We start from the raw sequence: 59196 nt of genomic DNA, 5'->3' as shown, positions 1-59196 counted from the left end.
TGGGTAGGGTCCCTAGCAGCTGCCGGCTTCTGGTGGGGCCTCCCTTCCCTAGGTTGCCTGCCACCACTGCCCCCTGGTGGTTAGCACACGTCTAACTCCTGGTCCGTGGAACTCCCGCCCATGGGGACAATTTGCATATTAACCTTTTATTATATAGGAGATTGCCAGTGTGTGTCATATGTACCGGCTAGTTGGACAGGTGGACGGACAGACAGTCGGTAACTTAGCCTTTTATATATATAGGTATGGTATAAGAAAGTAGTCCAGTTTCATTTTTTTTGCATGTATCTGTACAGTTTTCTCAACACTTCTTGTTGAAGAGACTGTCTTTACTCCATTGAATATCCTTGCTTTCTTTGTCGTAGATTAATTGACTATATAAGAGAAGATTTATTTTGGGAATCTCTATTCCATTGATCTGTATATTTGTTTTCATGCTAGTATCACACTGTTTTCATTATTGTAACTTTGTAGTATAGTTTGAAATCAGGGAGTGTGATCACTTCCACTTTGTTTTTCCCCAAGATTTCTTTGCCTATTCTGGGCCTTTTGTGGTTCCATGTAACTTTTAGAATGAGTTGTTCTAATTCTGAGAAAAATGCCAATGGTATTATAATAGGGATTGCATTGAATCTGTATCATCTGTATATTGCTTTAGGTAGTGAGGTCATTTTAACAATCCTTTCAGTTCATGAGCAAGGTAAAGCTTTCCTTTTATTTGTATCTTCTTCAATGCCTTTCTTCAATGTCATAATAGTTTTCGGAGTACAGGTCTTTCACCTCCTGGCTTAAATTTATTCCTAGGTATTTTATACTTTTTGATGCAGTTGTAAATGGAATTGTTTTCTTTTTCTGAACACTCATTATTGGTGTATAGAAAGAAATGCAGCAGATTTCTACATATTGATTATCCTATAACTTTACTGAATTTATTTATTAGTCCTAATAGTTTTTTGGGGGAGTATTTAGTATTTTCTATATGTCACATCATGTTATCTACAAATAATGAGTTTTACTTCTTCCTTTCCATTTTGAATGCCTTTTATTTCTTTTTTTTTTTTTCCTATCTCTTATTGCTGTGGCTATGACTCTAATACTGTGTTGAATAGAAGTGGTAATAATGGACATCTTTGCCCTGTTTCTGATCTTACAGGAAAAGCTTTCAGTTTTTCACCAGTAAGTATGATATTAGCTGTGGGTTTATCATACATAGCTTTTATTATGTTGAGATATGTTTCTTCTATAACCACTCTGTTGACTTTTTCTCATGAAGGGATGTTTAATTGTGTCAAATGCTTTTTCTGAATCTATTGAGATTATATACGATTTTTATCCTTAATTTTGTTAATGTGATGTATCACACTGATTGATTTACAGATGTTGAACCATCCTTGCATCCTTGGAATGAATTCCACTATGTCATGGTGTGTAATCCCTTTAATGTATTGTTGAATCCAGTTTGCTAGTATTTTGTTGAAAAATTTTGCATCTGTGTTCATCAATAATATTCGCTTGTATGGGTATTTCATATAAATGGAATTATACAATATATAGCTTTTTGTGTCTGGCTTCTTTCATGTTCTAAAGTTTCATCCAGTTATAACAAGTATTAGTACTTCTTTCCTTTTTTAAAAAAAAAAACCCACAAAACTCTTTTGTATTGATTTTAGAGAGGAAGGGAGAGGGAGAGAGAGATAGAAACACCATGATGAGAGAGAATCATTGATTGGTTGCCTTCTGCACACCCCACACTGGGGATTGAGCCTGCAACCCAGGCATGTGCCCTGACCAGGAATTGAACCATGACCTCCTGGTTCATAGGATGATGCTCAACCACTGAGCCACGCTGGCTGGGCAGTACTTGTTTCCTTTTTATGGCCAAATAATTTTCCATTGTGTAGCTAGACCACACATTTTATTTATTCATTCAACTTAATTTGTTTCTACTTTTTGGTTATTTTGAATGATGCTGCTATGAAAATTCCTGTACAAGTATCTTTTCTTTAAAAAATGTATTTTTATTGATTTCAGAGAAGAAGGGAGAGGGAGAGAGAGATAGAAACATCAGTGATGAGAGAGGATCATTGATCGGCTGCCTCCTGCACGACCCACACTGGGGATCGAGCCTGCAATCCGGGCATGTGCACTGACCGGGAATCGAACCATGACCTTCATAGGTTGACGCTCAACTACTGAGCCACGCCAGCCAGGTTATACAAGTATCTTTTTGAGTTCCTGTTTTCATTTCTCATATACCTAGGAGTAGAATTGTTGGGTCACTTGGTGACTCTGTTTAATTTTTGAAGAACCACCAAACCGTGCTGAGCATTAACTACATTATGCATCAGGTTTTCACAATGGCTCTGCCAAGGAGAAACCACCCCATCTTGGAAACAAGAATACTGAGGCTCAGAGATGTAGAGTCATGTGTCTAAGGGCACACAGCTAGGACACGATAGAACACATCCTGCTGGGCTCAGCTCTCCCCTGGTCTCCCTGCTTCTGGCTATGGTGACTACTCTCTGGGCAGCCCCCTGCATTTCGTATGTCCTCCCCATATTCCTCTATAAGTACAGGAGTATCCTCCTCCTCCAGGGCAGCTCCACCAGGCTCAGAGGCTGCTCTGGGAGTGGCAGATGGATATGCAGGCCCCAGAGGCTGAAAAAGGAAGAGTGCTATGAACCCCAACATTTGAAGGATATCCAGAGCAAAGCGGCAAAGGAACCTGAAAGCAGGACAGAGGGAAGGGGCTGAGGGAAGGTTGGAAGCCTTGGCCAGGTGTCTATGGCGTCATTCCACTTTGGGCTCAGGAGACAGGCTCTGAGCTATTAGCTTTTGTGTGGGGGCTCTGGATGGAGTGTGGCAGCTGCCCATGCTCCATGCCTAGGGGTAACTGGCAGACCAGGCCATTCTCCCTGCCCAGCCTAAGCAGCTCCAGCATCTCTGCTGGACGGGAAGGGGGGCAGGATGCATGGATGTGAATCCCCTCTCATGTATCAAGTATCTAGGAGAATGATAGACACCATGGCAGCTAACATATACTGCATGCATGCTCCCAAGCAGCCCATGGGGAGAGTACATTCATCATGTCATCCCCATTTTATATATCCGGAGCAGGGTACTAGGGCTCTGAGGGGTGGAGAAGGGCCCTAGGGAGTGCCTGAGCAGGCGTATAGCTGGTGGGCAGAAGCAAGGGCTGGGCCTGCCGGTGCAGGCGGTTGTGCAGTGGGAAGGGGGCCAGCCCAGGCTGCAGTGAAGTGGCCGCCAGCTCTGCTCCAGGCTGAGCCTCAGCAATTCTGCTGGCTCAGCAGCCCCTCCTCCCAGGGATGAGATTGGAGGCCTGGCTTCCTGGAGGGCTGCCCAAGTCCCACACTTCTGCATCCTAATCCCTCCGCTGGATCAGCTGGTCTGCTCTGTGGCCCCCATCCCCAGGGTTGGGGGATTCCCAAAAATACACATTCCTGTTTTCATATGGATCCTCCCATCAGCCCTGGGCTACAGGCAGAGCTACTGGCCCATTTTACAGATGAGGCAGCTGAGCGTCAGGAGGTTGCACAAGGAGCTAGCCAGCCATAGATCCAGGACTTCCTGGCCCTTCCTAGGGCATTAGCCTCACTGAGCAGGTTGAATCTAGGAGAATCTATACAGCCCTCTTCCCAGGTCTGTCCTCCTGAAGGTGGACTACACAGCAAGGTGCCCACCCCTAGGTGTGAGGTGTGACTAAGGGGTATAGATGGAGCTGGGCAAAGAACAGAAGTGCAGCAGCTGCAGGCAGGGGCCAGTTCATTACCCAGAGGAATCAGAATTCTAAATTGGAATTTGGCCTTTCAGGTCATGATGAAGGTATATTTGTCAAAGTAGGATGATAGAACATATTTTATTTAACAGGTTATTAGCACGATTTATAACATTTAAATATTTAGACATTCACTGTGTGGGCGTCTGTTTGTACTCTGGCCCCAGGGCCTGCAAATGTTAGGCTCAGGCCAGAGTGTTTTACCTTAGCCAGCCAAAAAATAGAAATAATAGTAAGGATGATTGCTATCTTTGTACTTTTTTGTAGTGTTTCCTGTGTGCTACACTGATTGGGTCTGCAATGACAAAGATGAATAAAATACAGTTGCTTCTCAGATAGCCCAGGTAGGGAGACACAAGAATATCACAATATTCACAGCAGCTATTTGTTGAGCACTTAATAAGTTCTACTGCAAAGTGCTTTATTGATTGCATCATAATGTCTCCTCAAATAACCTAAAGGGGATCATTCCTTTTTTTAAAAAATTGATTTTTAGAGAGAGAGGAAGGGAGAGGGAGAAAGAAACATGGATGTGAGAGCGAAACATCAATTGGTTGTCTCCTGCAAGTCCCCTACTGGGAATTGAACCCACAACTCAGGCATGTGTCCTGACTGGGAATCAAACCGGAGACCCTTCAGTGCACGGAACGATGCCCAACCAACTAAGCCACACCAGCCAGGGTGGGAATATCATTCTTGCCCCATTTTATGGAGGGGACGCTACGACTTGGAAAGACAGAGTGACAAAAAAACAAACAAACCCAAAAAACCCAAAACAATGAGAGGCAGAACTGGGACAAGTGCAGCTGAGACTAATGTGGGTTCTAAGCAAAAACTCATGACCTCGAGACTCTGGGACCGTAGGTGAGTCGCTTGGCTTCTCTGAGCGTCAGTTTCTTCATCTGTAAAATGGACACAAGCTCATCTATGAAGTGACTAGCACAGTTCCTGACTCAGCAGGTGCCTAGGAATTGGTCACCATAAAGGATGGGAGAAAGGGCCCTTGCATTTAGCGGCCCCTCTGACAGACCAGATCCAGACTTGCTCCCTAAACTTCATGGGAGACCCCACTGGAGAGGGGAGATGACCAGCTGCTGGTCACCTTCCTTCTGGAGGTGCTTGATGGGCTGGGCTATAGGAAGAGGGGCATCAGGCCATTGTATGTGCAAACTCACCCAACAGCCTTGCCCCCTGGGGTAATAATCTTCCCCTCCCTGCCAATGAGCAAACAGCCTGAGCCAGAGACAGACTTCAAGACTGTTATCTCCGGAGTGCTGCAGCCAGTGCAAGGTGAGGGACTGAGGCTCAGGAAGTCAGAAGGGTGAGACCTGTGTGAGTGCGTGTGTGTGCCATGTGGGGGTGTCAGCATCTGTCAAGCAGCCCCTGTCTAGGGCTGCCAGAGTCTGAAGCTGGAGGCTGGAGGGTGCACAGGCTTTGTGGGGGCTCAGATTGGTGTGGAGCAGGCCTGTGACCCTGTTGGTGCTGGAGATGGGGGACTGAGGACCCCTTGGCAATAGGTGGGGGCCGCACCCCAGTTTGGGGAGCTTCACTGGGGTTGGGGTTCAGATTGAGGCTTGGGAGGGAGGAGCTATTGCCCAGTGTTGTTTGTGGAGAGAAACAGAGAATTCAAGGGAAGAAGGTGTAGGGTGCAGGGCGGAGCGGGGGTGGGGTGGTGCAGGTTCCCTGACACTGAATTCATTATTGGGAGATTCCTCTTCACAATCCCTCGACACCTCCCACGGGAACCACAGGCCAGAAATGTTTGACAGCCTCTGGCGCGCCGACTCCCAAGGCACAGCTGGTGCTCTGGTCTCTCCGTGCCTGGGTCTGTGCCCGGGTACCCGCCCGCCCACTGCCACCGAGTTACTCCCCCGCTTGGGTCCCGCAGCCTCTGGAAGCCTCTCTCGGGCTCAGCCCAGCAGCGCCGCCGCCGTATCAGGGCTTAGGGTCCATCTCCCGCTACGTCCCCAGTCCCCGGCGCTCCGGGGCAGCGGGGTGCTCGCGTAGGCCCGGCCTGACCCCCGCGGCCCGCACGTGGGGAGGGGGCGCCTAGGGAGGACGCGGCCTGATGTAGGGGCGGAGCCAAGGAGCCGGGCGCGCGGCCGGTGCGGCGGGCGGACGGAGGTCAGCAGCCACCGGAGAGGGACCCAGGCGTCCCGGAGGCGGTGCCAGGTGCCGCGCCCCCGCCTCGCGCCCGCCGCCGGCCCCCGCCTCCGGGCCGCCCCCCGCCCGTGACGCGCTCCCCGCCCCATCCTCGCCTGGAGCCCGAGCCGGAGCCGGAGGACGGCAAGGGGCGCGGGCGGTGGAAAAGGCGGTGGAGGAGGGAGGAGGATGCGGCCGGCGCCGCGGGGCTGCCGCCGTTGCTTCTGAGCCGCGCAGAGCGCACGGAGCGCAGCCGCGTCGCTGCGGCCCCGGCCGCGCCATGGGGAAGGAGCAGGAGCTGGTGCAGGCTGTGAAGGCGGAGGACGTGGGGACCGCGCAGCGGCTGCTGCAGAGGCCGCGGCCGGGGAAAGCCAGTGAGTGTAGGGGGCGCGGGGTTGGGGGGGCGGGGCGGAGGGAGCCGCGGCGCGCTCGGGGGCCACCTCCGGCGCGGAGCCCCTCACCCCTCCTGGCGCAGGAGGGGGATGCTGTCGGTCCCCGGGGGCGGGGCGGGGCCGGGCCAGCAGCGCCCAGAACCTCGGTCCACACCCGCACCCCCAGCACTGACGGAGGGGCGGCACCGAGCGCCCGGCCGTCATCCCGAGCCCCCCAGCGGGCACCTGGCGATACCCACCTGCCCGGTCTTGGCATTCGCATCCCTCCCTCCCTGCCTCGGTCCTTTTCTTTCCCCGGGCTGTGGGGCTGACAGCTGGAGGTCTCTGCTGGGCCTTTAAAGGGCAAGGCGGATGCCCTCCCCTTGGAGAGAGGGAGGGGCCCCTTGCGGTGAGGGGCATCAAGGCGCCTGATAGTCCCTGTCAGACCCCCCCCTTCCCTCCCCATGTTTAATAACACGCTTTTCAGGGAAGGGGGGGAGGACCATGCTGGGGGTGTGGCTGCCCAGGCATGGCTGGGTGGGGGCCATTTACTGATAGGGGAGCAGAGGCCCAAGGTCGCCCAGCCCAGGCCAGGCTGAGCTCCAAGCAGGTGCAGACCCTGCAACAGATCCCAGTTCACTCTGGCTTCCCTGCTGGGAAAGAGGGCTGTGGGAGAGGGCGAGGTCTCCCACTGGCCATCCTGAGCTTGTGCTGGGGGTACCCCAGGGAAGGGTTGGGAGCTTGAAGCCCTGATCCCAGCACTCATCCCAGCTCAACCAGGAGCCTCCCTGGGGGCTGCTGGAGATGGATGGATGGGCGTGTGGACCACATGTGCGGCTGCGCACGTATGGCTGTGTCAGTGTATCAGGGCACCTGTAGGGGCGCGGGCAGGGCTCTGCAGGATGGCACGTGCAGTCTGGGGACCCCACTCCCTACACCACCCCCAGGAACTGTATGGAAGGCAGGGGGGCCCCCTTCCCCTCTCTCCAGGAAGGATGCTGAAAACTGAGACTGCCTCGGAAGGTGGGAGGAATGTCCTTGAGCCCCAGAGGGACCCTCCTGCGGCGGAGCCTGCTCGCCAGCTCCTGTCTGCTCTGTGCAATTAGAGCTGCACATCTGTGTCTTGCAGGCACACAGACACAGGCTGGCCTGGCCTTCCACGCCTAGTCGGGGCTGGCTTCAGGGTCTCAGGATTTCGAGGAGACTGAGCCTCGAAAGCAGGTGGAGGGATTGAGACGTGGAAGGCAAGGTCAAGACTTCCACCTAGTGGTCGTGCCACCTCGTACATAAACAACTCCAGCTCCCCAGGCCGCGTCTGCAGGACGAGGATATCCGTGGTGCCTGTCTCCTAGCATTGTTGTAAGAATAGTGAGAGAGCAAACAGGAAGCTCAGGCTCTTACTAACTGCTCCGTAAGCACTAACTGGGACCATTTCCTCAGCCCAGAGTGGGCAGGCCAGGAAAGTGGGAGCATCAGATTTGGAGGTTCCTCCTCCCATCTACTCTGGCCCCTTGGGGGAAGGTGTGGGGACTTTTACTTTTACCTGGGTCTCACCTGGATCTCACCATACACCGCTGCCTGGACTGATCTCTGGGCTCTGACTCACAGGAGCGGGCTTAATAAGTCAGACGGAGAAATCCCTCCATGAATTAGCTCAGTCGTCATGACAACGCTGGCCTGCTTTGGAGTAAGATGTATTTTGATTCAGCAAAGTACAGCTGGAGTTTGGGCCATGGGGTGGGGGGCACCCAGCAGTGCTCCGGGGGGCCCACTGGACTCCAGAGGCATTTTCATAACCCTTGTTCCCATGACCTCCTTCCTGTGCTGGCTCCTTCCCTTGGCCCCAGCCCCCCAGTGTGGCCCCAGGCTCTGTCAGCCCCCCATCCCACCTTGAAGGGCACCTCCCTTTCCACACACAGGAACTAGCACCCTTAGGGGTTGTCTTTGAGGGGAAGAAGGGAAAAGACTGATGGGGGCTGGCCTTATGCTGGGCGGGGGATACCCTGCCCTTCCTTCTGGCCCACTTGCCCTTTCTGAGTTTCCTGAAAATGACAGGCCAGTGCTCCTGGGTTCTCTCACCTTGGCCCACTAAGAGTTCCCCTCCAGCGTCTGACCTAGAGCCCCCTGCCTGGGGGCGGTTGGGAAGAGGCAGCACTGGCCCTGCTTCCCTGGAGAAGCCGGGTGGGTACCTTGCCCCGTGGAGGCCATGGGGCTCAGCTACTCTGAGATGAGACCGGAGGAGACCAGGACCACATCCCTGTAGGGGAAGAAGTAGCTCTGTGAGGCGGCCTAGAAGAGGCTTCTGTAGTTGGAGGAGCATCTGGGCAGAGGGGTACAGGGAGGCCATGGGGGTAGGGTGGGAGAGGGGCCGGGGCCTCTGCAGCTTCGAGTTTGGAGCTGACCTCAAAGGTAGAGATGGTTCCAGGAGAGCAGTTAGAGGTGAGGATTGATCAGAGACTGAAGAGCGCAAGTCATGTGGGGTGGGGTGGGGGTGGGGGTGGGGGTGGCGAAGTTTATGCGCTGTTACTGATGCGGAATCCACAGGCTTAGTGCCCTTGTGGAAAGGGGAAGGGGGCTCCTAAGACTTTCAACTTGGTCCCCACTTGCCCCCTTATCCCACCCTTACCCAGTCCCCCACACCCCCATGCTCTGCTCCAGCTTCATTCAGAGCACCTGTCTCTACCTGGTTCAGCCTCCCCAGTCCTATGCAGGGTTCAGTTCTGGGACCTTCCTCAGTGCTCAGTGTCTCCCATAGGAATCAGGTGACTATTCCAAAACCCCGAGCTCCCCTCCATCCAATTCCAGCTATTTCCTCTTTGAGGAGACCAGTGGCAGGGAGAAGGGTGAGATGACCTTACCATGATGCCCCTCCTCATGGGAGGAGTGATCCCCTTTGGGATGGGACTCCTCCACTGGAGACTGTGTCACTTCCTGGGCCTTGACCTCCAGCCCCTCTGAAATTTCAACAAGTACGGGCCAGGTGAGCAGTTGGGCCTGGCTGTGGGTTCCACTTGGAGCACCTGGCTCAGCGGGTGCTTGAAGGCATCTGCTGTGGGAGGGAGGAAAGGGGGCTGGACTGGGAAGTCTTGCTGGAGAAGCTGAGAAATGGGTACTAAGAACTGAAACTAAGAAAAGTGGTAGGTGGCAAACATTAGAATTGTGCAAGGTGTGTGTGTGTGTGTGTGTGTGTGTGTGTGTGGGGCGGTTTGAGAATGTCCTGAGTGTGATCCTGGACAGGGTGGGAGCTGCTACAGGACAGCCATGTCTCACTCTCTCTCGCTTTTTAAATTCTCACCTGAGGATATTTTTTCCATTGATTTAAAAAAAGAGCAGAAGAGAGGGAGGGAGAGAGAGAGAGAGGGAGGGAGAGAAAGAAAGAGAAACATCGATGTGAGACACATTAATTGGTTGCCTTTGGCACGCACCTGGCCCACTCTAGCCACTGAGCACACTGGCCAGGGCACCACTGTCGTCAATGTAATAAGGAACTGCAGCATAGGGCCCAGTGCAACATGGGTGCCTTGTCCAAAATTAAGAATTTAAAATAGCAGTTTGAATGAACAGATGTAGATATCCATACTAATAAAAGGAATATATGCTAATTAGACCTTCTGGACAAAGCCATGGTGGCGGGGCCAAGGCAGAGGCGGTTAGGGGCGATCAGGCCAGGAGGGGAGGGCAGTTGGGGTGATCAGGCTGGTGGGGGGGGCAGTTGGGGGCAAGCAGGCTGGCAGGAGGGGAAGTTTGGGGGCGAGAAGGCCGGTGGGGGGGCATTTGGGGGCAAGCAGGCTGGCATGCAGAGTGGTTAGGGGCGATCAAGCAGGCAGGCAGGTGAGCGATTAGGAGCCAGTGTCCCGGATTACGAGAAGGATGTCCGACTGCCGGTTTAAGTCCGATCCCACAGGATTGGGCCTAAACCAGCAGTCGGACATCCCCTGAGGGATCCCAGATTGAAGAGGGTGCAGGCCGGGCTGAGGGACACCCCCCTCCTGTGCACGAATTTCATGCACCGGGCCACTAGTGTGTTCTATAATAGGCCAGAAATAAGGGAGGTTTCAAAGTTAAGGAATAAAACATCTCATCATTTGAATTGTATCTCTTTAGTCAAAGTTATCCTAATATATTTGCACATTGTGGCTTCTAAAAAATGGCTCAAAGGATTAAAGAAAGCACTCTGTAAACAGATAAAAGCATTGAACATAATGTAGGCTTAGAAATCCCATAATATTTATTAGGAAAAGATTAGTACATTTTTCAGAGATTTCCCTTAAGTCAATAAAATTTTTCTATTGGAACTGCAACAACAACAAAAAAGAATTTAAGATGACGACAAGCAGAGCATCCAACCAGATTGGGGCTGGGGGGGGGGGGGGCTTCTGCGTGACTATGCAGGTCACACGCCTGAAACTGGCCCTGGCAGGTGGACAGAGTGTGTGGGACTAGGATATGACTTCAGCCTCTAATTTGCTGAGCACCTTGTATGTAGCCGGCACTGTTTCAGCCGCTCAGGGTACGGCAGCGAGCAGATCAAAGCCCTGGTCCTCTTGGAGATAGCAGTGCAGTGACGGAGATGGACAACAAACAAGGCCAATGGTGGTGGTGGAGGCCGAAGAGAAACACACAACAGACCGGGGGTGGGTGGGGGGTTACTATTTTAGATGGGGAGACCACGCAGGTGACGTTTGGATAAAGACCTCAAGGACATGAGGTAAGGAATCGTAGGAATAACTGGCGGAAGAAAAGCCTCGCACGTGTATGTAACATGTGCAGTGTCCGTGGCAGGGTGGCCAGTGTGTTGGAGCGCCTGACGTGGCTGGGACGGGTGCTGAGGAAGTCCGAGGGCGGCGTCATGCAGAGCCATTGTCCAGTGAGACAGGTGCTGTTGGGGGGCCTTCCGGAGAGGAGCAAAGGCATAGGACCGTGTTCGAACAGGGTCCCCGCGGGCGTGGCGGGTAGACCGAGGGGGCACGGGACGTGAGGGCACCGGTGGCGAGGTGATGGCCGTGATTCCTCTAGAGATGCTGGCCCGGCCCAGGGCGGTAACGATGGCGGCGGTGAGCAGTGGTAAGATCCTGAGTGTACTTGGAGCGTGCCTTAAAGATAGAGCCAGCAGGATTTACCAATGGAGAAGGTAGTCAAGAAGGGACGCAGGGCTGACTTCCAGGTTTTGGCCTGGACCACTGAGGGAAGCTGGCATTGCTGCTCAGATAGGTGGGTTTCAGCACCAGCAGTGTCTGAGCAGAGGGCAGGGCAGGGCGGGGTGATGCCTCTCTTCCTGGAGCCTCTGCTCTGAGCAGGAGAAGCCCCCCATCACTGGAGGGTGTGGGTGGGGTTCCCATAGAGCTAATATTAGTCATCGCTACTCACTGAGCCGACTCCTTGCCAAACCCTCCCTGCTTTATGTCTGGAAACGTCCTTCGGTCTCCGAGGCCCGCCTTGTTAGCCCCCTTCGAGCTCATTGCCGAAGCCCTTGGGGTGGTGTGAGGGGCCGAGTAACAATTCGCATTTGGGCCTGTCTGACTTGGTGCGCTTTGTGGGCCATTGGGGGACCTACACCCTGCACTGAGCTGCCCTGCAGCAGCCCCTCTGTGACTCGACTCCCTTGGTTCCCTGTCCTTGGGCCCCCCGCCCCCATCCCTGTCTTGGGCCTGGACAAAGGGGCTTCTGTCCTGCCAGCCCCTCCCTCCCTCCCAGAGCAACTGACCCACAAATAGGTTATGTAACCATGGCCTAGACAGGCAGGGGCTTGGCCTGAGTCTGGCTGGACCGGAGCCCACGGGGAGGGTGTCAGAGGGCCCCCCTCCTTTTGGCAGGCAGCTTCTGGGGGCCCCAGGAGGAGACTGCAGCCCTGAAGGGAGGCCGTGGGCCCCTTGGGCTGCAGGTGGTTAATCCTAGGACCTGCGTGTGCCCCTGAGCATGTGTATGAGGTGGCCATCCTCATGTGGTCACTCAGAGGCACTGGCCCAATCGCCTTCGTTCCCTTCCTGCCCTGCTCTGCTGAGTAGGGCTCATCTATGCTGGCCAGCCCCAAGGCTGGGAGTCGGGGAGGCTGCATCGTGGAAATGCAGATCTTCCCTCAGAGATACCCTCATTTCTGGGTGTCCCAGCCTTCCCGGGCCACCCCCGGCCCATCTGGGTCCTTCTGAAAGACAGATTGGGCCGGCTCTCTCCCTCCCACTATTGGCCGGGGATATGTTTGCACATGTGTGTGCCTGTGTGGGTGCACATCCCTGGCTTCTGTCTGCAGGCAGGGACAGGCCTGGAGACCTTGGACCTGTGACCCTCCCAACATCTTAGTTTAGTGGGAAACCAAGGTCTAAAAAGCTGGAGCTGAGTGCAGGGAACAGAGTTGAATGAATGAGTGAACGAGTGAATGAATGTTTCTAGACTAAACACTTAGATAGCGTTGGCTGTGAGCCTGCCAGGGAGCCAGCTAGCACCCTCTGCCTGCTTTTAAGCTGCTGGAGTGGGCCAGGACCCAGGCAGACTGCAGGAGGGGCCGGGCAGAGCCTCCCTCACTTGTGTCTCCTTCCCACTCCCAGAGCTCCTGGGCTCCACCAAGAAGATCAATGTCAACTTTCAGGACCCGGATGGGTGAGTTCTCAGCCAGGGCAATACCAGTCTGGGATGGGAGCAAAGGGGCTTCTGGGGGGGGCTGGGTGCCTGAGTCCTTGCCCATACGTGTTTGTCACCTGTCCCAGCTTCTCTGCCCTGCACCACGCGGCCCTGAATGGCAACACGGAGTTGATCACCCTGCTGCTGGAGGCCCAAGCTGCCGTAGACATCAAGGACAACAAAGGCAAGGCCTGGCAGGGACCTTAGAGCAAGGGGATGGGTTGAGGTCAGGGGTCCCTTGAGGACTGGATGGTTCTTCAATTGAGGTCTCCACCCAGGGTCTCAGGCTGGGTCTAGGCAGGTCCTCATGGGATCTGCATCCTAGAGGTCAGGGGTGGGCTCAGGGTGAGAGACCAGCTCCCAGTGGCTCCTGCCTGCCCCCAGGCATGCGGCCACTGCACTATGCGGCCTGGCAGGGCCGGAAGGAGCCCATGAAGCTGGTGCTAAAGGCAGGCTCAGCGGTGAACATCCCATCAGATGAGGGCCACATCCCCCTCCACCTAGCGGCCCAGCACGGTCACTATGATGTGGTGAGGACCACCTCGGGGGTTGCGAGTGTGGGAGGCGTGAGCCTGGCAGCACTGGGCTGACTGCACTCTGCACCCGCAGTCCGAGATGCTGCTGCAGCACCAATCGAACCCGTGCATGGTGGACAGCGCCGGGAAGACGCCTCTGGACCTGGCCTGCGAGTTCGGCCGTGTTGGGGTAAGTCTCCCAGGAGCTGAGAGCCGCTTCATCTGCTCTGCTGCCTCTTCTGGGGTTGGAGTCGGGGACAGACCTGCAACCCCATGGCCTATTTCTGGGTGCCCCCTACTCTGACCCCTCCTCCAAGGTGGTCCAGCTGCTCCTGAGCAGCAACATGTGCACAGCCTTGCTGGAGCCCCGGCCGGGGGACACCACTGACCCCAATGGAACCAGCCCCTTGCACCTGGCAGCCAAGAACGGCCACATTGACATCATCAGGTATGGTTCTGTGGGGGTGGGGTCCCCAGCTCAGGGGCTCTGCTCCTGGCTTGGTGACAGGATGGGAGCAGTCTTGGAGCTGTGGCCTCTGGATGCCACGGGCACCTCCAGCTGCCCCACATGAGGGATGTGCTAGAAGGGGATGGGGAGTGGGCATCCATAGCCACATAGCCTGGGCTCTGTGGCAGTCCTGTCACTTGCTGGGTGACTTCGTGGATTCACTTAACCTCTCTGAGCCTCAGCTCTTCCATGGGCATCACAGCAGCACCAGTGGGAAAAGACGAGATAGCTGCTGGGAAGGGTTAGCACAGGGCGGGCACTTCCACAAGTGCTTCGTCACTGTCAGGTATGTTGTCAGGGAGACGGGTAGGGCTGGTTCATCCTTAGGCACTTGGAAATCGGGGCTCAGCTTCGGGGTGCTGGGGCAGAGGGCTCCTGCTGTAGGCCCTGCCTGCTCCCCCTGCCTTCCTGCCAGACTCCTGCTCCAAGCTGGTATTGACATTAACCGCCAGACCAAGTCTGGCACGGCACTGCACGAGGCTGCACTCTGTGGGAAGACAGAAGTGGTTCGGCTGCTGCTGGACGTGAGTCGGAGGCCCAGGGGACGCTGGAGCCAAGGCAGGGTTGGGGGAATGGGGTGCTCTTGACAGACCTCACCTTCTGGCACATGCAGAACGGGATCAACGCCCATGTGAGGAACACATACAGCCAGACGGCCCTGGACATCGTGCACCAGTTCACCACGTCGCAGGCCAGCAAGGAGATCAAGCAGCTGCTGCGAGGTGGGCCCAGGTGGGGCAGGGGATCTGGAGCAGGGCCTGCGCCAGGCTGGTTCGAAGGACTGGGGAGTCTACCTCCTGTGTCCCCAGAGGCCTCGGCGGCTCTGCAGGTCCGGGCGACCCAAGATTATTGCAACAATTATGACCTGACCAGCCTCAACGTGAAAGCTGGGGATATCATCACAGTAAGGAGGGCCTGGGGCTGCTGGAGCTGGGATGCTCACCCCACCTTTCCCCCTCAGCAACTGGGGAGTCAGGGGGTCTGGGCAGAAGGCCCAGGCCACCCACCCGCTTGACCCAGAAGTCTCCCTGCGTGCGCTCTCCCCACCTCATCTGGCCAGGTCCTTGAGCAGCATCCAGACGGCCGATGGAAGGGCTGTATCCATGACAACCGGACAGGCAATGACCGGGTGGGCTACTTCCCATCCTCCCTGGGCGAGGCCATCGTCAAGCGAGCAGGCAAGTCCAGGTCTGGGCTTGGGGCCAGAAGGAAGTAAGTGCACGTGTGTGGGATGGCAGGGCAAGGACCAAGCTCTAGCCATTGCTAGGTGGAGGGTCCGAAGTGGTGTTCAGAAGTGTGTCCTGCCAGCTGTCTCCTCATCAGTGTCCTCATGCCCATCCCTTCATTTATTCAGCCGGCATTGCAATCTGACCACTGGGAATAGATGGTGGCTCAGATGGACATCAGTCCTGCTTTCAAGCTTGCCCCCAGGGAGGGAGGGGAGCAGGGAACAGTGAAGTAAACATGGACTAAAACATACCAGCCAATGGCAGAGACTGTGGATGGAGACCTGCGTTAGACAGGGTGGTCAGAGGAGGCCCTGGGAAGTGGGAGGGACTGGCTGCAGGCAGAGCAATCCAGGCAGCGGGAACCATGTGTGCAAAGGCACTGAGGCAGGAGAGAGCGTGATATGTGTAAGGGCCCATAGGAGGCCAGCATGGCTGGCGCAGAGTTAGGGAGAGGGAGAGGGGTGAGGGCATGGCCCCAGGGCCATGGAGTGGTTTCAGGCAGGGGACTGGTGAGATCACAGAGGTGGACAGGTGGGACAAAAGAGAGAGTGGTCCAGTCAGGTGATGTAGCTAGTCTACCCATCTAACTGGACCACTAGTTTTCCTGGGGCGGAGAGCCTCGCCCCAGGCTCCTGGGTGCCTCTTTCCTCCCCCCTGTTCCCCTGGCACAGAGGAGGTTTCACCCTCTGGCAATGTGCACCCCTCCCCCCAGCAGGACCACAGGGCCACTGGTAAGCCGGCAGGATAGCCTGGCTTGGGCTCCTCTCTGCCACCTTCTCCTGCTCTCCAGTGTCTGGTGTGGGGAGGGGGTCTTCTGAGGGTCTCGCGGGGCGGGAGGAGACAGTGTGCTGACCCCTTAGGAGTGCATGTGTGGGGCCTCCACCGAGGCTTGGGGCCGCCCTCCTCTCGGTGTCTGGCTCCCAGGCCTGGGCTGGTCCAATACTCAGGGCGGCCATGGCTGGTCCACAGGTTCCCGAGCAGGTGCTGAGCAAAGCTCACCTCAGGGAGGCGGCTTGCCGGGACCCTCGGCACCGCCTGAAGAGATCTGGGTGCTGAGGAAGCCTTTTGCAGGTAGGTGGGGGCCTCTGGAGGGCAGGGGCAACAGTACTTCTGCGAGGCAGCCCCCAAGCTCGGCAGGGCCGGCACTGGCTGAGGTTCCCGTGCGCTGGCAGGTGGAGACCGCAGCGGCAGCTTGAGCAGCGTGGCTGTTGGCCGGAGCAGCGGGGCCCACGCCCTGCATGCGGGCTCTGAAGGGGTCAAGGTAGGTGGGGTGGTGACGGGGCCGGGGTGGCCTGGGCCCAGAGCAGCGCTGGCCAGCTGATCTGTGTGGGTTGCAGCTCCTGGCAACAGTGCTCTCCCAGAAGTCCATCTCCGAGTCCAGCCCCGGGGACAGCCCCGTCAAGCCTCTGGAGGGCTCAGCAGGTAGGAGCAAGGATGCGGCACTGCTGTCCTGGCCGACAGGGAGCCTGTGAGCAGCCCTTGGCCCACCAGCCCTCTCATCCCCAGGGGCGGCCAGGTCCCAGCCTCCAGTGGCCCACGCTGGGCAGGTGTACGCGGAACTGCCGTCCAAGAAGCTGGAGCCGGCATCGGAGGGCAAGGTACAGGCCTGGGCTGGCAGCAGGGAGGGTGCCCGGGGCAGCCTGCCTGGCCTGGCCACGGTACAGCCGGGGGCTCTTGACAGGCTAGCCCCCTCCTTCTGTCTGTCTCAGTCTGTGTGTGTAGGTGTTGTCTATTGTGTGGGCTGTGCGTGTGAACTAATATGTGTAAGAAGTGTGCACGGGTGTGAGGTGAACAAGGGTGTGCACGTGTGTGTGGTGTGACTGTGAGGCGGGCACGTGTGCATGTGTGCGTGTGTATGAAATGGCACGCGTGAGACAAGACAAGTTGTGTACATGGGTGAGAGGGGTCCTGTGTGCATGACTTGCGTGCTGGGGAAGGTGGGAGCTGCTGGCTGAGTCCTGCATACTTCTGGGCAAAGCTCACCTTCCAGGGAGTGAGGGGCAGTGCCGAGGCCCCATCCTGGAGCCTCACATGGGGCCACACTGCAGGGTGTCCCTGGTGCAGGAATGGGGGGGATGGTCAGAAGCAGCTGAACCTTCCCGGTGGAGAACACAGAACGATGCTGCCGTGCCGTGCGAAGCTCAAGACAGCGGCATCCAGGACCACAGAGTGAGGAGGGAGCACCGGTGCCAGACTGACTGGGGCCTAGCTGCACGCGGACCCGTGGACGGCAGACTGAGCTTACACAGGAGGCACCGTGGTGGCTGGGGTGTGCGCCTGGTGGGTGGGTGGGTGGGCGGGCCTGCAGCGGGTGCCTTGTGTCTTCCAGAGCGCTGAGGCTGTTAGCCAGTGGCTCGCCACGTTCCAGCTGCAGCTGTATGCCCCCAACTTCCTCAGTGCTGGCTACGACCTGCCCACCATCAGCCGCATGACCCCTGAGGTGAGCTGCCCAAAGGCTGGCCACCAGCCGTGACCCAGAAACAGATCCCCCACCTCCAGCTGACGTGCTTCTCCTCCAACTAGGACCTCACGGCCATTGGGGTCACCAAACCAGGCCACCGGAAGAAGATCACGGCAGAGATCAGCAGCCTCAGCATCCCCGACTGGCTGCCTGAGCACAAACCCGTAAGGCTCCCTCACCCCGTGGCTGGGCCCAGGATGGGCAGATAGACAGACAGACTGCCTCCCTGGCTACACCCACAGCTGCCCTCTGGAGCTCCAGGGAGAGGAGACCAGAGGACGGTCCCTCAGCAGTGGCCCACCGGGACGGCGTTTGTCCATCACGCACTGGGCCCAGCCTCCCCGAGGCAGGAACAGGGGCGACAGCCTGTGAGGGCCGTCAGGGTGAGGCAGTCACACAGGGACACCGGCAGCCCAGCAACGCTGCCCATTGCACACCTACCCAGACACCAGAGGGGGCCTGCATTGACGGGATGTGCTTGCACACCACCAGGCACGTGCGTGGGGAAGATGTGTGAGCGAGCATGCTACATGCACACAGACAGCACACTCACACTAAATACATTCATGGTGCCCATTGATGACTGCACGCACACACCCACACATTTCACTGCACGTGCCAGCTGTGTTGACAGCTGACACCCACGCTGACTGCAGGCCATGCTATTACTAATAGGCACTCATATGGTGGAACCGGTTCTGGGCCAGGAGAAGGTAGGCTCAGGGCCTGTTGCATCAGTGCTGCCTCTCTGGTTCTCACGCAGAGCTGTGATTCCCCATCCGTTGATGGGGGAGATGCCATGACCACCAAAAGCCCCTGGGCTGTGGGTCAGGGACAGGTAGGTTGACACCCATCTGCCTTGCCGCACTCCGTCAGTGGCTCAGCGGTCCTCCCGGTGAGCAGGTCAGGGTCCATGGGTCTCACCCTGCTCTTGCGGATGTGCTGTGCGTTGGTGCATTAGGGATGCCCTGCTGGGAGTGTGGACAGGTGGATGCCATTCAGGAAGCCACTGGGTGGTACTGGGTGGATGCCATTCAGGAAGTGTGGACAGGTGGATGTGGACAGGTGGATGCCATTCAGGAAGCCACTGGGTGGTACTGGGTGAAGGCTATCATGGCTGTTTGCACACATGTGTGATGTGGCCGTGTGACTGTGCCTGATGTGGGTGAGAAGCTGTGAGAGGGTGTGAGCATGACACAGAGGGGAGTCAGTGCCCGTGTATGGCTGTGATCCAGGGTGTGCGTGTCCACGTATCTTACTGGTGTGCCGTGTGTCTGCGTCCATGATGTATGGTGTGTGCCCACTGGGTGCTGTCGCCATGGTTGCCTGGACAGGTGAGGAAGTGCAGTCTTTCCCGAACGGTGTCCTGAAGATAGGGTTGCCCTGTGTGTGCGCGTGTTTGTGTGTGTTTGCACGTGCACGTGAGCTGGACTTGGGCTCCTGCTGAGGCTGCGCTGTCTCCAAAGCTGACACTTATGTTGGTTTGTCCTCTGTTTGTCTGTACCGGGCTGGCCCGATGCCCCTGCCCCAACAGCTCCCAGTAGTCGACAGGCTGTGGGTAGCCAGCTCTGGCTGCCCTCTGTGTCCCCTGCTCTGTATGTAGGCTAACCTGGCTGTGTGGCTGTCCATGATCGGCCTGGCCCAGTACTACAAGGTGCTGGTGGACAATGGCTACGAGAACATCGACTTTATCACCGACATCACCTGGGAGGACCTGCAGGAGATTGGGATCACCAAGCTGGGTGAGGCTCCAGCCCCCACCACGTCCTGGTCCTTGCCACTCTCCCTGGCCTGACCTGCCCCATACCCCACTCAGGACACCAGAAGAAGCTGATGCTGGCAGTGAGGAAACTGGCAGAGCTGCAGAAGGCAGAGTACGCTAAGTATGAAGGGGGACCTCTGCGCCAGAAGGCGCCGCAGTCTCTTGAAGTGATGGCCATCGAGTCGCCGCCCCCTCCGGAGCCTGCCCCAGCTGAGTGCCAGTCTCCAAAGATGACCACCTTCCAAGACAGCGAGCTCAGTGGTGAGCTGCAGGCTGCCCTGACTGGCCCGGCAGAGGCGGCTGCCACCCCTGCCGCTGCCGAGAAGCCCTCCAATCACCTGCCCCCCACCCCAAGGGCCTCTGTGCGTCAGGAGCCCAGTCTGGGTGGGCGGGCACGGCATATGAGCAGCTCTCAGGAGCTGCTGGGTGATGGGTTCCCTGGGCCTGGCAGCCCTATGTCACGAAGCCAGGAGTACCTACTGGATGAGGGACCAGGCGCTGGTACTCTGCCCAAGGAGGCTCGGCCCAGCCGCCACGGCCACAGCATCAAGCGGGCCAGTGTGCCTCCAGTGCCCGGCAAGCCACGGCAGGTCCTTCCACCAGGTGCCAGCCCCTTCACGCCCCCCCAGACTCCCACGAAAGCTCGGCCAGGTTCCCCTCAGGCCCTGGGGGTGCCTCATGGTCCAGCCCCGGCAACAGCCAAGGTGAAGCCCACCCCACAGCTGCTGCCACCTATGGAGCGACCCATGTCGCCCCGCTCCCTGCCTCAATCGCCCACGCACCGGGGCTTTGCCTATGTGCTGCCCCAGCCCGTGGAGGGTGAGGCAGGGCCAGCTGCTCCTGGGCCTGCCCCCGCCCCCGCCCCCGCCCCCACCCCTGTGCCCGTGCTGTGTCTGCCCCCTGAGTCCGATGTGGAGCCAGGGCGGCCTAAGAAGCGCGCCCACAGCCTGAATCGCTATACAGCGTCTGACAGCGAGCAAGAGCGGGATGAGCTGCTGGTGCCAGCCGCCGCAGGGCCCTACGCCACAGTCCAGCGGCGTGTAGGCCGCAGCCACTCAGTGCGGGCACCTGCTGGTGCCGACAAGAACGTCAACCGCAGCCAGTCCTTCGCTGTGCGGCCCCGGAAAAAGGGGCCCCCCCCACCTCCGCCTAAGCGCTCTAGCTCAGCCATGGTCAGCGCCAACCTGGCTGATGAGTCAGCACCTGATGCTGAGGCCAAAGGAGCTGGGACTGAGGATGGCCAGCTGGGGGTCCGGGCACAACGCCGACGGGCTAGTGACCTGGCTGGCAGCGTGGACACAGGCAGTGCTGGCAGTGTGAAGAGCATTGCCGCCATGCTCGAGCTGTCCTCCATTGGGGGTGGGGGCCGCGCCGCCCGTAGGCCCCCTGAGGGCCACCCCACGCCTCGCCCTGACAGCCCCGAGCCAGGCAGGGTAGCAACAGTGTTGGCCTCCGTGAAGCACAAGGAGGCCATTGGGCCTGATGGAGAGGTGGTGAACCGGCGCCGCACGCTCAGCGGGCCCGTCACAGGACTTCTGGCCACTGCCCGCCGGGGGCCCGGGGAACCGGCCGGGCCTGCCGATCATGGCCACTTTGCCGAGGATGGCACTCCCCGGCAGAGGCCTCGAGGTCCAGCCAAGGGGGAGGCAAGTGGGGAGGGTCCTCCCTTGGCCCGGGTGGAGGCCAGTGCCACGCTGAAGAGGCGCATCCGAGCCAAGCAGAGCCAGCAGGAGAACGTCAAGTTCATCTTGACCGAGTCTGACACCGTCAAGCGCCGGCCCAAGGCCAAGGAACGGGAGGCAGGTCCAGAGCCACCCCCATCGCTGTCCGTGTACCAGAATGGCACAGGCACCGTGCGCCGCAGACTGGGCTCTGAGCAAGCTGGACCCCTGGAGCTGCCCCCGCCCCCCGCGCCCACCGAGTCCCTGCCCTCCGACCTGATGCACTTGCCCCCGCTGCCCCCACCAGACAGTGATGCCCGGAAACCAACCAAGCCGCCTGTCTCTCCCAAGCCTGTCCTGGCTCAGCCGGTACCCAAGATCCAGGGGTCACCCACTCCTGCCTCCAAGAAGGTGCCGCTGCCAGGCCCCAGCAGCCCAGGTAGGTGAGGGAGCCAGCTGGGGAAGGGCCTCCACCCCACCTCCCCACTCCGTGGTCTGAAGGGTTTTCCTCTTCTTGGATTTGATGGCAGCCAGGTGGAGTAGGGTGGGGTGTCCTCAGACTGTCTCATCCATCCACCTAGAGGACAACTCTGCCACCCCAGAGCTGGGGGAGGGTGGCTGGTCCTCAAGTTGCTCTGTGAAGGAGGCACAGAAACTTATTAATAGTAGCACCAGGGGAGGGAGGACAGGTGCAGGATGCTGAGTTAGGGAGGACTCTGACCCAGCTGGAGAGGGATCCCAGCACTCAAGAGAGGGGAGAGGCTTCCGGGCAAAAGGATTAGAGGTGCAAAGGCCCTGTGGCAATCAACCGAAGGGCCACACCTAGCAGGGGATACAGTGTGTGTGTGGGGGGGACTTGGAAACAGTGATGCCACCAGGGTTTGCCTGGGGAAGCACATCCCTTGGTTGCCATGGGAGGCTGGGGTGGGCGGGGCAGTGGAGAGCTGCAGCAGCGGCGACGCCGTGCTGAGGACCACTGTATTTCCGCTCCTGGGCGGGAGGCAGGATGCTGCGCTGGGGCTTGTGCAGGGATGGGCTGCGTGCACACTGCGCGACCTCCCGCAGCGTGCGAGTCTCCTCCTCCCCGCAGAGGTGAAGTGTGCCCACGGCACGCCGCCGCCCGTGTCTCCCAAGCCGCCGCCGCCGCCCACGGCGCCCAAGCCGGTCAAGGCCGCCGCGGGGCTGCAGTCAGGCAGCGCCAACCCGTCGCCCACGCCCTCGCCGGCGCGCCAGCCGCCCGCTGCCCTCGCCAAGCCAGCCAGCACGCCGCCCTCGCTGAGCGCCAGCCCCGCCAAGCCCCCGTCTCCGAGCGCGCCCGCGCTGCACGTGCCCGCCAAGCCGCCGCGCGCCGCAGCGGTCGCGGCCGCTGCAGCCGCGGCCTCAGGGCCCCCTGCCGCACCCGAGGGCGCCTCGCTCGGGGACAGCGCCCAGCAGAAGCTGGAGGAGACGAGTGCGTGCTTGGCGGCAGCGCTGCAAGCAGTGGAAGAAAAGATCCGGCAGGAGGACGCTCAGGGCCAGCGGTAGGTGTGGGGCGGGTCCGGTTGGGCGTGGGCATCTGGGTGCCTGGGTTAGTGACGATGTAGGGTACGGGCTAGGGCTGAGGTGTGTGTGTGGGGGGCGTAACCAATGCCTTGAGGGCGTGGCCTCGGACACCTTATACAGCGGGGCGGGGCCGGCGTGGGGCGGGGCGGGGCCCGGCGTGGGGCGGGGCGGGGCCCGGCGTGGGGCGGGGCGGGGCCCGGCGTGGGGCGGGGCGGGGCCCGGCGTGGGGCGGGGCGGGGCCTGCACACCGCCCGGTCATTTACATTCTGAGGCGGCTGTGCTCCGCTGGAATGGGGGGTTGGGGGGGAGGGTCAGAGACCTTGGAGCGTGGCCCCGCCCATGCACTGCTGATTTGAATGGGAGGCGTGGTCTATGTAGGGATGGGGCGCGGCCTTTTCCTGCCGACCCCACCTTGCCCCCCTCTTCTCACACTGCGCCCACCCCAGCCCCTCTGCCTCGGAGAAGAGCACGGGCAGCATCCTGGACGACATCGGCAGCATGTTCGATGACCTGGCGGACCAACTGGACGCCATGCTGGAATGATGTGGCACATGTTGGGCCCACCTATGCTGCCTGGGCTCTGGCCGCACACTGACCTTTACCTCAGGATGGGCATTTCTGGGCGCAGCGCAAGTGGGCGGCCGAGGGGGGCGGGGTGCAGGGGACAGCCTGCCGGGGCCACGAGGTGGGGGCGGGTCGTGCTGCCCTGTCCCTGCATAAGCACAACTCCTGCCCCCTGGGCCCAGGCAAGATGCCCAGCGTGGAAGACTGCCTGGCCTAGGGACCCAAGGGCTCTGGACAGATGCTGCTGCTCTGTGGGTGCCTGTCCCTGTCTGCTGCTCCCTGTGCAATAACTGCTGGGCCACCTGCCCACCCACCACCAGGCTCTGCCCAGTGTGTAGAGAAGGGGCAGCCCCTGGCACCCCTGCCCTGAACCCATGTCGGGCCCACCTTGGGAGGTAGTGGGAGGGGGGGCAGCCACTGTAGCCCCCTCCCCAATCAGTGGCAGAGCACAGGCCTATGCCCAGCACAGAACTGCCCACTGGGGACCTCTGCCAGCTGCTCTGGCACAGCACAAGGGGCAGGGGTCACCCCTGCCCTACTCTACCCCACAGAATATAAGCTATTGAGAGTATTAATTTATTGGGAATAAGCTGAGGCAGATTTCCCTAGAGAAACAAAAAGGTATAACTTTAACGAATATATATTTAAAGAAAGAAAAAAATATTATTGATTCTATAGAAAACCATTTACCAACTGCAAGGACACTGGAGTCTAGCTCGAGACAAAAGCTGTTACAGGCCCTGGCTACTGTCTGTCCTTCCCTCTGTCCAGGAGTGGCCAGACCCTGGGCCAGTAGCACAAACAGTAGGCTGGGGTCTGTGCTCCACCAGGGCCTCCCTCTGCTCTCTCTCTTAACTTCTCTGTGTCTGAAGAACTCGAAGGATGTGCCTTGCTGCTGGGCTGTGTCCTCCATGCCGTGGGGACGGTGGGGAGGGCTCCCTCCTCTCTGGGGGATGCTGCTGTGAAGGTCTGCCTGGGTTTGGGGGAAGCTATGTGCACAGCGTGAAGTGGTGGTCAGCCGGATGACAGCAGTGGGTGCAGCGTGTGCATGCCAGGCTGCGTGTGGCGCGTGTGAAGGTGTGCCTGACTCTCCCACCCCAGGCTCCGAGCAGGCAGCCAGCCCACCCCCGTCTGAATTCCCACGGATGCTTCTGCTCGTGGTCCAAGGCTGTGTCGTGTGGTTTTCTCGCCTCTCCCTCCTCGCCCCCTCCAAAAAAGTACTGACCAGCCTCCTCTATTGTGTTTGCTGATCCACGTGTGTTGGACACAAATTTGACATTTCTTAAAAAAAAAAAAATTTAAAAATGCCAAAAACCAGCAATTGTGATGCAGGTGGGTGGAGTTGATCAGCCAAGGCGGCATCTAGGAATGTGAGGCCCCTTTCAGTTGTCATGTGATGACGCTTTCCCTAGTGGATTTACCTGGTCGTCCACCTGGCCTCTCCTTAGCGGGTGGCCGAGGCTGGGGCTCCAGCAGGTCGGGAGGGGGGTCTGGGCAGGGAGGTACTCTTGGCTGTCAATAAACAGCAGAAAATGGCCTGGCTCACTTTTTGGTGGTGTGTGTTGGGCGAATGGTGGTGGGGGCGGGGGGGGGGGGGGGTTTGGCCTGTCCATGGTAGGGAGGGGAAGTCAACCGAGAGGGCTACATCCTGGGGTCAACAGACAATAGGAACCCTTTTTGTGACCCCTCCCAGCGTCCCTCCCACGGGCTGCTGGTGCCTGGGCACACCAGTATTCTTGGGCAGCCTCTCCCTCATCCCAGGACCATCCCTACTCACAGCCACAGTCTGTGCAGCTTTTATTTCAATCAGAAGTAATCAAATCTATGTACAGTCTAAAAACAATAGAAAAGGTGAGTAAAAAGGTCCTGTAGTCCATCAGGAATGGGGATGGAGGGTGGACCGGGCGAGCATTATACCTGGAGTGTAGAGAGAGGGTCTGGGCACTGTCCTGGCAGCAACGATGACAGAGCCAGACAGAAGGAGACTTGCCGGGTGCAGGATCAAGACAGTGCCTGGCCAGGTGAGCTGCCGCCTAGCCCCTAATGGGCAGGCAGAGACCCCGAGCCCAGCCTGGCTTCGACAGGCCTAGGGTGGGCCCAGAAGCCAAGACCTGGCCGGGATTTTGTCAGCAAGTCCAAACCTGTAGAGGAAGGGCTCTGTTTGAGGTGCCCCCTGGCTCTCCTGCCCTCCACTGTCACCTGCCCGGGGCTGCTGGCTCCTCACCCCCAACACCCTGCTCTCCATGTGCAGTCAGCCCCTTTGGATGGCCCCAGCCAAGGCTCTGACCTTCACAGTGCTGTCCACAGCCCCTGAGAAGAGCCGGCCCCGGGACACGGCCAGGGCAGTTACACTGCCCTGGTGACGCAGCAGGGTCTGTGTGCAGATCATGTTGTCCATACTCCAGACCTGGGGGCACATAAGACATGAGGACTGCCAGGCCAGGCTACCCACCCTGAGCCTCCCACGGTCGCCAGGCCAGCACGGACCCTGAGAGACCGATCATAGGATGCGCTGAAGACTTTGGTCTGGTCTGGTGTCGAGATGACCGCCAGGGCATACACTGTGCCGACGTGGCCTGTCAGGGTCCGAACCTGCTCCTTGGACTCGATGTCCCACACCTGAAGTGATGGCACAGGCACGTCAGAGACACGGATGGGAGAGGACAGGGTCCCAGAGTCAGGCCTCGCCCCCGGTGTCCACGCTTACGTGGATGAGGTTCTCGTAGGTGCCACAGACAATGTGGTGATTCGTCACGGCGATAGAGTACACACTGCCACCAGATGTCTGTAGGACATGGATGCAGTCGAGGGTCCGGATATCCCAGATCTATGGGCAAGCGCAGACCACTTGGTCCTAGGCCAGGGCCTCTGGGGCTTCAGACATGTGGGCAGCCCACCCAGCACCCAGGTTGTGTGTGAGGGTCTCCCTGTCCCAGTGGGAAGGGGGCAGGGCAGTGCTGGTACAGGGAGGGGCCCTGCCACCAGGAACGTGGCAAAGGGGTACCTTGATTGTCTGGTAGGAGCCACTGTACAGGTAGCTCTGGGCAGCCACCAGGGCCCGCACCCAGTGGTTTAGGCCTGTCAGCTCCTTCTTCAGCTTCAGCTCAGTGCCCACAATGTCCCAGACCTGTGAGAACGTTGTCAGCACGGGCTGGGTGGCCAGGCATCCGGCACCCTAAAGCCTGGCACACGCACGCACACTGCCTTGCCTGACCTTGATGGCCTTCAGGGAACCACTGAAGAGCATGTTGTGAGAGGAGACCAGCGTGCACACCGGGTTGTCATGGGCCCGGATCGTGTTCACTTTCTGCAGGTTCTGGATATCCCACACCTGGTGGGTGGAAGGACAGGACGCCTCAGCACCAGCCCTGCTGCCCTGAGCCCAGGCCCCAGTGTGCCTGGGACTCCCAATACTAATACGTGGCCTGGCCCCTCCCACGGGCCCTACTCACAATGATAGTGCAGTCTGCTGAGCCGCTGTAGAGCTTGCACCTGGGGAAGCAAAGCTAAGAAGGTGTTGGGGCAGAAGGCACTGTCCTCACTGACATTGCCCTGCAGGTGAAGGTAGCACTGGCCACCAGGAATCAGCAGCTTGGGGCAATGCCAAGGCCACTGCCGCTTGCTGGAGCCCAGTCTTAGTATTTCGGTCTCAGTGAGGGATGCTGGAAGTGGAGGCCCAAATCCTGGTGCCTGCCTGGCAAGTGCTGAGCCGGGAGGTAATTACCCAGTTAGCACTGCTGGCAGTCAAGCTGCTACTTCTTGTGATTGAGAATCCATCCCCGTCCCTCTCACTTACTCATGCCCAAATACAAAACCTCATGACACGAGACAGAAGGGAAGGTCTAGAAAGGGCCACCCTGGGGGCAAGGAGGTGGCTGAGCCAGCTGTGTGTGGTCCTGTCCCCGACCTGTGCCCATGCCAGAGACAGCTGAGCTCCTGCTCCACTCTCTGATGTCCCACCTCTGCTCTCTAGCTGCCTGAGGCATCCAGGGCCAGGGCTATGTTTTGTGACTGTACATCGTCAGAGATGGAGGGCCCACATGTTACCACCAAGATGCCACCCTGCTCAAGGTCATGAGTGCCTCACGGGAGAGGCAGACACAACCACATGTGGACATGTGGGCTATACGGGCTTGAGCTCACCGTCCATGGGTCAGTAGCATGGGGTCGCATGTCCCCAGCTCCATGTGGGCCCACGGTCAGTGGGTGCACACATACACTCACCCCTGGATGCAGAGTGCCAGCACAATGCCGTCATGGCCCTCCAGTGTCTTCTGACACTTGTAGGTAGTACACGTGTCCCAAACCTGCAGAGACCAGGATCAAGGTGGGTCCCACAAGATCAGCCAGGTGCCAGGGGTGGCATGGTGGGAATGGGGAAGCAAGCCATCCTCAGAAAGCCCTGCGTATAAGAGGAAGACCCGCCCATGGCCAGTACCCACCCTTCACCTGCCAGGCTACAGAGCCCACCTAGGCGGGATCCCACCCACCTTGATGGTCTTGTCGGAAGAGCCACTGAAGAGCAGGTCCCCCATGGAGTAGACACAGAGACACCAGACAGGGCCCTGGTGGCCCACAAAGGTTCCTTTGCACTTGAAGATCTGCTGCGGGTCATAGGCTGCAGAGACAGGAGTGGCTGTGAGAGACATGGGGAGGCCTTGGGGACAGTGGTGGGAGCAGCAGTGGGCCCATACTCACATCCTAGGATGCCCATGTTCAGCCGTGCATTGATGTGGGACAATTCATCCTGCAAGGCCAAGAGTGGAGGGCATGGTGGCTGTGGCTCCACAGAACCCCTGCCCGCCAGCCTGAGCTTGGCTGGTACAGGACAGGTGCAGCAGCAGCCCTCCCCACCCCAGACACCTAATCCTGAGCAGGGCAAGCCTCCTGTTGGGGCCCAATCAGAGGGATAGTCCTGTGTCCCCCACGCCACCCAACCTTCCTGTTTCTGTCTCTCGCTCGCTCACGTTCAACATGGATGCGTCCCTCCGGAACTCCATGAGGTCCTCGCTCAGCTTGCTCTGGTTTTCATCCAGGACATCTGGGTGCAGGGCAGAGGGTGTCAGGGACCAGGAGAAGGCGCTGCACCCCATCCCTTCTGGGCTGGGCTCTCACCGAACTTGAGCTCCAGGCTCTTCTCCAGCTGGTCGATCTTCTCCGAGAGCTTGCCCAGCATGGAGCGCAAGAAGGCGATCTCCTGGTCCTTCTGGGCCAGGGCCACGTGCATCTCGTGGAAGCGGTCGTCGGTCTGCTGCAGGAACTCCTTCAGGCCCTCGAAGCGGCAGGTCTCCAGGTGCGTCTCGTACGTGTCCTGGTTCCCGATGAACGTGCACCTGGAGGGACAGGATGGCTGCCTGCCCCTCTGCTCACCTGCCCACCCATTAGGACCCTCCCCTCTGCCTCCCCAACCCTAAAAATCTCTCTTGAATCTCACTTTTGTGCCCACTGCACCCCGGATGGGCCACCATCCTCTCCACACCTGCTTGCCCACCCATCTCTCCTGCTCCTATCAGCACCCAGCACCCAGCACCCAGCAGGCCACTATGCAAGGAATATCCATCACTCTACTGCTCAAAGCTCTTAAAGGGCTCCTCCACACCCCTCCTCAGCGTGCCTCTTTCCCACTCCACCTCCCCTCTGCTCTCAACTCTGGCCATTTGTTCAAGTCCACCCCTGCTGGTCCAGCTGTTGGAAGCCCTTGCCCTGGTCTTTGCCTGGCTTATGCCCACACATAAGTTAGTTCTCATCTCACCCCTTCCCTGACCACCCTCAACTCCCCAAATGCTTTGACCCCTCTGTGTTCCCAAGGGACTTTGATCTCTCCTTCGAAGCACCTGTACCTCAGTTTGTAATTACATAGTCGACGGTGTGGCTCCGCTAAGGTCCATCTCCCCAGGGACCCTGGCTGTCTCCCCAGTGCCCGGCACACAGGTGGATCTCAACAAAGGTTTGCTGAAGGAGGGACTGTGAATGCCAGCCCAGGCCCACCCACCCTCCTGCCCGCCCGCCCCTGCCCTAGGACGGCCCCCTGGAGCCCCCCCCCGCCCACTCACCCGTACTTGGAGTGGGGACACTTGATGTGCTCGCACTCTTTGAGGTGGGCCTCCAGGTTCATCTTGAGAAGGGGCGGGCAGTTGGGGTTGTTGGGGCACCGCACAGGCCTGTAGTCACAGCTGCTCTCGTGGTCCCTGTGGGAGACAAGACACAGAACAGTTGAGTCCCCAGAGGCACTATTTGTAGCACCCTGATCGGTGGGTGGGGAGCTGGGGGCCATTGGGGGCACTTACTTGCGGGCACTGAGCTTAATGGTGAAGGGGCACCCTCGGGGGTCCACCTCAAAGACAGTGGGCTTCCCGACCCCTGCTGCCCGACAGCCATGCTTGCAGTGGATGGAGAGCTCCCCGATCTGCTCGGCCACGGCAATGTTGTTCACCACCACCGTCAGCTTGGCGTTGTCCACAGGACACTTCTCTGGAGGGGAGGACATGCTGACCCCATGGCCCGCCCAGCCAGCCCCTCCCCTGGGAGCTCTGCCCAGGGCACTGTGGCCAGGCTATGCAGGGGCGAGTGGCTTGGAACCTGCTCCCCCAGCTGGTGGGCTGAGCCTGTTGGGGGCTTGATCTACCCGTCTACCTGCCCTTCTGAGGTGCCCAGAATAGAAGGGGGGTCACCAAAAATGCCCACTGGCTGAGTGAAGGCCTCTCAGCTGACCTGAGCGTGTGGGACAGGGCCAAGAGGACTGGGGGCAGAGCAGGAGGGAACCCATCCCTGGGCCCAGGAGGGATACCTAGATGCTACTGAAGTTCGAGACTGCGAGGCAGCAGCCTTGACAGTGAGGGCGGCCTCCACCAGGGAGAGCGGGTGCAGAGCCCGTACTGCTCTGCTTGTCAATGCCTTGAGCCTGGCCCGAGTGCAACCAGGGGCCGCCGCCACCCACAGCAGAGACGCTTTGTGCAGGACTAGGGAGAAGCTGCCATGCAACCATCAGTGCTAGACCTGGGCTGGGACCTCCCTAGCGGGACCCTCCCCCAGCTGGGGAACAAGGTGGCCAGGCCTGGGCCTGAAAGGGCCCTACCTGACTTCAAGGCACATCTTCGACAGAATGTATGCTGTGGAAACAATGGGTAGAGTTGGGGCATGGCCGTAATCAACCCCACCCCGTGCCCCTGCAGAGGGCACCTGCTGGGCAGCCAGACCAGGCCTGTGACCAAGGCCCAGGTTCCACATGGATGGGCTGGCAGCCCACCTAGCCCCAAGGTGGTGCACAGGCCAGGGAGGGGACAGCAGCCTCACCCCACAGGTGGTGATCACAGGGTCCTTGAACACACTGCAGCACAGCTGGCAGCACAGCTTCACTGAGAGCTGCTCCGCAAATACCAGTGGCTCCTAGAACCAGGGAGGGCAGGTGAGGGCAGGCCCAGGGGTGCTGACATGGGTCGGGGAACCCTGTCCCCTCCCCCCACAGGCTTGGGCTGCCCTCTCAGGGTAGAGGCACCATAGCTGGGGTGTATCCCAGGAGGAGCCTGCTAAGGCTAAGGGCTAGATCTGAATTGAGGGTGGCCAAGCAGGGAGGACTCCTCTAGCTGTGTCCTCGGCCTGCCAGCACCTATCCTCTACGTGGAATGGCAACAAGAAAGGGCCCACGTGGTTTCCTGAAGCTGGTCCCTGGGCAGCCCCTGGGGTTGGGGACCTGGCCTGGGGTCCTTGGTGTGGACCAGAGAAGTTGAAGGGCTCTGATGAGGTCCTATCACCCCCTCATTGTGCCTAAGGGGAAAGTGCCCCTGACCACTGCACAGGACAGTAAGGGTCCTTTGGAATCATCTGCACTGAGCCCACCCTGTGACCACCACACCTACCGGCTCCTCCTCCTCCTCAGGCAGCGAGAACGTGGAGCGCAGGGACATGCTGGACTCGGAGTGCAGGGAGCGAACGGAGATGGCAGAGTCAGAGCGGCGTGGGGTGTTGATGGGGGGCTGCAGCATGGAGACAGGCACCCGTCAGCCAGGAGGAGGGCGGGGCCACGCCCCTGTGTACACTGAGGGCAGTGGGGCCCCCAGGGCCACACCATCCTAGTGGGTGCTCACTCAGGCTGCAGGGACTGTGGTGTGTGTATAGGGAGCCAGTGCAATGCCCAGGCCCCCTCCTGCCCAGCGGTCCAGGCCCTGTTGGGCCGCCCACTCACGTCTGCCAACTTTCTTTGTGTAAATGGAGAGACTTCCTGCTATTCAATTCTGCGAGGACACGCTAGCCCTGCTTCCTGCTTCCCGTGAGGGAATGTGGGCTGCAGAGGGGGCATCTCCAGCAGCCAATCCCAAGGCAGCGGCAGCCCTGGACTGCTGGAGCGAAGGGAATGGAAGGCTGGCCGGAAGAGGCTCCAGGTCCTCCTGGCCTCCCTGGCCGGGGACACGGGGCAGGCAAGAGAGGCTCCAAGGGAAGGCCGGACATCCTAAAACCCTGGCCAGCCTTCCGAGTGCAGGAGAGATGGCCACGGGTGCCAGCCTCTGCCAGAGCCGCCAAAGGTGAGGATTTGGGGGACTCCTGGGGCGGGGGCTGTTCCTTCCTCCCCTCTAGGCCTGGAACCCTCCAGAAAAGATCCTTCAAGAGCCATTGCTCCCACACTCCTCCCCTCATGCTGAGAAGCCTCATTCATGAGCCACAAACCTTCTGCCTCCACAGGCCCCTCCCCGTCCTGGCAGCTCTGGGGCCCAGTTGCCTCCGTGGGTGTGGGAGCTGTTGGAACCATCCCCTCCCCACCAGCCCAGGGTGTTGGACCCACCAGGGGCAGAGGGAGGCTTGGCCAGGTGCCGCCAGCTCTTTACAGAGGCCTGGCCCATTCCAGGGGCCGGCTTTCCCAAGTGAGGGCAGCAGAGACCCGTGTCCCTGGTTTGCCCACAGAAGCACCTCCCTCACCAGTGCTGTGCCCACCTCCCTTCACAGCATCCCAAGTGGCAAGTGTGCATGGAAACACCACATGAGAAACAAGGGGAAAGTCAGAGGAAGTGAGTCAAACCATCCCCATGGGCAGCATGGAAACCAGAGAGCAAGAGCAGGTCCAGACAGGAGCTGAGCCAAGCAAGCCAGGCCTGGCCTGGCTCCGCTCTCCATGCCTGCCTGCCCTCCTGAGTGAGGGGGCTGACACTGTCAACCACCCAGGGCAGCGGAGGGGCAGCCTGCGGGGGCCCGGCAGCCAACAGAGAAGGTGCCCAGGTGGCCACGGCCTCAGGGCCCTCACAGCACATCTCCACCTCTTTCAAGCCACCAAGTGCCAGGATCACAACCACACACACAGGAAATCTGCTTCCTTGGAGGCCTGGATGGGAGGGTAGGCCTTCTGATCCCAGCCACACTCCCTGGGCCAGTCAGGGGCTGTGCAGATGGAGGCAGGAAGAACTGGAGCGAGTGGAGCACGTTGTGTGACTTGTCCTCGTGAAGGCCTGGTGCAGTGCCTGGCACAAGTGTGTTTGCTCATGTAATCAATAAAACTCTTTTCTTCCTTTCGCATAGGGAACAAAGGCCTGGCAGCTCAACGTGAGAGGCTGGGAGAGCGGGGGAACCAGGAGGGTCTGTCAGGGGCCCCCGCCAAGGGAAAGCAGAAAGCAGGGCACAGGACAGGTCAGTGGCAAGAGGGCTCAAGCATGCTTGTGTCCCCCGACCCCTCCTCCAGCTGAACCGGTCCTTGCTTCCCCAAGCAGGTCCAGAGCCCAGCACCAAGTGTCATTGAACAGACAGGAGGGCGTGTCCACGATGATCCCAGCCATATGACCTGGGCACCGACAGCAAGGTCCACTCTGCCTTGAACCCTTCTCCCTCTGCAGAGCCGGCAGTAGGGGACTCTCTGGCTTCCCCACAGTCGGCACGGGCCTTGTAGGCCCCTCTGCTGACCCTGTCTTCCTTTCCCCATCTGCTGGGGCCCATCTCCCTCACCAGGAGCCCCTTCGCAGGGCTCCTGCCTCTACCTGGCAACCCACCCCTCATCCTCCACTTGGGCAGCTCGGGGGCTTAAAAAATGGGGATCAGACTGAACTTTCTGTGGCTCCCACCCACTCCAGATGGAGTCAAACCCCCCACACCTCGGGTCCAGCAGTCCCTGGCGGCTACCCCTCCATTAATCAGCCTTGGTGCTCAGGTCTCAGGTGTCCACACACGCCAGCCCTCTGTCCCACTACGGCAGCCCTCACTCCCCACTACGGACCGTAGCTAAGGCTCTGGAGGCTGAGCATCCCACCTGCGGCTTCTGCTGGGATCGTGCCCTGGGAGGGAAGGCATGGTGTGAGGTGGGAGGGATGTGTGACCCAGACCTACCATGCTGTCCTCCTCATCCCGAGGGGAGTAGGCAAGGGTGCTGGAGGAGGAGGGCGTCCTGCGGTGCTGTTTGTATGTGCTGGTCCCATCCGCTGCCAAGAAAAGGGCCAGGATGCCATGAGTGTGGGCCACAGAGGGAGGCCTGACTTACTGTGCCCATGCTGGCTCCCACTGCCTCCCTCTGGATTTGAGGGCAACTTGGCTAGGGCTGGGCTGGGGGGCAACTGGGAAATAAAATACACAGGGCTCAGCATGAAATGGCCCAGTGCCTTCAGTGAGCGCCCCGGCCTGCTCTGTGGACCATCGCTAGCTCTCAGCCCTCCCCAGTGCCGGGCAGGCGGGGAGGGCACAGGCTCAGGTGGCCTCTCCAGGTCTAATCACTGCTGCTTCCAGGCAGACTGGGGGTGATGGTGGAAGGGTCTTCTCTCAGGCTCTACAACCAGCTCCCAGCACTCAGCACCCAGCCCGGCCCTGGGGCCACTTTGCCCAGCTGAGGCTGAGGTCAACACCTGAGTAACCACACCTAGGGTCAAAGGTAGGAGCTGGGATATCGTCTTATCTGACCCTTGAGGTAACTCTGCCGAGTGGGTTATCTGACAGCCTCAGTCCATAGAGGAAACTGAGGCGTAGAGAGGTCTGAAGCTCCTCAGCTGGCATATGGAGAGGCCGAGACGGCAGCTCATTTCCCACCTCCTCCCCTGGCTCCACCACAACCCGGAACTGGCCACCAGCCTTCTTGCTTCCTCCAGGGAAGGCAGCTGGAAGCTCTCGCCCTCCTCCTACGCCTGTCACCCTGGCTGCCCTAAGAAGGCACTGGTCAGGGGTCTATGTGGGAGCCAGGGAGCCTCCCTCATAGCCCTGCAGGCGGCTGCCAGAGGCTAGGAATGGCAGCCACTGGCCTCAGGCCCCAGCCGGGCCCAGACGTCCCAACAACCAGCTCTGAAGGCCTGGGCTTATGATACAGGCTTCGATAGGCTACCCTGTCACTGGGCCTCACCCATCTGCAATAAGAGGGGCCAGACTAGGCAACTGTTCATGCCCAGCTCTGACCCATCCCTGTCACCGAGTGGGTTGCTGGGTGGGAAGGAAGGGAAAGGTGGGCCTGTCATTCACTGCCGGGGAGCCATCTCTACAGGTAGATGGGGAATTAAGAACATGATTGGATGATGAAATTAGAGGTGAGGTTTATTTTTCCCCTCAGGAAAACATGTCTAAGAAGAAAAGAGGGCTCCTTCAGAGGCCCTGAGGATGTCCCCAGTGACAAAGAGGAGCTGGTGTGAGCAGGTGTATGCAGTGGCCCAGTGACTACACTGCCACCTGCAGCCAGGGAAAAGCAATTAAAAAACCAATTAGCAGCTAGTGTGCTCCTCCGAGGGGCCGAGTGCCTGACAGGAGGGCCCACCACCCTCGTGACTCTGGGAAGGAAGCTGCACCCTCATGTGCCACGACCTCCTTGAACACACTAGCTGTGGGATCAGACCTGACAAAGGACCCATGAGCACTTCTTATCCCCTTCCCCTGCCTGCTAGGAGACCGGGGCAGGCATGAGCGGGGTCACTGTGCCAAGGGACAGGTGTGCATGGGTGCCGGGGAAGTTGGGACAGCCCTCCCTAGAGAGGTGATGAGCAAGGCACCAGAAAGAAGGAGCAAGGGGAGGCTGGGGGGTGGGGCGGGGAAAGGACACAGCAGCAAGAGCAGAGCCACAGGGAGCAAAACGTCAGACTCCTGCCCGGAGGGTGGGTGCGGCTGAACCAAGCTGCCAGCTCCCACTCCCCACCCCACCCCACCAAGAAGGGCCCCACAGGGTGCCCAGATTCTGCCCAGCTGTGCTGGCCTGGCCTCCCAGGCTCACCTTTGGTGATAGTGGTGACAGCTGAAAAGGCGGGCCCGAAGGTCGTTTCCATTCTGGTCTGGAAAGAGAACTGATGAGACTTGTTGACTCCAGAGAGAACATGGACACACGTGGACATGCAATGACATGCTTTCACACTAACACACCATGTGTACACATCACAGACACACCACCCACACCCACATCACAGCCTGCTCACGGGACCTCCACGTAGGGAGCAGACCCTTACTCACGGGGTGTCCCTTACCCCGGTGGTGACGTCTGGGGTGGGAAGATTGGCAGGTCCCCCAGAGAAGCGGTTGTACCAGGCGCTGTTGCCCGAGCTCATGCTCTAGAGAGGCATCTAGGGTCCTCCGGCAGCGTCTCCTGTGTGTGGAGCACAAAGAGGGGCATCAGAGATGGTGGCCAGACCCGTCAGCTGGCCAGGCCTGCTCCACACAGCAGCCTGCTCTGACCAGTCCACCACAGGGCACACCTCCACCTTTCTCCATCGCCAATGCCAACAAGGGCAGTCCATTCGGGCGGCTCCTTCCCTCCCTCCCGTCCCAGGTGTGACAGGCCTGAGGGAGGGAGGAGGCCTCGGCAACTGGCACTCAGTTTTACTTTCTTTTAAGGCTTAACCCTTCGGAAATGCCCACCCAGCTTCAACCCAGAGGTGGAGAGCCCCCCACCCATGCTCTGTCTGCTCCTCTGGGTCTGAGGGCCAAATGTCCCTGGGGCAAGGCTGGGCACACAGAGTGACCAGGTTACATGCCGATCTCCTGCCACAATGGCAGAGACACTGGCCATGCTCCAGAGAACCTACTGGATGATGTACCTGGAGCCCAACTCCTCACCAGCCTCATCACAGAAAGAAAGCCCCTCTGGGCAGGGGCGGGGAGGGACCCAGAGAGAGGAGCCAACTCTTCACCGCGTGCAGGTCACCCACCCCGGAGACAAAGGACACCCTCCTGCCTCCCAATTGCGTGGCTCCAATCTCAAGGGTTGGTGGCAGGGAGAAGGCAAAGTGTGAACCATCCCAGGACTCCAACTATTCCACCCCCAGAAGAGAGGGACTAGAGAGCCCAGGAGCACTGGCCAGGCCCAGTGTCCTGTAGAAGAGGGGAGAGATTAGATACTGATGACAGCGGAAGAGCTGCTCTACTGCCGACGGCGCCCACCCTCCAGGGGCCCAATCAGCCGGTGCCCTTCCAGTGGTCTTCCCACCGCCACGGCACACAGCAGTGTGTAGCCAGGAGCCCCACCTGCCCCCACTGGGATGAGTCGGTTGTGTTGAGCCACAGGCCCAGGCTTGAAGCTGGGCTCCCCATGGGGAGGGAGGCCAGACTCATTTTGCTCCTAGAGGTGCTATGGGAGTTGGGAGGACCCACCCTATTCTATGGAAGCCCCACAGGACTAAGAAGGGCTCCAGGTGGAAGGCTGCTGAGCCCCCCACACTGTGGGAGAAGGTGGGAGACACACTCTGCCCCCAGCTGAGGTGAGTACAGCATGGAGGGCAACTGCACAGTCCAACTGGTTCTGTCATTTTCTCCATCGGGCCCTCCTGACCTGGCCCACCTGGCAATGTCTCCCTCCCCACACACCACGGCAATGCAATGTGACCTAGGGTCTACCCGGTGGGTCTCCAACCCAGCCTTCAGGTCTGCAGGGAGCGGGCTGGTTCCTGAGCCCTGTGTCCCCACACTGTGCTCATGAGCTACCTGCCATCCCTGCTGTCTCCTTGTCCCTCTCTCCTCATCTGCCCTTTCAAATGCCACCTGCAATGCCACCCTCCCAGCCTTCATGCCTCAGTCCTCATTGGGAAGGCTCTCAGACCCTGAAGTTGGCACTGACACCAGGCACTACCCCTACCCCGGGTTCTGATTGCCCTTTGGGTCCAGCTAGATAGGGAGTCCTAAGAGTTTGGCCAAAGCCTCCCCAACTGTCCATCGCTCCCCCTGCTGTGACTTGAGGGGTTTGGCTCTGTGCCACAGACCAGGCTCTCTAGTGGCTTGTCTGTCCCCTGGGAGAAAGGCAGAGTCTCCTGAGAGTGGGCAGTGCCACGCTCTCAGGCAGAGGTGTGAATATGGGCTGTCGGGGAGCCTCGCCTCCAGCACCGCTGCTGGTCTCCGCACGAAGAAGGAAGTTTTGAGGGCCACCCTGCTTTGTGTGAGAACACCTTGCCAGGGTGAGGCCCAGAGAGCTCAAAGCAGGAGCTCCAGGACTCAACAGCGGGTGGAAAGGCTCCGCCTTCTCAGGAAACCCAAGGTTCGCTCATGTCTCAGCACCACAGGGCAGGGAGGAGGGTGGACTCACAAGGTCACTAGCTGAATTGACCTGCATTTACAATCCATCTGCTCCCTCCACTGCAAGCACCCAGGGCCAAGAGGCCAGCTGATGGCTCCAGTGAGCAGTGCCTGAGGTCCGGGGCCAGGGCACCAGCAGGCATTCCCCCGGGACCACGGCCAGCCCACCAGCCCCTATGGGTCCAGCCTGCCCAAGTGCAGCCTGGGAGAGCGGGCGTCTGGCTGTCCCTCACTATAAAATGAAGTAAACAGAAAGGCATGCGGGGCTCACTGGAAAGTCCCGGGAGGCCAATAGCGGCCAGGCCCACAGCCCTGACACACAGCCTGGTGAGGGACCTACAAGATTGGCTCACCAGTCAAGCTGAGCCAGGGAAGGAGGGAGGGAACCATTTCCGGGTTCACACGGGTTCAGCATACAGCCCCAGCCAGGGACTGGGGTGGGGGGCCCAGTGCTGCAGTCCAGCGCCCCTCATCAGTGTGCCCCGCCCAGCCCCGAACACAGTGATTACTTGCTAAACATTCTCCGAATTGAGCAAGATGCTCCCAGGCCGGTCCCCCGGGGGCTGCATTTTGCAATAGCAGTCTTCCCCTTATGGTGTCTTCCGGCCCTGCAGGCCCAAACCCCAGCTACAGGAATGCTGGGCCCAGCTGTCCCAGGGATGTGCCCTACGCCACCCCCAGGGCAGCAGACGCTTCCCCACCCCATGGTCAGCCTGAGGCTCCCAGGCACTCAGAAAGTGGTATCTAGAGCAAGAATCCTCACCTGCCTGAAGGCCTGGTCTCTGCCAAACTGGGAAAAGCCTTGGGCTGAGCAGGCTAGGGAAACCTGGGTGAGGGTGCGGAGGGCCAGAAAGGCTTTCCTCCCCTCAGCTCCCTCCAAGCCTCCACCCCGCCTGTTTCGAGAGACCTCAGGGTAGCCCAGGGGAGGGGTCCAAGGATCTTTGTCAACCCATGTCCATATCCAAGGGGCTCCCGGGCCCTGTGGGGAGAGGAGGCCTGGGAGCCCCTTGGATATGGACATAAGAATCCACAGAGCCACCTGCAGTGCTCTAGCCCCTCTTTAGGCAAGCCCCCACCGGACCCCTTCTCTGAGCAGCCAGCATGGGAGGGCAGGCCAGCTAGTTGGGAACCTCTCCCCAGCCCACCCCCTGGAGAGAGCCCATGATCTGCTGCCTCCACTTACCCTCAGAGGGGTTGTGGATCAGGTGTAGCTGGAGCTCCCACCCACTTGGATCCTGTGGCTGGTAGCCAGGGGAGTGGGAGGCCCAGGCTGGCCATGCTGAAGTCAGGGGCAGTGGGGTGGCCAGATGCAAGTCCCCACTAGGGACCAAGCCTTGCCTTGAGGCAGCTCCTCGAGCACCCCCAGACCTTTGCACATCTTGCTCCCTCTGCCTGGCATACTCTTCAAGCAACTTCCGGGACAGTCAGCTTTCTGTAGGTCCCCCAACCCACCCCAAACCTTTCAGGAGCCTTCAGTACTCTCTCAGCGCCGTTTCTTCCATAGCACCTACCACATTCTTCATCAATTTGTCTGTATATTATCAGCCCTACACCCTGTCTAGATCACTGGTTGTCAAGGGGAGAGGATTTTGTCCCCCAGGAGATGTTTGACAACATCTGGAGACATTTCTGGTTGTCACAACGAGGTTGGGAAAGGTTACTGGTATCTACCGGGTTGAGACCAGGGATGTGGCTCAACATTGTAAAAGGCACAGCAGAGAAGGATTGGCGCTGAGTGTCAACAGTGACGGGGGTAAGCAATCCTACACTAGAAGAGCCTATGAGAACTGGGATCATGCTCTCCACGATCTTCCGGCGCCTGCAACAGTGCCGGGCACACCGGCGGCGCTCAATAAATGCAGGAAGAAGGAATGAATAAAGAGGAAGAGGGAAAAAGAATGGAGCGCGCGATGGGCCAGCTGACAGTCAAAGAAAGGGACCGGAGCGGAAACCCCTTTTCGTCTCAGCCCCGCCCCCCAAGGCTCAACCCTTCGCCGACCCCGAAGCACCCGCCCCCGCCCCTACCGCGCGGCTCCGGGGCGTGAGCCCCCGGCCGGGCGCGCCGCGGGGACACTCACCCGCCCGCCGCCGCCCGGGAGTGGCAGCGCCACCCGCCCTCTTCATCGTGCCCCCTCGGCCGCCGTCTTGGAAAGGGACTGGGCGCGCGAGCCGGAAGTGCTCAGGCGCTGATCCCGTAGGGACTTGTAGTTCCCCGGCTCGCTCCTGGCCCGCGCAGACGCCTCCAGAGCGACCCTTCAGAAACTACGACTTCCGGCGACTCAGATGGCGCGGGACGGGATTGGCCACTTCAGAATCAGTCTATGTAGCAGGTAGGAGTCTGATTGGATCGTTGCATCCGTCACTCACAGGTTTAATCTCTTCAAAAGGGAGGATCGCCCCCCCAAAAAAATGCTATGGCGCTATTGGTGGAAACAAGTAGAGAGCGGAGCGTATCAGCAGCGGGGGTGGAGGATGGTACTTCCGCTGGGATTGCCCAATCGCCGCGGTGGGGCAGTTTCTATAAAAGGTTGAACCTCAGCCTTTCCCGTTCTTTTCGGGATAAACTTCGGGGCTGAAAAGAATCAGCTCTGTGTGCTACGCTTGGAGAGGAACTGAGCACCGAGTGAAGCTGCGAAGCTGCGGGGGTCGCCCAAACCCGTAGGCAGGCGTAGCCCCGGGCCAGCCGCGGCCTGAGCGCCATCGTGGTCCTCGGCATTGTAGCATGTTCCTTTCCCGCTCCCCCACCTCCCCCCCAGTTCCGGCAGGGAAGTCCGAACCTCCGGACCTACGGCTCCCTACAGGTAAGACTGGGCCAGGCCTGCCTTTCCTGATGCCGCCCGAAGCCTATGATGAGTTGCTTTAATTTCTGACACCTCGTATGAAAACTGCACGTGCAGTCTGATTATTTTGCAAGACTGAGGCTTCGGGCCTCCGCCCGCCATTGGCGGGTGGGTCTGGGGGTGAAAACAGATGGGGAGAGTGGGCTTCTGTCTAAATTTCAGCACTTTTTTTGCCTTTCAGTGCCATCGATGGCCTGGTTGGAGACCTTGAATGTAAATCAACATCAGTCAGTTCAGGGACCTGGTGGTAAGTAAGGCTGGAGTAAACCTGTGAGAATCAAATGATCTTTTCATTCAAAGATGTAACCTAGACAGGCGTATGCCATTTTGTGGCTTAACCTAACAGTCCGTATCTACCCGAAGTGCTTAGCAATAAAGCAAAAGTGGTATGAGTTAATTGGGGTGCAAGAGTCTTTATTTTCACACCAAAGGGGACTCCATGGGAGGACTGGCTCCATATCCCTGGGCAACCCTGGGAAGGGCTAGAGGCATGAAAATGAAAATACTGGACCTCCATTTTTGCCTGTAAGGCAAAAAAAAAAGATTTTGTGTGCCTTTTGCCATAGGGGGACGTCATGAGTTGATTTATTTAGTGTTTTTATTGATGTGAGAGAGGGATAGAGAGAGAGATCATGAGAGTGAGAAGGCTAAAGGCTTATTTCTTTAACATCTGGTTCCCTCTAAGGGAATTTTCCTCAAGTGGAACAAATTAACCCAGATGGGAAAATATAACCCATTGCCCCTTTTCCTGTAGTCTGAGGTAGCAAGATTTGTTGCCAGTTTGCTCACATGTTACAGAGGCCATAAAACAGCCCGAACTGGTTTGGCTCAGTGGATAGAGCATTGGCCTGCGGACTCAAGGGTCCCAGGTTCAATTCTGGTCAAGGGCATGTACCTTGGTTGCGGGCACATACCCATTAGGGATTGTGCAGGAGGCAGCTGATTGATGTTTCTCTCTCATTGATATTTCTAACTCTCTATCCTTCTCCCTTTCTCTCAGTAAAAATTTAATAAAATATATTAAAACAAAACATGAAACAATACACAACCCCCGAGAGGGCTGTCAGTTGCTGGCACCAGATCAGGCTCTTAGGTATGGTTTCACAACCCCCATCCCCACACACTGGGCTTTTTGCAAAGCCCCTCAAAAGGTCCGGAAGTCCCACCCATTTTGGGGGGACAAAGAAGCCGAAAAGGTATAAAGGAAAAGCTTCCACCAGATTGCTTTGCTCAGACTTTGAGAGACACTCCTAAATTTGCCAGAGTGATAAAGCTGTGTAACTCCATTTCTTAAGCATTGCTTGGTTTTTCTTTTTTTTAATATATTTTATTGGTTTCGTAAAGAAACATTGATCTGTTGCCTCCTGCACGCCCCCACACTGGGGGTTGAGCCCACTCCCTAACTCACTCCATGTTCCACCTCTTCCAGGTCAAAAAACAACTAGGATCTTTGGCCCCACAACATTCACAAAATAAGTTTGATATCTTTAACTCCAATTGAAGCATAATAACCTAAATCTTGAGTAAAAACTGTTTAAAATTTTAACCCTGCTATTCTGGCTTCTGTAAACATTTGCTTGCTTAAATAATAGGTAGTTATTTTGACCTCTGTTTCCAGAATGAGACCTGGAAACTCACATAAATCACTCCATTTTGTTGCCAGCCCCTTTGTAGTTTTACAAAAGATATTCTTGTGTGCCTGAGAAACAACCGCAAAAATGTTTTCTGTTGACTCAGTGGCTCCGGAAACTGAAACTATCGATAACCTTTAGAAATAGTTAACCGTGCTCAATTTAGCTTCTGTACAAACTGCTTTTGCAGTATAGTTCCTCATTCCTATGCTAGGGATGTGGTTTTTGCCTTTATCAGTTTGTTGCTGTACTCACTTAGGGCTGTGAGATTTGGAGAGCTAATGCCCGCTCGTAGCCTCTGGCTTTTAATTAAAGATTCCTTAATTTGATTCTTTGGCTGAAGGCATCCTCTGTTGAACTCACTGGGCACTATACAACGCACTCCCAAAGAAAAAGGCTGGCAGCTCAGGCACATGCCGATGGTATCCATTGGCAAAATAACCAGCAGCTAGTCGGACAGGATGTAGTCCCCCAAAAAGAACCCTAAGTGGGAATACCAAGTAGACTCCCCAGGCCTCTGTCTCCGAGCCCACATGGTACCAGGGCTCCAAAAGACTGCCCACAAGGCAGTCAATTATGAAAAATTTCAAAGACATTGCCCAAGGCCCAGAGGAAAACCCTGTCCTTTTTCTCTCTCAGCCGAACAGACTCAAAAATTTTATCACCCTAGATCCCAGTTCTAGGGAAGGACTCATTTCTAAACGGGAACTTTATTTCAATCATCAGATGCAAATTACAGAAATTATAGGATGGCCCTCAAACCCCACAAAAGGACTTTTTAAATATAGCCTTTAAGGTTTTAACCACTAAGGGAAGGAGGCCAAAGTACAGAAACGAGAGATCAGGCTATCAGGGCTCTAATGAGAATAAGCCTTCTCAGGGTTAAAAGTCCCAAAACATTCTAATGTAATGGGCTAAGGCCACACCCTTCCCTAGGGCTCTGTCCCGACTGCTACCCTGCCCCCCCAAGGCAGGGCTATATCCCTTCCTCCAGGACATTTGGACCTCTGTTTACCCAGCCTCCTAGGCATGGCCAGGGAAGACTGTCAGACCCCAGGGTATCAGGTAAACCAATCTCTGTTGATTTGGAGGCCACTTATTCTGCCCTACCAGAATTTACAAGCTGTAGGGAGCAGTTACAGGGTTAAGCCTTGGACTGACCTGTCAGCAAAGCCAAAAACAAGTCCCAGCTTAGAGGGCACAGCCTTCTTAGCATAATTAAGCTTGATCTTGTGACACTCCCTAGATCTTTCCTGGGTAGCTAATGGGTTGTGGGAGGTGCAGCAAGTGCTGCCAAGACAAGTGAAACAAGAACATTGTAAATTACCTTGCTTACCTCTGACTATGAAATAAAGGCTCTGCTTGCAGTCTGGATCTGTTCTGTGGTCTCAGCCAGGCACAGAAGATCCACCTAGACCCAGCTTTTTCTCTTTATCTGTCTTCATCTTTCGCCAGCTCTCCCTCAGGCTTGAAGAACCCTTGGCTGTGCTGGCGCAGCACAACAAGCCCTGCTTACAAGCCTATTGTGGGAGTTGGCCTACTTTCTAAACCTCTAGCCACACCTTTAAATTGTCTCATTAAGGAATCCCCTTTAGTCACTCTTATTTTTATATATATATATATATTTTATTGATTTTTTTACAGAGAGGAAGAGAGGGCTAGAGAGTTAGAAACATCGATGAGAGAGAATCATCGATCAGCTGCCTCCTGCACACCCCCTACTGGGGATGTGCCCGCAACCCAAGGTACATGTCCTTGACCGGAATCGAACCTGGGACCCTTGAGTCTGCAGGCCGACGCTCTATCCACTGAGCCAAACCGGTTTTGGCTAGTCACTCTTAATTTCCCCAAGTGCTCAACCCCCATTCTCTGCTGAGACATTTTGTCAATCTCCCACTCCCTGCCTCCCTAATTAACTCAACATCCCCTATCCCAAGAGAGCAGAAAGGGCCTCGAGTTTGTCAAATCTCCCAAAACCTAATACCCCACCAACTTCTCATATAATACCCCAGTGTACCCATAAAAAAACCAGGTAGCTCCTACCACCTAGTTCAGGATCTTTGGGTCATTGATCAAGCTGTCCTCCCCACACATCCCATGGCACCCAACACCTCTCACTTCATGGTCCTGGACCTGAAGGATGCCTTCTTTACCATCCCTTTACACCCAGATGCAAAATCTCTTTGTCTTCGCTTGAGCTGACTCCACAACCCAATAATCCTGTCAGCTCATATGGAGGGTCCTTCCCCAAGGCTTTTGAGACAGCCCCCACTTTTCATTTTTTATTTTTATTGATTTTTTACAAAGAGGAAGGGAGAGGGATAGTTAGAAACATCAATGAGAGAGAATCATCGACCAGCTGCCTCCTGCACACCCCCCACTGGGGATGTGCCCGCAACCAAGGCACATGCCCTTGACCGGAATCGAACCCGGGACCTTCCAGTCCGCAGGCCGAGGCTCTATCCACTGAGCCAAACCGGCCTCGGCAGCCCCCACTTTTCAGACAGGCAATGGTGTCAGACCTTTCCAATCTCAAATCTTGGCCCCAGCATTCTCCAGTATGTAGACTATATCCACCTCTGTAGCTCCTACTGTCTCCTGCCAGCATACTACTACTCTCCTCAATTACTTTGCAGAGAAAGGCTACCGAGTCTCAAAAAAGATAGTAGTCAGCTTCTCAGGTCACTTACTTGGGTCTCACCATAACTCTCCAACACCATGCTATCACCCTAGATAGAAAGGAACTTACTGCCTCCCTTTTTCTCCCTCAAAACAAGACCTCCCCTTGGAACTTCTAGGATATTTCCACATTTGGATCCCCAATTTTAGCGTCCTTGCTCACGCACCAAAAGGTCCATTGACAGAACCTTTAGATCTCACCACTAATAGCCCATATTTCAAAAGACTTCAACAAGCTCTCATTTCGGTGTCTGCTCTCTCTTGGACCTCTCCAAACCTTTCAACTAATGAAAGCTAAATGCCAAACACAACCGTGCCACTCTCAGCCATTCCTAACAAAGATCTCACATTCGTGCAGAGAAATTCTTGACTTCAAAAAAGCAGTTTCTCAAATATGGATCAGCCTTTATCTAATACTAATTACACTTGGTTTATTGATGTTAGCTCCTGTTCCCAATGCTGTAGTATCACTCAGTGGAGTTGTTGAGTCAGAGTCTCTTCCCGAAGGTACTACCTCCCAGAAGACAGAACTGATTACCCTAAATGGTCACAGATAAGACTGTCAATATATACATGATTACAAATATGTCTTTCACATCATACACTGTCATGCTTCAAATCTGGGAAGAAAGGGGATTCCTTTATAAAAATTTATTTTTTATTGATTTTTTACAGAGATGAAGGGAGAGGGATAGTTAGAAACATCCCAATCAGCTGCCTCCTGCATGCCCCCTACTGGAGATTGAGCTCACAACCAAGGTACATGCCCTTGACCGCCATTGAACCCCGTTCAGTCCGTGGGCTGTCTTATCCACTGAGCAAAACCAGTTAGGGTGGGATTCTTTTATTTTTTTTCCTCACCTGAGGATATTTTTCCATTGATTTTTTTTAGAGAGGGAAAGACAACTATTAATATGAGACACATCGATTGGTTGCCTCCTATACATGCCTGGAGTAGGGCTTGGGCCAGGGAGGAGCCTACAACCAAGGTCCAAGCCCTTGACCAGAATTGAACTCGGGACCCTTCAGTGCATAGGCTGATGCTCTATCCACAGAGCCAAATTGGCTATGGCAGAAAGGAGATTCTTAACCACCAATGGCTCCCCCATAACCAATGCCCCCTTAATCCTCAATCTCCTACAGGCAGCACATCTTCCTAATGCAGCAGTAGCCATACACTGTGGGCAGTGATCCCGTAACACGGTGGACCAGGAAGCTGGAACAGTGGTCCCCCCAAAAAACCTCCCTCCTCTCAGCTCCTAGTTACTTATAACCAGAATACACACCTGAGGAACTCGAGTCCCTCCTTGCTCTTGGAGCCACCCAGGACAACCCCTGGATAAGACTTTAGGGCAAATATGTCCTCCCCCAGGGACAAGCCCACGATATATTATGGGCCATTCATGACTCCTTACACATAGCATACCACTTTTACAGCCTTTAAGACCTCATATCTCCTAACCTAGCTTCCTTATTACAAGTTATCACCAAAACTTGCTCTGTCTGTTGTACAGTACCTCCACAACACATTAGATCTCCTGCACTCACCAGGCCAGGGGCCAGATTCCTGGACAAGACAGGCAAAATGATTTTATTCCCCCTATTAAAAGAAGAAAATACCTTCTACCCCTGGTAGATACCTTCTCAGGCTGGGTAGAGGCATTCCCTACCACATCTGAAAAGTCATCTGTGGTCACACAAGCCCTCATACAACATATCCCTTGATTTGGACTGCCCACCTCATTACAGTCAGACAAGGGACCTGCCTTTATATCCCAAATAACCCAAGAAATCTCTTCTACTCTGAATATCCAGTGGAACTTACATACCCCTTACCGAACCTAATCTTCAGACAAAGTAGAAAATGCCAACTCCCTAATTAAATCCCATTTAACTAAATTAAGTCTTGAGACTAAGGAACCTTGGACCTCCCTCTTACCCCTCACCCTCATGTGCATCTGAGCAACTCCCCGGGCCCGATCCTTTCTCAGCCCCTTCGAACTCATGTGGAAAGCCCTTCCTAGTAGGAAATTTACCTTCCAAGGAAACCCCTTTAGGAGATTATATATCTACTAGAGGCCCGATGCATGAAATTCGTGCAAGGGGCTTGGCCCTCACAGCTCTGGCTTCGTACGGTCGGTTGTTAGGCTGTCCAGCCTAATTAGCATATTACACTTTTATTATTATAGATTCTAAACCATGTCGGGCAACTAATGAGTGCATGCAGACCAGATTCTTCCACAACCCTTTACGGGAGAGATCCCTCCCACTCCTCTATAGCCAGGGGACTGGGTCCTACTGAAGGAAATTCATCCATCAAATAATTTACAGCCCCGATGGCAAGGCCTATATCAGGTACTTCTGACCACTTCTATGGCCACTAAACTGCATGGCCACCCCACAGGTCCACTTTTCTAGGTTAAAACAGGTCCCCGGAGCACCATCACCACAGAACCCCCTGACATTGAAATCCCCAAGATACCACAACCACCAAATTGGACCCACGAAACTTCAACTCACCTGCCTTCCAGAGGAAGAAAACAAATGAGTGAGCACCCCTGCACATGTCCCCTCTGTATAGCCCTCAATACTTCTGAGCCCCCTGAAAGCTTACCACCTCTTCCCCAACAAATCCTCTCATCTTAGCCATGGCCCCTCTCCTCCTTCATGCCTGGATTCTAACCTATGGGACTCTTATTTACAAAGAGACTTCAACTATCCATGGAACAAAATCTCTCCCTACCTGGATCCAGAAAACATCCTTATTTGCCCTTGAGGGAACCCAAGCCCTGGAAACTGGGACTAGCTCTCCTCCTTTTCCCCTGCCACCCCTGTTGTCCCACTCCCCTGAAAAACTTTCTTACCTCAGTTCTCTTAACCTCACCCATTCTCTTCTAAACAAATCAAACCCAGCACTAGCTCAAGACTGTTGGCTTTGCCTGTCCTTTTCTTCTGCCTGCATTGCTATCCCGGTACCACTCCTTACGTGGAATCAGGCAAAGGCCACTTTTACCTATAAAAAGGAAAAAAGGAGTCACTTTTCTAAATAAAGCAAATACTCTCCTAGGCAACTATCCTACCCTCAGGCCAATCAGGCTTCTCTTTCACACTTACATTCAAACTCTCGCCACTGTAGCTCCCACCTCCATACTTGTCACAGGCCCTGTCACCCTACACACCCCACTAATTGCCCAAATCCCTTTATGCTGTACAAGATCACAGGGCAATATATCAACAGGCCATCTTCCATCATCACCCTGCAACACCACAGTTACTCTAGTGAGGGGGAATATAGGGGGCACTGGGGTGGGGGGGAGGGGCTAGCAATCTGAATCTGTGCCAGTAACCAGTATCCTAATGCACATTCTTGTTAGCCTATAATTAAATCACTGCCTCTTCTTTAGGCAATAATCTGTTTTCCTAAATACTCCAGGTTTACAAAGGCCATAAACCAAGAATTTAACAGCTTAGCCAGAGGGGAGGTCACTGGCAGCACCCAAGCCAGGCCTTTGGGTGTAATCTCACTTCCCCCATCCCACCTCACAAAGAGACTGCAAGGCCCACAAAAAGTCTGGAAGCCTGGTCCATATTTGGGGAGACAAACCAAGGGGATAAATGGGAGGGACCCTCCGCATTCTGTACTTAGGCTTTGGAGAACGACTCCCCTGAGTCACCATACTTGTACATCTGAAAATAAAGAGTTTTTCCTGAATCTTCCGAGTACCCGTTGTGTGTTTTTTGATCGCCGGGTAAATTCTGAAACACTAGAACTCCTGATAGGCCATCGATCCTAGTCAGTCAACTACCAGGACTTATCAGAGGTCAGTGGTCATTTCCTGTAGCTTGTCTGCTTTACTGCCTACCCAATCATCCAAGCCCAGAGCTTCAACTGCTCCTTTCTTTTCCTCTTGCCTCTTCCCTGGGTAACAACCCATTCTAGCATTCCCGCCCACTTTCACTGCACTAAAACCTCAACCACTCATCCGTCACTCCTTATCTGCAGCGCTTTGGCAACCACCCTTATGATTTGGAGCACAGAACCAACCAGTAAAACAAGGGAAATCCATTACATAACCTCTAATCCACCTTTTTTCTCTACATTTCTCAGCTTGCCTGATTTGGGATTTTTCTTCCTCTGGGGGGATAATGCTTACATCTGCCTCCCAACTAATTGAACAGGAACTTGCACCCTTTCTTATCTCTCACCCAATGTAGATATAGCTCCCAACAACCATTCTTTGCCCGTTCCCATAACCCATCACATTCGACATAAAAGGGCAATACAGATAGTCCCTCTCCTAGTAACCCTAGGAATCACCTCAGGAGTCGGGACTGGCATAGGAGGGCTGACTACTGCTCTTTCATATTTTGAAACTCTATCCTAGGACTTACAAGAGGGCTTAGCCCTAGCCAGTTTGGCTCAGTGGATAGAGCATCAGCCTGCAGACTGAAGGGTCCAGGGTTCGATTTTGGTCAAGGGCACATGCCCAGGTTTCAGGCTCGATCCCCAGTAGGAGGCATGCAGGAGGGAGCCAATCAATGATTCTCATCATTGATGTTTCTATCTCTCTCTCCCTCTCTGAAATCAATAAAAATGATTTTTTAAAAAAGAGGGTTCAACGATATCGCTGAAAGTTTAGTTAAAATCCAAGACCAAATTGATTCCCTTGCAGCTGTAACATTACAGAACAGACGAGGCTTAGACCTGCTGACAGCTGAGAAAGAGGTCTTTGTCTCTTCCTGATAGAGTGCTGCTTTTACATTAACCGGTCAGGACTAGTCAGAGATGCAGCTCAGAAGTTGACAGAAATGGCCACTAAAATTAGAAAATGTCAGTCCAACATGTGGGACTCGGCTAAAAAGTATAAGTCGTTATACCTGACTGCTTCCTTTTATAGGCCCATTAACATTCATATTCCTTAGTCTTGCCTTTGGTCCTTGTATTCTGCGCCACTTTTCTTTATTTCTCCAGGACCATTTCCAAGCTTTCACCAACCATCCATATGGAACCAGAACCTCACCCAGACAGCAGGGGACCAATACCTCACACAGGCTGACTACTACCAAAATCTGCCCCATTGTGTCTTTGGCGCCCCCATCCAGCCTGAAGCAGATACAGAAGAAACACCCTCTGCCCCCATTCCATAAACAAAAGATCTGGGCAAGCAGTGAACCAAACTTCCTCTAGAGCTTGTCCTTCCCTGCTTGAGAACCTGGCCTTTAGACATCCTCCTTGACTAAATGCAGTAACTTTCCATCATACCCCCTCAGAAAAAAACCACCCAGGGTCCTATAAAGGCCCCGACTCCCCGACCGCTCAGGGGTGATGCCATTTTGGGACTCAGCCCATCTGTTTGCAGATGCCTTAATACACTTAAAATTCATCTGGCCTCATGCGTTCCTCCTCCAGCCATCTAACACTTACTAACAGGATTAATTGGCCACTGAGAGCTTTCTCATTGGGTCTTGTGGAGGGAAGTTGACTGCCCAGATTACCATGTGCTCCTTGGATAGCACTGAGGTTCCCAGCAGCCCTGCTCTGCTTTCTTCCGTGGGCATATTCTTGGATCTCAACCTGGTTATGAGGGAGTACCACCCTCTTCAAGTCAGGATCTGGGCTGTGCCGAGAGTTCTAAAAGGGGATTTAAACAGACGAGACAGGCACTCCAGAAAACACAACTTTATTCGCTAGGACTGAAAACAAAGGCGCTCTATCAACAAGGCTTGAAGATTTTAGTGTAAGGTGTAGTGCACTATCAGCCCTCTCAGCTTGACCTCGCCAAGCACAGTCCTCAGCTGTGTGAAGACGGTACCTTCGTCAGCAGGCGAGGGCTGGTGGTCCTAGTTTACCTGACATTTTTGTGATTTACCACATGCTATTCCTTGTGTTACAAAGCCATAGCCTTGGCATCCTCCAAGGGAACATGAGAAAAGATCCTGTTGATTGAACCAGAGCCTCCTAGTGGGTGGGCTGGGAGCACGTGCCCCTGGTCCTTGGCACAAACGCATGTGAGTCTCAGTGAAGTCCTCTGCTTGGGGCATGGTCAGGAGTCCTGCCATTCTCTGCCTGGGCAGCAAGCATGTGCCGCTGAAGACATGGCTTTTTAAGGGGTTAGAAACTGCCGCCTACTAGTAAAAACTGAGTATGTCCAGGAGGGGGCAGCAGGAGCCCCAAGTGCCCTGCACAGTGCATCCCTTCCCACAGTAGCTTTTCCGTGAAGGCCTTGGGGGTAAGGCTCTCAGGCAGCAGCAAGTGAAAGAGGGCTGCAGACCCGCTAGCTCTCTGGAGCCCATTTGTTAGGACTGAGGTTATATAGATTGCAACACAGACAAGGGAAGGGCTAGGCCAGTGGTCGGCAAACGCATTAGTCAACGGAGCCGCAGTTTGCCGAACACCGGGCTAGGCTCGGCCTGAGAGTCCTGGAAACCCTGGGATTGACGGCTGGGTGACAAGTAGAGGGCCCTGCCGGCCAGCTTTCCCTGGCTCAGGGTCTGCAGCAGGAGGCCCTGCGGCCCTCCCTCTTGACATAGTCGTGCAGCTGGAAGTGGAGCTCGCTGGTGCTCTTCATGGAGCGCTGCTTCAGCTCCCTGTGGGACAGGGGTCACCATGGAACAGCGTGGCCAGTACCCCCAACAAGGGGATTCAGATCCTGGATCTGAATCTGGAGGCCTTCCTGGTGACTGCGAGGACTTACTTTGCTATCGCTGTGAAGGCCAAATCCACGTTGAGGCCCATCTTGGCACTGGTCTCCATGAAAGGCAGCCCATACTCCTGCAAATAGCTGCTGCCAGCCAGGTGGCAGCCTGGTGGGGACAACCCAGGCCCTACAGCCCCAGGGGGCACCCCTAGCCACCCACCTCGCCCGGACTCACCTTGGCCAGCTTCTCCCCATCCTCCCTCTTCACCACACGCTCCTGGGCAGAATCCACCTGACACAGGGATCTTGGTGAGAGCTGGCTCAGGCTCACCCCCCTGTAGAGCCAGGGGAAGAGGATAGGCAGGGGTGCCCACCTTGTTCCCTAGCAGCATGAGCACCACGTCGTGCTGGGCATATTCTTGGATCTCGGTCAGCCAGGCCTGTCATGGGAGAGCTGAAACCAGACTGGAGGCTGGTGTTCTCCACACCCCTTGCTTCCCCAAGCCACACCCCACACAGTGCCTCTCTAATAGGAAAGGCCCAGAAATTTAGCCATGGGCCATGCTGAGACACTCCTGACAAGTATCCAAGATGGCTGGGCTAATGGAGCTGGAAGGTCACCCAGGCCACCTTCAGCTCATACTCTAAACTTGGGCCACCAGGAGCCCAGAGGGGCCCTCCTTCCCCCTCCCTGCTGTCAGTAGAGTCCTCAGACCATCTACCTAAAAGAGTTTGGAGTGGGACCAGGACCCATCATGGCCTCTCACACCACACACACTCACCAGCCCAGAAGGAAGCCACTGACCTGGATGTTGTCAAAGGAAGCCTTGTTGGTGACATCATAGAGCAGTAGCAGTGCTGGGGGCAGAGGGCCAGTGAGGACACCTCCAGTCACCCACAACCCTCCTCTGAGCAGAAGCCTAGGGAACAGGGCACACACAGACACAGACCACAGCCCCGACTCCTTGGCCTGGGACACTGCCCGTGAGCTCACCATGTGCATCACGATAGTAGGCATGGGTGACACTGCGGAACCGCTCCTGGCCAGCTGTGTCCCAGATCTACAGTGACAGGGACAGGCCGGTGGTCAGGCCTGCCCAGTCCCTCCTGAGTGCCCTCAACTCACCCTCCCCCAGGTGCCTCACCTGCAGCTTCACCTTCATGCCATCCACGTCCAGAACTTTGTTCTGAAACACAACCAGCCAACTCCAGTAATGGGCCCAGTGCCATGTTCTGGCAGGGGCCAAGGGGTGGGGGAGGGGAGAGGCAGGCAGTGCAGGACCAGGACTGAGCCTGAAGTTGATGAGCCCCTGAATTGACTCTGCCCCCAACACCCACATGGTTCACCTCCCTCTTTCCACCAGGAGGTAACACTTCCCCTGGAACCCAAGTCCGAGAGTCAACCCAGCTCTCCCTGGTGCCTTTGGGGAGCCCCTCCTGATAATTCATGCTCAGAGGGCACCAGCCTCTCTCCTGCTCAGATGGCCATAGACTTGCAGGGTGTCTAATTCTGGGCCAGGTTGTCCTTCCTCTGCCCACCCTGCAGCCTGGCACATGGCCCCACCAGCTCCACTGCCCCTTGCCACCACCCACCACGGTCAGTCACTGACTCCAGTTGCTCTGACCCTCTCCCAGCACCTCTCAAGCCCAGCCCCCTTCACCCTAGCCTGCCCTCCTCTCCCTGGTACCTACCGATTCAGCCTCACCCCACACACCTGTCCCCTACACGCTCCCCAGAGTGTAGACCCCAGCCCCCTTACCAAGGACTGGCATCTCTCAGCTCTGCAGGTGCTGCTCCTTTTGCTTAAAGCCATTTGCGTGATATTGGAAGTCACCCACCGTGTGATCACAGGTCCACTACGAGTTCTCTGTGCTTCAGTTCTCCCATCCACAAATGGAGATAACCAGGCACCCATCACATAGCTGCTCCAATGACTTTATGAGTGACTATGTGCAAAGCACTGAGAACTGTCTGGCCCAGAGTGACAGCTAAGAGCATTTGTTCTAATCTATTTGATTTAATGTATTTATTATTGATTTTAGAGAGGGAGGGAGGGAGAGAAACATCAATCAGTTGCCTCCTAGAAGTGCCCCAACTGAGCCTGGGCACATTTGTTCTGATTTAAAAGCTGCTCTCCACATGGGGATGGCAGTTCTCTGAGGACAGGGCCCAGTGCAGTAAACAGAGTGCAGAGCTCTGCCTCGTACACAGTGGGTGCTCACTGTGTGTTTGCTGCCTGGCCATGCTCTCTAGTCAGCCCTAAAGGTTGTGGCCCAACCCTGGTTTCCATTTGCTGGGTGGGGATGAGGGGTGGCTGGAATGTCACTGTCTCCCTTTTCCCAAACTGCTGCTGTCAGGCGCTTCTGGGTCTCCAGGGAACCAAGCCCAGCCATCTGCCAGGCTGGGGAGGACACCCCGCCTTCCCTGCCGCCTGGAACAGAGGTATGAACCAACTGCCTCACCTCCCTCACCACCTGCCCCGGAGCCAAGAGGGAGGTGAGAAGGGGGAAGTAGGGCCAGAACAGGCAAAGGACCGCCTGCCCGGGGGCTACACAGCCCCTCTGACACCTCAGCCTTTACACTTCCTCCCAGAGGACTGGAGGGGACCTTGTCCCCCTAAAGAGGGTAGAGAATGGCCCCCAGACTGGAGGGAACCCCCCTTTGCTATCTCCAGAATGGGCCTCCCTCTCAGCCTCAAAACAACTGGGTCTAATTAAAGGGTGAGAAAAATGCAAATTCAGGATTTGCAGAGAACACACCAGCACTTAAACAGCACCTCAGCACTGGCACGCGGAATTTAGACTGATGGGCGGAAGTGGGAGCTCTGATGCTGGAGCCCTGCAAGCCTCAGACCCTGGTCCCCATCATTTCCTACTGACCCCATAAGCTGCCTGGGGTGCTGTAAGGGCTTTGGAGCCAAGAATCCAGGGGCACCCCCAGAAGAATCCCAGGATACAGCCCTCCTGCTAGGGGTGGTAAGGGGACTGGCAGGGGAGATTAGCTGGGTAAGAACATTTCCCATGAGCCTCCTCACCCAGGGGCAGGGACCTCTGCCCTAAGCAACCCCTCAGTGTCTAGATCAGTGATGGGCAACCTTTTGAGCTTGGTGTGTCAAACTTCGCCAAAAGACTGAGCATAACTCGGGTAGTGTGTCATTTTGAGGAAAAAACATTATTTCGCACATGTTTCATCCTCAGGAGCAGCAAATGTTTCATCCTCGGCATGCGGCCGCCTCAGCGGCCACGTGTCATCAGAAATGGCTACGCGTGTCAGTGCTGACACGTGTGTCATAGGTTCGCCATCACTGGTCTAGATAATACCCTTTCCTCAGCTGCTGGATGGGTGTGTGTTCAAGGGCCACAGCCACCTGTCCTGTCGGTCCCGGATGGCCTGCCTGGCACCTAAGTGGGGCAGCAATGCTGGCCTTCCAAGTGAACATGGACCTTGAATTCCCTCTGACAGCGCTGGGGGCACCAGTGACCACCTGCCCAGAGGCACCGGTTAGAGCCGCAGGGTGTGCTAGCCCAGGCACAGGGATGCCATCTCTGCTTTGGTTGGATGGAGCCACCATCTGTCTCCAACACCCTAGGGCTTTCAGAAGGCAGGCAGCTTGATGGTTATGGCATTCCACCTCAACCACCCTGACCCTGGGAGCCAGGGGTCCACCGGGGACCTCCACCTCATGAGCCTGTGAGTGCCACAGGGTAATGGAGAACCAGCTGCCAGGGGTGTTGTGAGAACTCAGTGAGCTGGTGTTGGGGGCCCAGGACATCAGTCTCCACTCACCCGAAAGTCGATGCCCACAGTGGAGATGAAGGTCCCTGCTAGGAAAGCCCCATCCTTGAATCGCACAAGCAGGCACGTCTTCCCCACGCCGGAGTCCCCCACCAGCATGACCTGAGGTGAGCAGGAGGGGCAGAGGTGTTAGGGCAGAGGGGACCAGAGTGCAGGCCCACTCAGAGGGGTGTCTAGTCTTCCCTGAGCTGGCCTTGTCAGAGAGAGGCTGTGAGTGAGGGGCAGGAATGGAGAGAGGCATCCCTGGCCCACAGGTGGACCCCAGGACTTGGGTTTAGGATGGGGGTGGGGGTGGGGACGACACAGTAGCTATGATCCCAGCTGGCCTGCACCTCCAGCCAGCTTCTACCTACGTCTACAAGGTTCTGTTCCCTCTACCCCAGAAAGAGGCCCATCTCAATCAGTAGGGAGTGGGGGCAGATGCCTCCATCCAGGGCCCTACCTGACCCCCACCCCTCAGCCCTGAGCACCATGCCTGATCTAGAAGGGAGCATCTGGGGTGCAGAGTCTGGGGGGTTGGTGGCTAGGGACCTCCTAGGAGGCCTGTGGGGGCCTCTATGCCAGAGGGTTTCCAATCTGGACCAGACTCAGGAGGAATGTGCCACTTGAGGGTCAGATCTTGTCAGAGGGGCCTAAGTCAGGTCTGTGGATAGGAAGGGGCAATCAGGCCTAACCCCTCCTCCACCCCTTCAGTACCCCTCCCCGGCCTGCTGCCAAAGGCCCCCAAACCCAAAGATGGCCCTGCCACCCCCCACCCCTGTGCCACACACACACACACACACACACACACACACACACACACACACACACACTTTCACAGGCTTCTACAGCCCGGGGGGTGAGGGAAAGCAGCATATGGTAAATAACGAGATTGGGGCCCCGGCGGGGGAGGAGACATTGTGGAGCGGGTAGAGAGCACCTGGATCTGACTTCCGCAGGACCCCTTATCCTGCCCCGCCATCTGGGGGTAGGGTGGGGGGCAGGCCAGTTGGGTATCCCAAACCCAGGTCTGACAGCTGTGTGTGTGTGTGTGTGTGTGTGTGTGTGTGCGCGCGCGCGCGCGCGCGTTGCGCTGTGCCAGCCGTGCCAGCCAGCTCCGCGGGGCGAGGGATTCGCAGGGCCCTGCACCCCTGCCCCGGACAGCCTCCGGATCAGCTCCCGCCAGACACCACCTGCTGCCGCTCGCATGGGGGGTGGGGGTTTGCCCGGCTCACCTTGAAGGCGACATCGTAGAAATCGCCACCACTGCCCAGTGAGGGCCGGCCGGGCTGCGGGGGCCCGTTGGGCGGCACCTGGGGGCCGAGGCGCACAGTCCCGGGGCGCGCCGCCCGGGGCCCGTTGGCAGCGGGTAGCACTGAGGCAGTGGGCGCGCTGGCCCCCTTGCTCTTGGGAGTCTTCTTCCTGGACATGGCTTGCGGGTGGGCACTCAATGCACTCCCACTGCAGTCGCCGCGCACGCACACTCGGCCGCCCTGCTCCCTGCTCCCACGGAGCTCGACCCGGACCCGGACCCGAACCCGAACCCGTCCCGTGGCGGCGGCCGGGGCATCCTGGGCGCTGGGCTCTCCACAGCCCCACCCCCGCCGCCCCACAGCCCCGCAGCCACTCAACCCCGGCCTCTCGCCGCTGCCACCAATGGCTGTGCGGAGGCGGGGCCATGCAAATGAGCCGGCCTCCCCGGAGGCGGAGTCGGGAGGACCCCCCCACACCCCCACCCCCACCGCACAGCGCTGAGTGAGCGGGTCTGTGCGCCTCTGCCTGGTGGGCGCAGCTCCGCGGCCGCCTCGTGGCCTGGCAGAGGTTTGGGCAGTGGGCCTGGGTGAGGGAACACCCCGAGTCCTGCCGCTCCTCGGCGCGCTGTGTGCCACTACTCCCCGCGCTGCCTCTTGCCCAGTGACCCCCATGGACCATCTCCGGGCCTGGGGCAAGGGGAATACTCTGAGGTAGGGGGCGCTGAGGCAGTGGGTCTGCATGGGGGGTGGGCACCCTGGATTCTGTTTCTTCTCAGCCAGAGATGCCACCTGGCCTGTTGCAGAGCCCCCCTCTCTCCAGGGCAGGCGGGTCCAGGAAGCTCCAACACTTGGTCTTGGCAAACAAACGCCGCCGGTGTACCAAGGGCTGGGGCTCAGGTGACAGCTGGTTATCGGAGGCAGAACTTAACGGCACCGCACCGCTGAGCGTCAGGGCTGAGCTGGCAGGGGCCCTCCCCCACAGCGCCTGCCTGCTCGGCTGAAGTCGTGGGAAGTCAGTGGTGTCACAGCCAGCAGCAGGGCCTCTGCTCTCAAGGATCTGGTTGATGAAGGGGGTGGGAGGCCCCTCCCCCAGGCAGTGGCTGGCCCTTGGACTTCCATCGCCAGGTTCTGGCCCCAAGCAGGCCAAATGCTGATTATCAAAACCCCACACTGGTCCCTCTCCAGGGTCTGACACCTTCTCCCCACCCGGGCTGCCTAGAGTTCTGTCCCGAGACCTCCCCCTTGGTTTTGAGATGGTAATGGAATCTAGGAATAGTAAACCAAGATGCCCCTCATCCAGGGTTTAGGGATAGTAGGTGCAGACAGAAGGGCAATCTCTGTTCCATACTCTTCTGGGAGCTGGAGGGATGACCTTGCTGTCCACCCTCCCCCTCACCCCCCAGATGTGACAGCTATCACTGGAACCCTGGGCCCTTCTGAGGCCTGAGCCTTGTCAGCTGGCAGTGCCCAGAGCGCAAATACTTATGCTGCTCACAGGCTCAGAGATCTAGGAAAACACAGATGGAGAGAGGCTGCCCAACAGAGCAATTCCTCCAGAGGACCTGGCAGGGACCTGCCGGGGAAAGGCTGTGGAAAACTGCCCGTCATTAACATCACCATGGGCCAGGCACAGGTCATTTTCAAAACTGTCCACGAGGTGGGTGCTGCTGCTTTGATCCTCAGTGTTAAGATGGGAAAACAGGCCCAGAGAAGAGAAAGGAGCGGTCCAAGGTCACCAGGCTAGGGAGTGACAGAACCAGGATTTGCATTTGGGAGCTCGGGTTCCAGAGAGCATAATTGTCTCATGGCAGGGTGGAGCCAGGTCCCCTGGAGACCCACCCCTCATGGCCGTGTCATAGCTGGGGTACAAACCTGGGGAAGCCCCTGGCCTCCCTTCCTGACTCATTCCCCTGGCCTCCCACTTTTTCCAGACCAAGGAATGACCAAGTATGAGGGTAGTGGGACTTGGGGTGGGACTGTTGGGCTCCCACTGCTGTGGCCCTGGGGACTCCAGGTGTCCCACCCCTAGGAGGCCAACTTCAGGGCGGCTGGCCAGGGTCTCAGCTAGCCAAATGTCCACTGGCCCCAGGGTCCTAGGCAGTGGGCTCCCTGCTTCCTTCTGACAGCCACTGCCCAGAGTGTCCCCCCAGGCGTGGAGCCATGTGGAGTTTGGGTGCCCTTAGAGGTGGGGGCTGCAGGTAGGGCAGTCTGAGTTGGGGTAAAGGGGAGCGAGTGCTGATGGGGTGACCAGGAAGAGAGGAGGTAGGCATGTTAGGGGTGTGGGGGGAGAGGCCAGGAGGGGAGGAAAGCTGAGAGCAGCAGAGCAGAAAGGCTTATCTTGCAACCTTTAAAATGAGAATAGCTCTAGCTGGCTTGGCTCAGTGGATCATTGGCCTGCAGACTGAAGGGTCCCGGGTTTGATTCTGGTCAAGGGCACATGCCTGGGTTGCAGGCTCAATCCCCAGTGGGGATGTGCAGGAGGCAGCCGATCCATGATTCTCTCTCATCATAGATGTTTCTATCTCTCTCTCTCCCTCTCCTTCCTCTCCGAAATCAATAAAAATATATTTTTAAAAAATAAAATTAGAAGAATATATGTACAACTCCAGGTCTCTGAAAAAAAGGAGTTCTGGGCCCCTGCATCACAGCACCCCCTTGCTTCTCTCCCTCTTTTTTTCATCCTCACTTGAGAGCATGCTTAGAGGAAGAAAGAGAGAGAGAGAGAGAGAGAGAGAGAGAGAGAGAGAGAGAGAGAGAGAGAGGCGAGAGAAATAT

General features: G+C 57.0%; 3 protein-coding genes, 2 long non-coding RNA genes and 1 other non-coding gene across 11 annotated transcripts; 4 read left to right on the top strand and 2 right to left on the bottom strand.

Annotated features, from left to right (window-relative positions):
* Positions 1–6218: 6218 nt before the first annotated feature.
* On the top strand, positions 6219–23237 carry CASKIN1 (CASK interacting protein 1). The gene is made up of 20 exons (XM_054714227.1): positions 6219–6312; positions 12852–12903; positions 13011–13108; positions 13309–13454; positions 13534–13629; positions 13757–13887; positions 14363–14471; positions 14561–14669; positions 14757–14851; positions 15008–15125; positions 16146–16247; positions 16349–16437; positions 16514–16598; positions 16683–16774; positions 17506–17616; positions 17700–17801; positions 19241–19379; positions 19454–21499; positions 22151–22580; positions 23049–23237. Exons 1-20 carry the CDS (start codon positions 6219–6221, stop codon positions 23143–23145), a joined length of 4341 nt encoding a protein of 1446 aa, XP_054570202.1. The 3' UTR covers positions 23146–23237.
* A 1709-nt stretch (positions 23238–24946) lies between these two features.
* Positions 24947–39788, bottom strand: TRAF7 (TNF receptor associated factor 7). Of its 6 annotated transcripts, none has more exons than XM_054714611.1 (21): positions 39684–39788; positions 35568–35686; positions 35321–35390; positions 33469–33560; positions 31023–31139; positions 30460–30552; positions 30242–30275; positions 29454–29637; positions 29220–29354; positions 28282–28499; positions 28134–28207; positions 27865–27913; positions 27657–27784; positions 27391–27473; positions 26619–26658; positions 26381–26497; positions 26171–26293; positions 25874–25993; positions 25654–25785; positions 25454–25573; positions 24947–25307 (listed from the first exon to the last, which is right to left on the bottom strand). In XM_054714611.1, exons 2-21 carry the CDS (start codon positions 35646–35648, stop codon positions 25293–25295), a joined length of 2025 nt encoding a protein of 674 aa, XP_054570586.1. In that variant the 5' UTR covers positions 35649–35686; positions 39684–39788; the 3' UTR covers positions 24947–25292. The 6 variants fall into 6 exon arrangements, with proteins under 6 accessions (XP_054570586.1, XP_054570587.1, XP_008144749.1 ...); XM_054714612.1 differs by having other exon boundaries at positions 29226–29354; XM_008146527.3 differs by having other exon boundaries at positions 35321–35378; positions 39684–39787.
* On the top strand, positions 31469–33166 carry LOC129148794 (uncharacterized). Its single transcript, XR_008555760.1, has 3 exons — positions 31469–31685; positions 32671–32778; positions 32859–33166. It is a non-coding gene; the product is annotated as an uncharacterized LOC129148794 (long non-coding RNA).
* A 315-nt stretch (positions 39789–40103) lies between the features above and the next one.
* On the top strand, positions 40104–40842 carry LOC114233343 (uncharacterized). The gene is made up of 2 exons (XR_003619490.2): positions 40104–40406; positions 40627–40842. It is a non-coding gene; the product is annotated as an uncharacterized LOC114233343 (long non-coding RNA).
* Positions 40447–40529, top strand: LOC114233369 (small nucleolar RNA SNORD60). The gene has a single exon (XR_003619525.1). It is a non-coding gene; the product is annotated as a small nucleolar RNA SNORD60 (small nucleolar RNA).
* A 9587-nt stretch (positions 40843–50429) lies between the features above and the next one.
* RAB26 (RAB26, member RAS oncogene family) lies at positions 50430–56598 on the bottom strand. Its single transcript, XM_008146410.3, has 9 exons — positions 56404–56598; positions 55181–55291; positions 52539–52580; positions 52388–52454; positions 52199–52251; positions 51768–51833; positions 51629–51685; positions 51451–51527; positions 50430–51343 (listed from the first exon to the last, which is right to left on the bottom strand). Exons 1-9 carry the CDS (start codon positions 56596–56598, stop codon positions 51241–51243), a joined length of 771 nt encoding a protein of 256 aa, XP_008144632.1. The 3' UTR covers positions 50430–51240.
* Positions 56599–59196: the final 2598 nt, after the last annotated feature.

Source organism: Eptesicus fuscus, chromosome 4 (genome assembly GCF_027574615.1).
Source record: "Eptesicus fuscus isolate TK198812 chromosome 4, DD_ASM_mEF_20220401, whole genome shotgun sequence".
NCBI lineage: Eukaryota > Metazoa > Chordata > Mammalia > Chiroptera > Vespertilionidae > Eptesicus > Eptesicus fuscus.
The sequence above is the reverse complement of the archived record's forward strand: the minus strand, read 5'-3'. Positions and strand labels throughout refer to the sequence as shown.

What these genes read in the sequence shown, in the direction of transcription:
- CASKIN1 (XM_054714227.1), top strand. Translation starts at nt 6,219, where the DNA reads ATGGGGAAGGAGCAGGAGCTGGTGCAGGCTGTGAAGGCGGAGGACGTG. An exon ending in GCTGAGGAAGCCTTTTGCAG is followed by an intron (nt 16,248 to 16,348) that starts GTAGGTGGGGGC and finishes GTGCGCTGGCAG; the next exon opens with GTGGAGACCGCAGCGGCAGC. An exon ending in GAGGACGCTCAGGGCCAGCG is followed by an intron (nt 22,581 to 23,048) that starts GTAGGTGTGGGG and finishes CGCCCACCCCAG; the next exon opens with CCCCTCTGCCTCGGAGAAGA.
- RAB26 (XM_008146410.3), bottom strand. Translation starts at nt 56,598, where the DNA reads ATGTCCAGGAAGAAGACTCCCAAGAGCAAGGGGGCCAGCGCGCCCACT. An exon ending in CTGTGGGCATCGACTTTCGG is followed by an intron (nt 52,581 to 55,180) that starts GTGAGTGGAGAC and finishes GTTGTGTTTCAG; the next exon opens with AACAAAGTTCTGGACGTGGA. An exon ending in CTTCCTTTGACAACATCCAG is followed by an intron (nt 51,834 to 52,198) that starts GTCAGTGGCTTC and finishes CTCCCATGACAG; the next exon opens with GCCTGGCTGACCGAGATCCA.
- TRAF7 (XM_054714611.1), bottom strand. Translation starts at nt 35,648, where the DNA reads ATGAGCTCGGGCAACAGCGCCTGGTACAACCGCTTCTCTGGGGGACCT. An exon ending in GGGACGCATCCATGTTGAAC is followed by an intron (nt 27,914 to 28,133) that starts GTGAGCGAGCGA and finishes TTGGCCTTGCAG; the next exon opens with GATGAATTGTCCCACATCAA. An exon ending in GCTCCTACCAGACAATCAAG is followed by an intron (nt 25,994 to 26,170) that starts GTACCCCTTTGC and finishes GCTTGCCCATAG; the next exon opens with ATCTGGGATATCCGGACCCT.